The sequence below is a fragment of the Schistocerca piceifrons genome, chromosome 4, assembly GCF_021461385.2.
Source record: "Schistocerca piceifrons isolate TAMUIC-IGC-003096 chromosome 4, iqSchPice1.1, whole genome shotgun sequence".
Classification (NCBI taxonomy): domain Eukaryota; kingdom Metazoa; phylum Arthropoda; class Insecta; order Orthoptera; family Acrididae; genus Schistocerca; species Schistocerca piceifrons.
This window is the reverse complement of record NC_060141.1, coordinates 407,422,013-407,494,101: the sequence shown is the minus strand read 5'-3', so window position 1 is coordinate 407,494,101 and position 72,089 is coordinate 407,422,013.

Genomic DNA, 72,089 nt, shown 5'->3' with positions numbered 1-72,089 from the left:
TGGCCAGCAAGTATTGAATAGAATCATCATTCAGTATTATTCAGATTATTACGAAGTCATTATTAAAAATCAGTTAATTACAGTCAAATCATTAATAATCATGGGCATTACAAGTACTCATTACAATAAACAGTGTTCCTCATTCAGTAGTATTCAGATCATTACAAAGGCATTATTAAAATCAGTTAATTACAGTCAAAGCATTAGTAATCACAAGCATTATAAGTAGTATCATTACAACAAACAGTGGCAGTTATTAGCTAGTGACAAAGCATTATTTTGAATATAGTCTCATTAAGAGGTCATTAATCAAGTGACATGCTATTCAGAGTTGATCAGTATTATTCAGAATTATCATAAACTAGTGACATTATGTGGGACTGGTAATACATGTTTTTTGTTAGCAATGCATTGCGTTGGGATCGATAATTAATTGCTGAAACATAACACTATTTGCTTTTGACCTATTGCAGCAAATGAGGATAGGTAACGTCATTCGTCATGAGTCAGCTGTAGCAAGATTATGTAACAAGGCAGTACATGTGATCACATTTATAAATGATAAACACAAATGGGTAAAAAATACAAATGCAAGTACTAGAACAGGTATAATAAGTAACAGGTTTAGCAAGTATCATGAAAAGCTTCTCCTGGAAAAAATACAAAAACGGATTATTGACCTGAAAGAAGAAACGCACACTATGCTGAAAAGTAGTGAACTTCGAATTAACAAGTAGTGAAATGTGTATAAAATGTGTTCCATAGCTGTCCTTTCCAAAACTTTCCGTCATCCTACTATGCAATGTAACACCTGCTGTCAAAGCAAACTGCAACAAATACTTAAATAACTACGTAGCATAAATACATTACTTCAATATTATCCTCATCTGTAAAGAAAAAAACTTCATTATCCATATCATCATAACTTCACCATTATCATCACCTGTAAAGAAAAACTTCATTATTCATAATACCATATCCTTCATCATTATTCATCAGTATTCATTATCATCTGCAAAAAATCACTTCATTACTCATTACATAACTATTCCTTATCTCTAGCATATTTCATCACTAAAACTAAGATGTGTAGTTCAGTCTGACAGCCTGCATCAATCACCTTGTATTCTGAAAGAAAAAATTAGTTAAGACTGCTATTCTTCGATGAGTATAGTATATTCTTGTTAATGTTTGTTAATCCTGATCCATTTACTCTTCCTCATAAAGTTATTGCATCTCCTTTCGTTTATTCCGTAGGTGAAATTCCATTTATGTTAAATTTATTTCTTAGAATCATCATTCCTTTCTGAAATTGATGAACAAAGATTAATGTCCTGCATTTAAATCATATACCCACTAGATAATGACTGGTTTATGGTAACATAATTAACCCTACAGCATAACATGACAGAAAACGTAATATGTCAAAAACATTGACAGTGTTCAAAAACAAAGATATACACAGAATAATGCAGCAGCAAAAAAAAATGTGAAACAGTCACGATGTTGAGATGTCATAAGGCAAAAAAAAATGTCAAAGTCGACTGGTGTGTGTTATATCTTAACTATTTCATAGTCCATACAAACAAAACTGGAGCACAATCATATACACAAAAAAATGGAAAATGTGCACGGTCTGATGTGTAACGACAAGAAAAGCGACCTGCTAACCTTACCTTGCCGGGCACTTGCCAAGAAAAAATACGATAATCATCAATAATTAGTCACGTGAAATAATTGCATTAGTAAATGGCATCATAGTGTGTTGAATCATACAGTGGTTTCACTCAATAAACGGTTTAATGTTTGATATATGGTGATTGCCTTTCGATTTTCTGGTTCTCAAAGTTTCGACGTGTACAACATTGGGGTGAGGGATGCTGCGAATCCGATATGGACCTGCGTATAGAAGTTCAAATTTACTGCACTTACCTTTTAATTTGCTGGATAAATAGTGTGTACGCACTAATATTTTCTGTCCAACGTGAAAGTCTCGGCGTTTACAAACCTGTTTTTGCTGTCTTCTCCGGCGCTCTGCGGCACGTTTGAGGTTGTTCAGCGCAATGTCAATTATTTCGTGGTGTCGTAGGCGACGACTTTTGGGAAATTCTATTAATTCTTTAATTGTGTTCGGTGGTTCAACGTTTTTCAGTATAACAGTCGGAGATAGCATAGTGGACTCATTTGGAATGGAATTAATTACATCTTGGAATGAGAGTATGTGTGTATCCCAATCAATATGTCTTTTGTGGCAGTATATTCTACACAGTTTACCAATTTCCTTCATTAATCTTTCACAAGGGTTCGAAGAAGCGTGGTACTTGGATATATAGATCGGAGAAATGTTTCTGGCTCGTAACATGCGTGTCCATACGCTACTACGAAATTGAGATCCATTGTCAGAAATTACTTTCATTACATGCCCTACATGAGATAGAAAATGTTTTACAAATGCTTTCGAAACAGTTTTAGCAGTAGCTTTGCGTAACGGAGTGAAAGTAACAAATTTTGAAGTGAGCTCAACAGCGACAAAAATGTAGCAAAAACCTCTGTTAGTTCTCGGAATCGGACCAAAAATGTCTACTGCGGCCATGTGTCTTAATTTAACAGGTATAATGGGATATAATGGAGGAATATGTGAAGTGGTGTCTGATTTAGCTTTCTGGCAAATTTTACAAGACGCTAAAACTCGTCGTATACGTTTCTCCATGTTGGCAAAATAACAGTTCTGTCTCAGTATAAGAAAACATTTTCGTGCTCCGTAATGTGCGTAGCTTAAATGAGTGTACCAAATTAATTTGTTGACCAGTTCGTCAGGAATGCATAATAACCAATTGTTGCTGTCAGGATGAGAGCGGCGAAACAAAATGTTATTGCGTACAGTGTAGTGGTTTCTAATTGTAACATTATTCTTATCTTGCCAAAGCTGTTTAATTTCTTTCCACACATTGTCTTTGTTTTGTTCTTGTGCTATGTCCTGTAATGACGATGAAATAAAGTTTTCAAATGCAACTTGCTGAATGTACATGACACTGAAATTTGTTTTGCAGAAGTTGGTTGCTACGTCTTGCTGATTGTTGCCGAGAGAACGCGATAGTGCGTCTGCTATAACATTTTGTGTGCCGGGAATGTGAACTATTGTAAAATTAAATTCCTGTAAATACAGTTTCCATCTACTTAATCTATCGTGAGTGAATTTGGCTGAAAGTAAAAATTGTATCGCTCTGTGATCTGTGTAAACTGTGGTATGTCTGCCATAAAGAAAGTGCCTAAATCTCATAAAAGCCCATACAACACATAATGTTTCAAGTTCTGTAACAGAATAATTTCGCTCAGCAGGTGACAAAATGCGACTTGCAAATGCGATGTTTTTAATTACTGTAGAACCATCTTCTTCAATTTCCTGGAAAATGTGTACGCCTAAAGCGGTGTTGGAGCTGTCAGTGGCAATGGAAAAATTTCTGGTGAGATCTGGGTGCGATAAAAGTGGAGCATTCAACAGAGCATGTTTCAGGTTCATGAATTCAGAGTGTGCTTGCTTATCCCAAGACCAAATACTGTTTTTACCTGTTAATTGACATAATCTGGGTGTGTCTAAAGCAGAGTGATGAATAAATTTACGAAAAAAGTTAATTAAGCCCAAAAAACTGCGTAATTGCTTCTTCGTCGTAGGAACACTAATGTCACGTAGAGCCTGAAGTTTTTCTGGATCAGGCGCAATGCCTTCTGCTGAAATTACGTGTCCAAGAAATTTTATGGAAGTTTTGCCAAAATGCGATTTACTGAGGTTAACTGTAAGTCCTTGTGCATGAAAAGTTTGCAGCAGTTGTTCAAGAATCAGATTGTGTTCATACCAGTTAGCTTCTGCGATAAGAATGTCGTCTACATACGTCGTAATTCTGTCTTTAAGTTCTGTCGGAAGTATTGTGTTCAAACCGCGAATAAAAGCTGCAGAAGAAATAGTTAAGCCGAACGGTAATTTGCAAAATTGATAACAGTCACCGAAACAAAGAAATGCTGTGTATTTTCTGCAGTTCGGATGAAGTTGAATTTGCCAAAATCCCGATTTCAAATCTAGTGTAGAATAAATAGCTGTACCATGAAATTTCTGTAAAAGTTCCTCTAGTGTCTGTGGTCGATCTGTTTCATTAATAATAATGTCATTAATGTGACGTGAATCAAGTACAAGGCGAAGTGAGCCATCTTTTTTCTTAACAATATGCAGCGGGTTTATGTATGGACTAACTGCTGGTTCAATAATTCCTTGGTCGAGCATATCCTGCAATTCTTTTTTAACTTGTTCTCTGTGAATATATGGAATGGGATAATGCTTTGCTTTAAATGTGTCGTGCGGTTTGACTTGAAATTCATACATAAAGCCGGACATAGTACCAGGAATGTTGTCAAAAACTGGAGCTTGCTGTAAAAGAATTTTGTGTAATTGCGTTCGTTCGTCGTCTGTAGTTGCACTGCTCTCTTTAACCTTATCAGAAATTAACTGCATAACGTCGTAGTCAGTTTCGTCTGGAGTATTATAGTTGTGTACGTACGTATCCGTGAACAATGTAGGATTACAGTCTATGTCACGTGTTGCGGAAATGACCTCTGTGCGGTTAATTGTTTGCTCTTCCGCAGATAGTGAGTGCTGAAATTCTAAAGCTAGTTGTACGTTTTCATCCTTTAACATTAAATAAGAATTCTGAAAATCAATAACTGCGTCGTGTTGTACCAGAAAATTCGTACCTAAAATAACGTCTGTTGTCAATAAAGGCACAATCCAAAAATTAGAGTGAAAAGTATGACCTCCAATACGAAATGATAAATGCGTCTGTAATTTAACGTCTACACCTTTACTCGATACTGCTCCTTTCACTTTTGTTTTGCCTAAAGGTAACGTCGGATAAGTATTCTCTTTGTTGCACTCGTTGAAAGTCTCCTCATTAATTACTGATATAGGTGATCCGGAATCGATTACTGCTGAAAATTTCGATGAACCAATTTTAATTTCGATAACAGGATGTGAAATGGTTTTCTGAATAACTGGTCTTTCCTGTAAAAGAGTGTCTCTGATGTCGTCAAAAGTAATTACATTTTCGTGAACAACATTTTGCGTGTCTAAGGTAGTGCTCGTGTTATTAGAAGATGCGTCCTGTGCAGTATTTAGTCAGATTCTATCTGACGTGTTATTATTATTAGGAGGATTCTGTGGCATTTCGACTATTTGAACGGTCCTATTACTTCTTCCAGGCGTGTTACGCTCTGGATGGTACCTACTGTCGGGTTCATTCATGAGAATATGTTCTTGCGTATGATTTTGCTGTTGGTATGACCGATTGTTGTTAGATGTTCGCTGAAAATTGTCCTCATTACTTTTACGTCTGTCGTAATAGTCATTCCTATACGGTGCATTACGATAGGAATTGAAATACTGTCTTCTTTGTACGTAGTTGTTTCCTTGCTGACGTACGTTACTATTTGTTGGACCAGGGGCTATACGTCCACGCGGCGAAACATTAAAGCCTGGTTGACCTTGTGTATTCCATTGTTGGTTAGGTATGTTAACCGGCTGGTTTTGATGTTGTTGTTGTGAAACACCTCTATTGTTACTAAAGTGTTGTTCCTGTTGCTGAAAATTTTGACGGTATTGATAATTAGAATTTTGCCTGTTATTAAAGTTCTGGTAGTTATCGTTCCTAAAGCGTCTGTTATCTTTCCGATTGAAATTACGTCCCTGATCATAATTGCAGTACTGTTGTTGACCTTGGTTGTTACTCGAAAAGTTTTTGTTTACAAAAGAATAATCGGATTGCTGTACTTCCAAGAGCTGTAAAAGATCTCTGAATGCTGAAATGTTTTCTTTTTGCTGGCCCGTTAGAAGTGACACTCGTAATGACCGTGGTAATTTAGAGATGCATAGTTGTATAAGTGCGGATTCACTGTACGGTTCACTTAGGTACTGGTTTTGTTGTACCATGTGCTCAAAAAATTGCGTTACACTGGGAAAATTTGAGTTTTCATAGTTTGGCAAACTAATTAGTTGATCTTTAATTCCGCGCTGTGTCGTCTTCGACCAGTACGCTGACAGAAAAGCATTCTGAAATTCCTCTACCGAGTAACACTGTCTCGCGATCGGTCTCATACGAGTTGCCGGTTCGCCTTCCAAAAAACTGCAAATAAATTCAAGTTTATGTGTTACAGGCCAAGTCGGTGGAAGAGCAAAGCTAAACTGTTGAATCCAATCCAGTGGGTGAATCTGCGTTCTATCGTTTTTAAATATTTTGAACTTTCTTACTGACAGAAAATGTTTATAGTCGAAATTATCATCTCTGTGTAATGAAACAGGTTCAGGATCGTAAGAGAATCTATTGAACTGCGGTTGATCGGAATCTAAGTCCCGTACTCTCTGTAGATTACCCAAATTATACGCGCTGCGTGAGTCTGACACATGTTCATAAAGTGGCGTCTGTTGTGGTATGTTATTAACTGACATGTTTTTCATCTCTGTTACTTCTTGTTGTAAATTTGATAACTTCCGACGTAACGTGTTGTTAGATGAATCGATTTCATTAATTGTCTGCTGTAAATTTTGAAATTCAGGTGTTTGGATAAAAGAAACCGGTGCAGTATCGTCTGATTTATTGTCATTAGTATTTTCGATAACATCAATACGACTGGCCAATTCATCACATTTTTCAGTCAGTATCTTAACCTGATCATCGGTTTTAGAATCAGACGCATTAATCTGTTTTTGTAACTTACGCGTAGTTTCGCTCAGTTTTTTAACATCAGCTTTGATGACATCGCAATCCTGTGTTAGATCTAGTTGTTCGAATCTATCTGTCACTGTTTGAATATTTACTGTGTGTGTATCTGTTTTTGCTTTAAGATCAGAAATTTCATCCCGTAATTCTGCGTTCAATTGTTCTATGGTATTAATTTTGTCGGACACTGTAGTAATATTATTGTCTACATACGTCTTCGCTTTCGCGAATATTTTACGTTTGTCCTCTTGTCTCTGTACAGTGATTGTTTCCATGACTTGTCGTTTTACTTTGTTTTGATCTTGAATAAATCTGCGGAAACGCGTATTACTGTTCTGTATGTGCTGACTAAAGCGCTCGTTAATCTGAGTGTTCTGCTGTTCGAATTTCGCGTCTATCTTTGCGTCCATAGTGCGCGAAAGTTCTACCGTCATTGCTTTAAACTCGTCCCGTAATTGTGCAGCTTTTTCAGAGCATTGTTTAGCGACTCCGCTAATTTCGTCTCTGAGTGTTTCTGTTGCGACTGTTTGCATTTCTCTTAATTCTTGCGCAACAGATTTAATTTCTTCGCTATTTTTTTGTGAACACGCCTCAATTTCCGCGCGCAACTGTTCCTTAGTGTCATTGCACTGCGCGGCAACGTCTCTAATTTGTTCACTAAGCTGTCTGGAATTGTCGTCTAATTTTTTATTAAGTTGTTTGAGATTTTCTTCATTATTGTCAAGTTTCTCATTAATTTTATTAAATTTTTTATCCTGTTCACTAAATTGTTGTTTGAGATCTTTACTACTGTTGTCTATTTTCTCACTTTGCCTTTCATTCTGTTCTATCAATATTGTCATAAGTTGCTCCAAGGTGACATTACCTACTCTATTCTCAGTACTGTTTAATGGTGTACCTGCAGTTGTCGCGCTTTGTGTGACCATTTGGTCATTTTGCAACTTACAAAAAGGATTATCAGTCGGCCCTACACTGTCACTCACTATTTCAGAATTAAATAAACCCGTCGTACTTTGTGTATCCTGTTCATTTTCATTAGACAAATTTGTCTGTTCGTTACTTGAGTTTTCCAAATCGGGTGTGCTAATCCGGGCAGCGCTCATTACAATAGAGCGTTCCGCGTCATCAATTGTCGTCAAATTAACAGATGAGACAATTGAGTTCGTTTGTTCATTATCAAGGTAAAAGTCATCACTAGTGGTTGGAATGCACTGATTGTTAGTGAACGCAGGATTGTCATCATTACACTGCGTGTCACAATTACTATCGGTCACGCTGTTTAAGTCGGTAATTTCATTCAAAATACCTCGCGATACACTATTCACAGTCTTTCGCGGCATTTTAACAATAGTCACAATATTCACAAAACAATAAGCACAAATGCAAAAGCAACACACAAATACAATAGAGCAACGAATTGCCGTTGACCTGTAGAAAAAAAAGTTACAAGTTAATAAAAGCGTTGCGCCAAATCCTAATTATATCTAAGCAAACAAGAGCAGATATTTGACTGTTGTTCAAAAGACTCTCAACGAAATACGATCCTGGACTGGGTGTCGCCAAGTGTAACCTCCCCACCGAAATTTTAAAAGAAAATATAGCAATACTTAATAGAAATGGGAGCCAAGTGTAACCTCCCTACAAAAATTTAAATGAATGACAATACTAATTAGAAATGCTGATGGACATGGCTCTATGCGTAACCTGCCCACAATGAAATGTACTGACAATGGCAACAAAAATGTGAAATACGCAATCTGACTCAAATATAAATCCTTCAAAAAATTAAAGTCCATTCAGTGACAAGAAAATTCAACTAGACCGAAATATTGGTCTTTGGCCCTGTGTAAAACAATCAGAATTAAAGTCTTACCTCAGAATAAATGGATGTCACATATCTGCTCTTGTTGTTGCGCACCGCTTGGAGGAACTGCATTGCAAATAATAATATTCTCTTTTTTTGTGATTCTAGTGAAATTTTTTTTCAAAAGAAGTGGAATGAAATGGGAAGTGCAACGAGATCTTTAGTTCAATAAAAAATTAAATTTTTGAGAAAATGCTTTTGAAATAAAAAATTATTATTGGGGAACTTGTTGGAGAATAATTACAATAAATAAATTTTTACATTATCTAATGATTATATTAATTAATGGTATACCTTATTCCTCATCTTGACCAGTGTTGCCGACCGCCTACATCACACAACCGCACTGGGCTGCTACTACTGACCGACCGCTCTGCATGACGACTACAGACTCGCAACGACTAAACTGACAGACTCGCAACGACAGACTGACAGACTCGCAACGACAGACTGGTAACAGACTCGCAACGACTGACTACTGACTGAGAACCGCTCGCAACACTCGCGCGGTCAAGCGCATACTCTCTGGTCACAGATGCTACAATGCCTCGCCATCGCTGCTGCGTTACATACGTGTTTCAAGCTTCACTCAGAACTGCAGAAGTCTCATCTGTTACACCCCCTTTTCGCGTAATACTAGTGTCGATCGTCAATTAAAGCTCATGGTGTTCACATTTGCCACTTGAAGCAAAAATCTGAAACGCGATGATTTTTCTGTTATATAGTTATTGAGAAGCCACATCAGCCACTGTAATTTACGACAAGTTAGATAAGTAATTAAAGATAATTGAGGGTCACTGTAGACCATTTTGATAGTTTTCTCTTTTGTGAAACTTAATTTAAACCTAGATTATAGATGTGATATTGCATAGGTCATCCTTCGATCCATTGTAGAACTTGGAAACCCACTCACGGAATATTCGTTCACATTTTTGTTGAACGCAGTTGGTTTTTACCATCCTGTATTAAAAGATTTCCTTTTATCAATAGTGCAATTTATAAACAATGTTTTGTGAGTAGAATAAAATTTCCAATGGTAAACTTAACTGCTTTTTCGACGTTATTTTACCAGCTAATTATAATAGGAAAGCCTTGAACCCCTTCCACTAAATTTAGTTAGTATTAAGATTCTTTTACAGGGAGTGCAGTGGAGTTGACGCTGAAATCATTAAGTATTTGGTTATATCATCGCTAGTCTCACTGAACTCTTCCGAATTCTACATGTCACGTGTGTCCTGGCGTCTCCTTACCAGCAACAGGTCCCAGGTTGAAACTAGTCAATTCCCTAAAAAACACTCTCAGAGAGTCGTTGCGCGAAAGTGGTAGGGAGACAGGATATAGAACAAACAGACACCACGCAGAATGTTAGAAAATGGCGACCTTGCCAGGATGGTAAAATACCATGATTGAAGGTCGACCACATGCCTAACTAGGACAGAAAAATATCCTGTTAAAAAACTTTCGTAAAAAAAAATTTGAAAGGCATACATAGTCGAAAACGGTAGCTGCAGCGATAGATAGTAAGAAAGTATTCAAAAAAAGTGAGACATTCTAGCAGAGAAAATAGCATAATTAAGTTCTGAATTTTAAAAATTGTTAAAATTAAGTTTTCTCCTCAATGCAAGCGCACAGGTGGCGGATACATCGTTGACAAGTTGGTTCTGACCCAACAAGTAAGAGAATGGTTTGTCAAGTCGTGTGAACAAAAAGTTTGTGAAACGCGTGAGATCGTATGAGCGCATGTTGACTCGAAGTAGGGCGTGTGAATTGTTTTTAAAACAGAAAATAAGGGATTCGGAAAGATTAGCAATGACAGATCGAGACCTTGACCGAATTGAGGTAGAGACCCAGCATGAAAATGGACAGAGAATAGAGGACAGTACAACAGACGATGCAGTATCGCGAGAAATAGGACATATAACGCACCATAACGAAGATAATGTACGTCAAGGCATAGAAAACATAAGTCAGCATACGACAGAGGAGCAGGAAAGTATAGAGACAGTCGATGAGGATTCTAACTTGCGTCTTGAATACGTAGAACCCTTAGTACAAGTAATCAGAGCTCCCTCACCACAGAGTACAAGGAATGCGAACAGAAACGTGTCACAGCACAGTTCAATGCAATCGGTTGCGAACCAACACTTGGGCGAAAACACGTCGGAAGAAAACGCAATAGGACCCACTAATCTGGCAGAATTATTACAACAAATTACGGAAACCATAACCATGAAAAGGCAAAATAAAGACATAGCGAACCAAATTCAAATTCAGAATGCATAAATCACGAGACAAATGCGCGAGATTAAAGAACAAAACAAAAAAATTCAGTTACACCTAAGTCATATTGAAGACGAGGCAAAAGAATCTCGAGGAGTGATAGGAAACTTAATAACAGGTCACAATCAATTGAGAACAGACATTGACAAGGTACAAGCGGACGTACAAACATTGCGTAATGACATTCAGGACGAGATCAAAACATTGCGTAACAACACCTAGGGAGAAGTCAAGAAACTAGAGAAGCAGATAAACGAAATTACTAGACAAGCAGCAGGTACAGCGCATGACGTTGTTGAAAACAGTGTGTTACACAAACATACCACAAAAACAGCGCTGAAAAGATATGATAACCGCATAGTCAAAATAGAAGCGCAAACGAAGTGACAATTTCAGAAATTGCGAACAGAGTTGTTGCAAACCATTGAGGAGCGTAGTGAACAGGATCAAACAAGCACAGAGTCTGCAACCACATCCGTATCTGTAACAGCACCAGGAAAACAAGCAATTAACGAAGATATTACACATTTGCGATTCCAAACACAGGCGGAAAGTAACATACGTGAAATCAGACAGCCTGCACAGCAACATACACGTTTCGAAATTCTTGATGAACAAACGTCATCACAAACACATGGGGAACCACAAATGTATGTTTCAAGACTTTTTGGATGGTGCAATGAAGCAGCAAGGTTAGCCAGACAAGATACCGAACCAATACCTGACAATGGAAAGCCAGGTCGCGAAGAGTGCAGGCAGTGCATTCAGCTACACTTTCACAACCGATGGATGAAAATTATTGCGTACTACTCCAACGATACTACGCAAGGGTAGGTGAAAGTTACAGTGGACAATATCCAATGGATCTACCACAATCGGAAAGAACGACGGGAGAAATGATCAGAAACAAAAGTGGCGAAGAATCGCGAATTTCATATGGAACTATGACGAAGTACGACAACGATCATTTCCTCACAGTCAGAAAATTTCAATACTTTCGAGAAGGAAACTCATTACATCCATGATCTTTTATTGATCAATTCCGAGTAAGATAACCAGAACACTGGACGCTAGCAGCCGGCCGAAGTGGCCGTGCGGTTAAAGGCGCTGCAGTGTGGAACCGCGAGACCGCTACGGTCGCAGGTTCGAATCCTGCCTCGGGCATGGATGTTTGTGATGTCGTTAGGTTAGTTAGGTTTAACTAGTTCTAAGTTCTAGGGGACTAATGACCTCAGCAGTTGAGTCCCATAGTGCTCAGAGCCATTTTTTTTGGACGCTAGCACACAAATTAGACTTTATATGTGCACACACGTCAGGAACAGTCGCAGAAACCATGCAGAATGTTGCAGCGACATGCCGATCGTACGAAGATTTCAGAGAGAAGTTTCTTTCACGATATTGGTCCAGCGAAGCACAGAACAGAGTGAAGTACGAATTATTACAGAACTCATATTTTGGAAATTCAGTAGAGAAGAGTCCCGTGAAGTTTCTCGAATTAATGGCAAAGAAAAATCAATGCTTAGATGTACCATACAGTGACGGAGAGTTGATTAAATTATGCGCGATGAAGCTACCATTGAAATACCAGCTATCATTAGTAGGTCGCGGAGGCAATGACGTCGAAGCATTTAAAGGTATTCTAAGGGAGCTAGAGTTCATATTTTCGGAAGATGACGCAAGAAAAAGACGAAGCGCACGTGAAAACGAAAGCAAAAAGTAGTGGAATCCACAAGACACAGAACGAAGAAACAATAATTACGAACCATGTGATAACTTCGCACCAAGAAACGACAATAGATTTCAACAAAGAACCGGTTATGGATTTAGAAGAGAATATGGCAATAGCTATAATTCACCCAGGAACAGCAACAACTATTACAGAGGGAATAACGACAACCGGAACGGGTACTGGAGAACCAATAGACCGACAAATTATCAACAAAGAAACCACTATCAACAAGATGAACAAGAAAAGAGAATACAGATAGAAGAGGTGAAGGTAAGACCATCAAACCCCGATAAACGTTCGAATTGACAGCTAAGCGCCCATGCCAAAGAGAATGACGCACCGACCCAGGACAATTGCAGCACCTTGAACAGAGAAGTAAAAACCTTATCACGAGAAGAGAAGAAGGAAGAAACAAATCCGCAGGGACCAAATGAAAACGAAGACAAGAAAATAACAATACCGTGTTGGGACGAAATTAATTGGGAGAATACTGACGAGGAAGATGAATTACCAGAAGCATGCACAACGAATGTAGGAGGAAAGGACGAAGTAATGAGTATTTCAGAGCTATTTGAGATGGAAACCAGGGAAAGCGAATTCAATGAGGATAATGCGCAGTCGACAGAAGTTGAAAATAAGTTACGAGTGGGCACACAACCCAACGTATATAATGAAGGAAGTTATGAAGCGATAATTAGAGCATTTAGATGCGATTATGTTGAAGTAGCGACGAAGAAGGAGAAGGTAGATGAGGATGAGGAAAACGTAGAGGATGTTGAAGAAAGCGTAAATGAAGGAAGAAATAGAGAAGAGGAAATAAAAGAGAGAGAAGTAGCAGTCGAAGATTATCCTACAGAAAGTTCGAATTCACAAGGGAAATTCCTAAAAAGGTTCATGTATGATTCAGTGGGGGATTCGTTGATGCAAGAAGAAGAAGAAGAAGAGAACCCACCCTTTCAAATTCAACCAATTGTGAAGGCCATGGCAAAGCATATCCCAGTCAATATTGTAACTGATAGCGGAAGTGAACTGACTGCGATCTCAGAAAATTTATTCATGCAGTGTAATGCCAATGAGGAATTGCCAGTTCTGAAACCACGTAAGATTAAAGTAAGAGGTCCTATTAGAAACAATGCTGCGGAAGTTACGAGGCAACCCAGGTTAACTCTTTCGTGCCAAGGTCAAAAGATCGAAGCCAACTTCGTGATTATACCTAAACTAACTGTAGATTTGATTATACGTGCAGATTTTTTAAATGAGAGACGAGCGATAATAGATATGGGGAAAGGTAGCGTAACATTCGGGAATGTCACACTTCTCTTTGAGCAAAAGCTAAAATTAGAAGAAATACCAGTTATAAACAAACAATTAAGAATGACGCGAGATAAAGAGGATGAAGAATTAGAATGGTATACACAAAATGGGGAATCGCCTCAACTCATGTTAGAAGTCCATAAAGAAATCGACGAAAAATTGCAAGAAGTTCAAGGTATTTCGGAACACAGTAAAAGAGAATTAGAGGGTATTTTACGAGATAAAGCAGAGGTATTTTTACCTAAGACTGGCAGTATTAAGCACTTTCAGTACAAGTTTGAAGTAAAACAGCACGAACCATTTAGAGCGTCACCCTATACAATCCCATTAAGCTACAGGAATAAAGTATTCCAAGAGATATCTAAAATGTTAGATGACGATATTATTGAACCATCTACCTCCACATATAACAGCCCGCTCCATACTGTACAAAAACGAGATGGGAGCATCAGGTTAGTGCTTGATTCCAGACAGATCAACACAATCATAATCACTGTGACAGATTGCCCAGAAAAATTAGAGGAATTGATACAAAACTTCCACGGTGCTAAGGTATTTTCATCAATTGATTTACGGAGTAGTTTCTGGCAAATAGAATTGGCCCCAGAATGTAGAAAATTTACTGCATTTATGGTATTCGGTAGATGTTACCAGTTTAAACGATTGCCATTTGGTTTAAACATATCATCAGCAGCGTTTATTACGGGATTTAATACTATACTCAGTCCTGAAATTTTACAAAAAATTACTTGTTATGTTGATGATGTGATTATAGCAGAACCCTCTTGGGAACATCACAACGACACATTAAATCAGTTTTTACAGATCATGAAAGAGCATGGGGTGACAGTAAATATAACAAAATCCAAATATGGAAGGCGAGAGGTCAAATTTCTAGGACACATAATTTCTGAGAAAGGGGTAATGCCCGACCCAGAAAAACTAACGGCAATCAAAGAATTCTGTACTCCATATAATAAGAAAACTCTCAGAGGATTTCTACGTCTCACCGGATTCTATAAAAAATTTATTTGGATCGACTCTCTCGCAACACCACGCCTATGTGCATTGACTGGAAAAAACACGCCTTGGGTATGGGATCAACAAGCCAATGAAGAACTTTTAAAAGTGAAAAACGCACTAACAACAGCACCGATTTTAGCACATCCTGATCTAACACAAAATTTTTGTATTGCCACTGATAGCGCGAAAAGAGGTTTAGGAGTTGTTTTATTCCAAGAATACGAACAGGCAGGGCTAAGACCATATAGAACAATTGCATTTGCCAGTCGGGTACTCACAAAAAGCGAGAAAAACTATTCAGTCACGGAGCTGGAAGCATTGGCCATTGTATGGGGCTTCCAACGTTTTCGATACTTCCTATTCGGAAGAAAAACAAAAGTATCCACTGACAACAAAGCATTAGAATTTCCGTTATCCGCCAAACTAACTCATGGGAGGTTAGCCAGATGGATGTTAACACTACAATAATTTGATTTCACTGTGACACACATACCAGGACCAGCGAATGTATTAGCAGATGCTTTATCACGATGTCCACAGGGTGCATCCAATAACATAGGTTTGGAAGCAGCAGAAGACCAGTTTACAATGTAGTGTATGAAACAAGTACCTTTCGAAAACTACATTACGACAGCATTGAAAAACATAGGCAAAGAACAGGACGAGGATCCCGAAATACTAGGAACCAAACACAAGTGGAGAAGTAAGGATTTTCCAGACATTCGACAGCACTATCTCGTAAAAAACAATGTTTTATTTTTTAGACGAAATGTTGCAACGAATAAATGGTTAATTTATATCCCAGATGAACTAATTAATAAGTACATATGGTATACACATTTAATTAATGGCCACTTCGGACCAAAGAAATGCTTTTTAAAAATAAAACAAACAAGCCATTTTCCTAATATGGAAAGACGAATTAGAACAGTATTAGTCAAATGCAAAAAATGTATGAGGCTAAACACGTCACTTTCCAAACCAAACCACCTATGTTTCCAATAATCCCTAAAAGATTAAAACAAATAGCTGCAACAGATTTGATGGGGCCCCTCCCACGCACAAAAAATGGATATATTTTCATATTTGTCGTTTTGGAACTTACTTCTAAATATGTTACCTTGACACCATTAAAACGGGCAAAAGGTCTTACTATAAGTAAAGCATTTAGACAAGATTTTCTCAGACAAGTAGGTCGAGTGGAACGAATAATTTCGGATAATGGCCCACAATACAAATCAGTGCAATGGCAGAACACGTTAAAACAACACAAAATAAAACCCATCTACATATCTAAGTACAAACCTAGCGTAAATCCAGCAGAACGATCTATGAAGGACATAGGCACCTTATGCCGATTATATGCAGGCAAAAGACACAACACTTGGGATATATACCTTAAAGATTTCCAAGAAGTAATAAATGAAATGCCACATAGCACTACACTACTACCTCCAGTTAATGTACTTAAAAATATTGAACTCCCAAACATAACCAGAGAAAATGTTAGATTTCCTATTGTACCACGTAGACAGCACAAACAAGTCATAGCAACAGCACTCTCCGACATCAGAAAGGCAGCCATTAAAAGAAAAGAAAGAGGAGATAGAACAACAATTGAAAGAACATTCTCAGTAGCCGGCCGAAGTGGCCGTGCGGTTAAAGGCGCTTCAGTCGGGAACCGCAAGACCGCTACGGTCGCAGGTTCGAATCCTGCCTCAGGCATGGATGTTTGTGATGTCCTTAGGTTAGTTAGGTTTAACTAGTTCTAAGTTCTAGGGGACTAATGACCTCAGCAGTTGAGTCCCATAGTGTTCAGAGCCAGCCAAACATTCTCAGTAGGCCAGAAAGTATTTGTAAAAATACACCATCTCTCCAGCAAACAGAAACACAAAATACATAAGTTTTACACTGCATACAAAGGACCTGTCATAATTAGCCAAATTGCTCATCATAATGCTGTGGAACTAATGAACCCAAAAACAGGCAAAACCTTAGGACTTCACCATGTGAGCCATATCAAAAAGTTCGAAGATTAATTTTATTACTGGTAAATAATCAGCACAATATTTCAAGATTATGTTGCAGATAAGATCGTCAGGAGAAAGAAGAACGAAGAGAGAGGAAGGTGGGAAAAAGAAAGTAGTTTCAATAATAACACCAATAGTACCATAGATTAAGGTGAAGGGATAAAGTGTAGATAGTCTAACAGCATGAATTACTAAAATGCTATACACCACAACACAACACAAAAAATAAAAAATGAATTTGAGGATTCTTTTGGAAGTTAAGACTCAAAATATCTTAGAATTGTAACATTGAAAGGGCGCCGAAATTTGTAAAGCTTTTTAAGAAGGCGTAAGACAATGTAGGTACTAGATATATGTTAGATGATTATAAGTAAAACTTTTTGTAAGAACCATTGTAAAAACTCCAGCAAGGACAAGATGCAACGACCCACTAGTTGCAACGAGAGAAGTATCAAGAAAGAAAAGGACGTAATTAGCAAGACACAATTCCTACCAGGCAGAAGCGTCGAAAGAAAGGAAAGGACAGTGAGACCAACAGAAGGCCCTTGTATCGAAAGTGGGCAATAAATCTGCCCGCTAGGCGGAACCCTGCTGGGACGGAACATGGAGCCGCACAGTGGCGGAGCCCTGCGGAGACGCAATGGGACACCGAATGCCGGAAGGGTCTCCGAGAACCCCAACTCAGCGGAGCGAGCAAAAAATGGCCCGACAAGAAGACCGCTTGGGCAAGCCACCACTGGCAAAAAAATATGTGCAAAAGTCTCACTACTGCTATTAAACAGCACGCTGATGCATGAAACTGAAGAAAACATCCACAAAGTAAAAATGACACACCCAAACAATTTATCAAACTGTTACTAAGGGGAGAACTTCAAAGCGACTAGTTATCAATAAATATTTCCATGTCCTGCCCAGAGAAGAACCAAGAATCAAGTAAGAAGCAGAGAAAACGCAGGAAGAACAGAAGTTGAAGATTCGCAAGAGTGAGACCAAGAAAGAAGATGGGTGAAGAATAGCCAACATACCTTCCCAAATCCCTATCCTATTGTAAACTAGTCGTCTGCGAAGTATTACAATGAAAAACGACCGCTTTCAGCGACACATAACAATGACTTCCACCCATACAAAGCCAGTAAACCACGAGATTCTGCACTCACAGCTCCATTCCATTAAGGGACCTCCACAACAGCAACACACACTTGCAAAGTCAACAAGGAACGACGAACGAAGCTGAACATCAAATACTTGCCCACATCCATCTCGCTCAAGTCCATCACCTTCGTGCAAAAAACATTCGCCAACCTCATGCTTAAACATTCATAATATTGTGTGAATGTGTGAAATCAAATTATGTGATGTAGGAATTGTGCAAGAGAAACGTGTGAAAAACTAAATAAGTTAAGCACACCAGACAGCTAATAAACTACAAAATAACAGTCATTGACTATGGACTTAAGTAAAAAATAGACTATCGATAAAAATAAGTCATTAGTTCTGAAATGGACAGTATATAAAGAACAAAAGTAAGGCATAATAAACACTAAAACTATATGCCACTTATTTTCTCCTCATAAAAATATTTTACTTATTTTCTCCTTATAAAAGCAAAGAATAAAAAATTATCTTGTTGGATGTTTTCCCTTTTTTTAACATTTGTACCATTTGTTAGGATAATATCTCAATACTTGTGTATGTATATTTCTTTGTCAAAGCAATTCTTGGAAATAATTCTTCTTTGTTAGTGTAACAATGTTGAAATGAGTGTCTAGAAACAAAAACATTTTACTTGTACATGATATTTAGAAAATGTGTTAGGAATAGATTTTACTTAATTACTACATTTACAAAAACAATATTTCTAAGAAAATCGATGTGAAAGGCTCCTCACTTTCGATAAGAAACTTCTTAAAAAACAAACTTCACCCTTAAATAAAGAAAGAAAATAATTAAAAATTAATAATAGCATAAAATATTCTTCTCTTGTCATTTTTGAGAATAATGTGGAAGCATATAAAAATATGAATTAGTAATACAAACTAGCATAGAACCAGAATAACGTGGCTGAACAGTAGGCAACAAAATTTAGATAAAGGAATAATTTTTGACTGACTTAGACAACGTTTCAATCATTGCCTAAATTCAGTGCAAAAATTAAGTTCGAAGGGTGGTGATATGTAAGGTGTCAGGCAAATCCAACACCTTCCATGAAAACCCTGACATGATAAGCAAATCCAGTAGTATGTCACATAGCTCCGAATAAATCGTGACATTAAATTAACCAAAGAAATACGAGTAATGAGTGAGCAAATGGAATACCACAGACTAACACAAGAATGCCTAAATGCATGTCATACCTTCCCACTGTGAGAAAGACGCGGTTCCGAGGGGAGAAACGAGAACAGAAGCTGAGAGCAGAACCGTGTTAAGTTAGAAGGCCCTACGATAAGGGACGGACACCCACGTCGCCAGCTAACCGTTAGGACCACCCCCCAGCCCATGTTAAAAGCTACAGCCTTAGCGTGAGACTTTTTCGCGTCTCTGTTACGTCAGGACCACCTCCCAGCCCATGTTTAAAGCTAGAGCCCTCCAGAAGAACAGTATAGATCTTATGATAACACAAAAAGTGCCACCCCAACTGCAAGTTTTAGCGTGAAACTTTTTCGAGTCTCTGTTACGTCAGGACCACCCCCCAGCCCATGTTAAAAGATAGAGCCCGCCAGAAGAACAGTATAGATCTTACGATAGCACTAAAAGGACCACACCAGCTGCAAGTTTTAGCGTGAGACTTTTTCGCATCTCTGTTACATTGCAAACTTTAAAAACATTGCCCCACCACGAAAAGTATAACGTTTCTCATTGGATAGACAGAATTTTTGTAGGCAGAGCTTAAGGTTAACATTGAGACCCTGATTGGTCAGATGAAAACACAGCCAGTTTTTTAAACCAACTTCGGTAAATTGTAGTAAGGAGAAGTTAGGTAGAGTTGCTTCCGAGACGGCAAGGTGAGCGGAGCTGTGCTGCCCGCCACCCCCTGATGAACACCGACAAGTTAATGAACGCACGCGATGCCGCATAACAGCGCATAAAGCTTCACTCAGAACTGCAGAAGTCTCATCTGTTACACCCCCTTTTCGCGTAATACTAGTGTCGATCGTCAATTAAAGCTCATGGTGTTCACATTTGCCACTTGAAGCAAAAATCTGAAACGCGATGATTTTTCTGTTATATAGTTATTGAGAAGCCACATCAGCCACTGTAATTTACGACAAGTTAGATAAGTAATTAAAGATAATTGAGGGTCACTGTAGACCATTTTGATAGTTTTCTCTTTTGTGAAACTTAATTTAAACCGAGATTATAGATGTGATATTGCATAGGTCATCCTTCGATCCATTGTAGAACTTGGAAACCCACTCACGGAATATTCGTTCACATTTTTGTTGAACGCAGTTGGTTTTTACCATCCTGTATTAAAAGATTTCCTTTTATCAATAGTGCAATTTATAAACAATGTTTTGTGAGTAGAATAAAATTTCCAATGGTAAACTTAACTGCTTTTTCGACGTTATTTTACAAGCTAATTAAAAATAGGAAAGCCTTGAACCCCTTCCACTAAATTTAGTTAGTATTAAGATTCTTTAACAGGGAGTGCAGTGGAGCTGACGCTGAAATCATTAAGTATTTGGTTATATCATCGCTAGTCTCACTGAACTCTTCTGAATTCTACATGTCACGTGTGTCCTGGTGTCTCCTTACCAGCAACAGGTCCCAGGTTGAAACTAGTCAATTCCCTAAAAAACACGCTCAGAGCGTCGTTGCGCGAAAGTGGTAGTTAGACACGATATAGAACAAACAGACACCACGCAGAATGTTAGAATTTTAATAAGTTAATCAGCACAAGGTAAGAACTTCGCGGCTTAAAAGCATTTACTTTGTTGAACATGCAAGGGACTTAGCATAACTGAACGTGCCTGCATCTTTAGTGTGAGCTACACATCTTGGATCGATATACAACCGCGTCCTCGTAGAAAGATCCATACCCAAAGACAAATCACAGATCACACTAATACCAAAAAACTAAAATAGGAGTAATCTGCTGAATTACAGACCCATATCGCTAACGTCGATTTACAGCAGGATTTTGTAGTGTATGCTGTGTTCGAACATTATGAATTACCTCGAAGGAAACTATTTATTGACAAGCAGCCAACACGGATTCAGTAAACATTTTTATTGTGAAACACAGCTAGCTCCTAAAGAGTGCTATCGACGGGGACTGTCAAATGGATGCCATATTTTTACATTTCCAGAAGACTATTCGCACCGTTCTTTCACAAGCGATTTCTAATTAAACTACTTGCCTGCAGAGTATCGTCTCAGTTGTGCGACTGCACTCATGAATTCCTGTCACGAAGATCACAGTTCGTAATAACTGACTGGAGGTCATGTGGTAAAACAGAAGTAATATCTCGCACTACCCAAGGAAGTGTTATAGGCGCTCTGCTGTTTCTACTCTACATAAACGATTTAGGAAATAATCTGAGCAGCACTCCTAGACTGTTTGCAGATGATGCTGTCTTGTAAAATCATCAGATAATTAAAACGAACTACAAAATGATTTAGACAAATATCTATCTGGCGTGAAAAGTGACAATTGCCTCTAAATATTGAAAATTGTAAAGTCATCCACACGAGTACTAAAAGGATACCAACTTTCTCCCCAGAGTGTGGAAATATTTAGTTGGCGGCCACCTAATAAGACAGAAATTGTGGTCAGAATAAAACATATTTAATCGGAGGTCGCATGGAAACATTTAATTGTTCGTTTTTCCTGCGCGCTGTTAGAGAGTTGAACGATAAAGAAGCAGCTTGAAAGTGGTTTGACGAACCCTCTGCCAGGCACTTAACTGTTACTTGCGGAGTAATAATGTGGATGTAGATGTAGTGAGAGGCGTCGTATCAACGGAACCTCTAGTGATACCGTTTGTCTGTAAGCTGCAGCCACAGTCCCGAAAAAAAAATGGTTCAAATGGCTCTGAGCACTATGGGACTTAAATATCTGAGTTCATCAGTCCCCTAGTACTTAGAACTACTTAAACTTAACTAACCTAAGGACATCACACACATCCATGCCCGAGGCAGGATTCGAACCTGCGATCGCGCGGTTCCAGACTGAAGCGCCTAGAACCGCTCGGCCACAGAGGCCGGCCAGAATCCCGACATCAACGCGCCACGTTGCGGATTCGCCAACCTCGGCCACTTTGACAGAGTGATTGACATAAAGGTGCAGCGCAACTGAGTTCGGCTCTTACTTTTGTACATCCCATTATTTGGATGCTGGTGTAAGATTATCACATGGGCTTCACTTGCTTTATTACTTCAGATTTTACTTATGGAGTTGTGTATCTGTACTTCTAAACTACTAAGCCGATCCATGGTTCATGACTCATGCCGAACGATTCCAGTTACAGTCTGTCTATCTAACGGCTTCCAGTGGACCTAAAAATTTAATGTTCAACGTTTCATATAATAACTGACCGTATTTAGAAATGAAAATGCTGTCATAATCTGTTCAGTAAGGGATGTAGTCTTATGTTAAAGGTTTAATACCACCGCCTCCCCCTCTCCTCCCTGCCCCCTCCCACACACACACACAAAATGAGGAAAGGAAGAAAGTTTATCGCTTATTACATTTTCGCTTTTCGTGTTGTAAATTTTCAGCATCAGGTATGACTTTTAAGTTGTTACTTCTTTTTTGGTTACTTTATGCGCAACACGTTTTTAAGACTGTATCCACATATATCAGTAAAGATCATTGTACGATCATATTTCAGGAGATGCGACTTCATAAACATTGAGATCCGTGAAAAACTGTTTTTTCTTAAAACGGAGTAGAATTTACCCAGACTATATTTATCCATTGTTTCACAATGAGAGCGCTTATACTACTTCTAACAGACTTTAAACATAACTTCAAATATTTTCTCGGTTACATCAATAACGTGAAATACGAGGGGCCTGCAGTAAGTAATGCAACACCGTTTTTTTGTGGAAGTATGTTGGTTTTATTCAGAATTCCAGTAGCCCACATTATTCCCCACTTTTTTGGCTACAAAACCCTATTTTTCAAAACAATATCCGTTCAGTGCAATGGTCTTACGCTATCTTACTAGGAGAGCCTGCATGTCCGCATAGTACAACTCTGCTGGCCGACATCGGAGGCAATGTGTTGCTACATCAATAACCTCTCCATCATCCACATAATGCTTCCCGCGGAGCACACCCTTCATTGGCCCAGACAGCTGAAGTCAGAAGATGCGAGGTCCAGGCTTCAGAGCGGATGAAGAAGAACAGTCCAATGAAGTTTTTTGAGCTTCTCTCTGGTGGGCAGATTTGCGGCCTTGCGTTATTAGAGAGAAGGAGAAGTTGGTATGCATTTTTATGTGACGAACACGCTGAAGTCGTTTCTTCAGTTTCATAAAGATAGCGCAATACACGTCAGAGCTGATCATTGCACCATGAGGGAGGACGTCGAAAAAAAAATATTTCCTTCAGAGTCCCAGAAAACCTTCGCGACGACTTTACCAGCTGAGACTGCGACTATGAACTATTTCTTTGGAGGAGAGTTGATTTGGCGCCACTCCATAAATTGCCGTTTTGTTCACGGTTCGAAATGATGACGCCTTGTTTCATCGTCTCTGACGATGTTCGACTAAAAAGTGTCACAATCAGCCTCTTAGTGAATAAGCAGTTCCGCACAGATAATCCTTCTTTGCACTTTGTGGTCTGTGTGCACTTTTGAGTAGCCCAGCTGGTGGACGAGTGTGTCAGCACTACGAATAGAGACGTCCACTTGTGCATCGAAGAGACTGACTGTGATCCGTCAACCGACTCGAATGAGAGTTGCCGCACGTCCAACATCGCAGACGTCACAGCTGTGTGCGGCCGGCCGGTGCGCTGTGGGTCGGATAGACTTGCGCGACCTTTTTGTACTGATGACGGACACTTAGTTCACTGCTGGGTCTCCGTAGACATTATGCAAGCACCTGTGAATATCTGAGATGGTTTGTTTTTCTGCCAAAAGAATCTCAATGACAGCTCCCTGTTCGGGGCGAAACTCCGGTAGAGATGCTATTTTCAAGGTTACGTATAACGCCGCCACCTATCGCAATTTCATGGGACTATAAGGGCTGAACCGGGAATATTCCACGCCGTCCCACAATAAATTCGCCATTTTTATCAGTCGGAAATGGCCAAGAAGAAAAAATTGTTGCATTACTTAAAGAACGCCTCTCGTGTTTGACATTAACTGATTTTTAAAGCAGTCATAAATTTGAAATGTTTGATAAACGAGAGTTCGATTCTTTGTAGACATGGGGGCTTACTGGTATTAGATATCTGCCAATGTTTTCCCTCTTCTGCCGATGACACGGCACTTTATACAACCGCCCGCAATCCTGATCAAATCATTGCTCGCCTCCAAAGGCAAGTGGACGCAACAGTCACCTGGTGTCACTCCAATAAAATGGCTCTCAATGCCGCCCAAACCATGGCTGTTTATTTCACTAAACGGCGCCCTATACTCAGAAACAACATCACGTGGGCCCAAGCCACAAAGTATCTCAGGATCTGGTTGGATAAGAAAGTTTTCTTCCACCGCCACGCAGAATACGTCACCCATAAAGGGTTAAAGTTGACAAAGGCCTTGTACCCGCTCTTCTCCAGCCGAAAGCTGAATTTAGACACCAAGCTCCGGCTGTATCACTCCGTTGTCCTACCCTCGCTAACGCATGGTTCCTCTGCGTGGGCCACGATTAGTAAGTCCCAGATGCTGACGCTCCAGCGCCTACAGAATAAAGTTCTCAGTTGGAGTCTTCATGCACCTCCGCTCACCAGTATTGCCACTCTGCATGAGGAGACAAATACAGTCCTTCTCAAGACGACCATTCGCCGTAAGGCTCACCAACTATACAGTAAAGTGGACGCCCTCCATGACACGGTCGCAGGATTCCAAACCATGGGCACCACAGTTCCATGGCGCTAGCACCGACACCCCGTTCCTCTCACCATCCTGGAGGACTCGGATTCGGGCTATGACTGACGATAGGCCCAATACGACCACGTTTTTCTGTCCGTTTTTGTACAGTCACTAGCAGTGGCCTATTCTCGTCCAGCCACTTTTTTTTTTTTTTACCATAGAGTTGGCGCATTACTGCACCCCTCCTCTGTACTTCCACCATCGGAAGGTGGCACAGAACTTAAAGTTCCACTGACACACCTTCATCGTGCTATGCTCGCCTGTTATTCAGCTGTTGCTTTGAGTCCTGTCTCACTTGTCCACCGAGGTAGTTGGACTGGATCTGAACCGGTGAAGCTGTGTATTAGTAAACTGCCACAAGAACAACAACAAAAATCCCTCTTCTACTCCATTTATCCCTCCTATCAACTCTGATCCTCACCTCCCTATCCTTTCCTCTGTACTTTTCCTGGGCTTCCTCTCCCCCCTCCCCATCCCCAAATGGTTCAAATGTCTCTGAGCACTAAGGGACCTAACATCTGAGGTCATCAGTCCCCGAGAACTTAGAACTACTTAAACCTAAATAACCTAAGGACATCACACACATCCATACCTGAGGCAGGATTCAAACCTGCAACTGTAGCTGTCACGCGATTCCAGACTGAAGCGCCTAGAACCGATCGGCCACACCGGCCGGCCTCCCTTCCCCCCCCCCCCCCCCGCTTCCATCCTGTTTTTTCCCTGCTTACCCTCTCTCTACCTCCCTTCTCTCCCCCGAGTCCTTTTGCGTTTCCCTCCTCTGCCTTTCCCCATTCTCTCTCGCGTCTGCCCTGCCCCCCCCCCCCCTTATGAGTCCTCTCCCTCTCTCGGTTCCCACCCCCCTTTACTTCCCCCTCATCTGTCCATCTGTCCAGCCCCCCCCCCCCCAAATGCCCTTGGCTATGGTGTGTCATCTTGTCATCTTCATGCCGACTTTTTAGCGAGGTGTTTCCAGTGAGTGTTAAGTGTTGTGCGCCTTTTCCGAAGTGATGCGAACAGACACCACACTGTCGCTGGGTGTGATTTTTATATCACTTGCGAACAGAAATCAGACTGTCGCCGTGTTTTTTAATTGTCTGTTTACAATTTTACCTGTCTGCTTCCCGTGTATTTTATTAGCATCGCCAGTCCCTTTGTTTTATGCTTTAACTTTCCACAATTTTCCGCCGTTTTACAATTTAAGTCACCGTTTTATCGCCTGCTTCTATTGTTTCTTATCTTCTTATGTTTTAAAAATTCTGTAGGCTGCAGAGCAGCGTACTATGCTGCTGCCAGCCTGCCCCTTTGGGGGGGAATCGAAATTCAATAAAGAATAAAAAAGTCCTTCTTCTAACATCGACTTCGCAAGTTTTGGACAATCTCTTTTACTGCAGTAGGGACACGTCCCTGCATTTCTGTTTGTCTCGAGAAATCGTTTACCGACAGTGTTTCAATGTTAGCACTGCTTGTGGATTAGCGTCCGTCACCGTGGCATGGAATACAACTGGTAGTTTCTCCAAGTGCAGCAGCGTTATAAACGTGCGAATGATGTAGTGGTGTGGATATTTCCCGGATCTAAATGTGATACAGATTGTGTGGGTCGCTGTCAGGAGGCGTGTTGCGCAGAGAATGCATGTCAATCACGCTGAGAGAGCACTGGGACAATGCACTCACGTAACTTGCGAACAGCGTCATAGTGAGTGAACCATGGAGATGAATCCGGTCGCATGGGTAATGTAAGTTATGGCACAATACTGATCCGAGTGTCGTTTTCTGTTGATTAGTATGTCGTATTCGCCAATAGGAGGGAATTTTTACCACATTACGTCTCTTCTAACTCAGCTTCATTGTGAAACATGGAAACACAATCTTTCCGATGTTAGAAGAAGTTATTTTATTATAAAAGAAATAAACTCTTTTTTGTGCAAGATTTTGAAAGAGAAGCTTTGATTCGCTTTCCAAGGAATGAAGCAAGATTCAAGTTTAACGTCCCGTAGACAGTGCTGTCATTACCGACAGAGCACAAGCTCGGACTACGAGAGGGTAGAGAAGGACATAATCGGTGCCCTTTAAAAGGAAGCATCGCGCTATTTACCTTAAGTGATTTAGGGAAATCAAGGAAAACCTAAATCTGTATGATCGGACGGGGATCTGATCTGCTGAGTCCCTTGTACTGAGTCCGTTGCAGTACCCCACTTGATTCGCTTTTCAAGCCATTCAAATACTGCCAAGAAAATAATTCAAATATTGATGTTTGCCGTTTCAAAAAGGAAGCTTTTCTCAATAACTTTCGGAAATTCAAAAACAGCAAAGCGATGTTAGATTTTGTTAAAGAACCTCTTAATGCTACAGTAACAGAATTAAAGTTATCCCTCTTTAATATTATTGCAAACTGTGAAGTCAATGTCTGGTTAAAAAAAAGGAAAAAAAATGAATTGTGTAACTCCGAATTTGAACGTCCTTGTTCTGGCATAGAATTATTGAAGAAAAACAGACATGAACTTAGTTCACAACACAAGCAGTAAGCTTTGAAAGACCCTGAGAGGAAAGATATGTTGATTAATAACGCCGCTATTAGTATTCCTAATTCATATAATCAGCTGAGAAAAACTAGTGCTTGCTGTTCTTCTCACGTTAGGGTCTACATATTCATACGAACAATCATTTTCAATCATAAACCTTAAGAATAAATTGAAAAATAATGAGATTCTGTATCCGTGTGTAAAATTAAGTACAACAAGATACAAATTTGAACCACCCAAACTTTCCAAGGAGATGCAAGGCCATTATCCAGAATAATGTTTGTCAGTCTGTGTCATGATTTAATTTTGTGAGTACTGTACAATTTAAATTTTATCGATAAATAATATTGTTACTGTGAATCACATTTTATTCAACATACCTATAGTTTAAGACTCAAAAATTTACCTAAAGTTTCTTCATTTTACGTTGTGGAATTATGAGAAAGATACGTAGAGATGGTCTGGACATGGGATGGACGAAAGTAGATTGACGAAACAAGTATACACGACGTGTGTGGCTAGGAGATTTGGAAGGGACCGACCTCAGAGGATGTTCCTCTATCAGAAGGAGGACGTTTTTACCAAAGATAAGCTTAGGAGTACTCTAATTAAGTTAATAACAATGTATTTACGAATATAAAATAAACTGAAAAAAATTGGCTCTCCTAAGAAATTTCAGTCGTTGTACTGCTGATTTGGTTCTGTTGACTAATGAGTTTGCCGACCATTGTCCTATACCACGTACTTACGGTTTTGGTTGTACTCCTTGCCCTCGCGGACGAGCTGGGCGTTTGGATGAGGGTATAAATACGTAAACAGTGGTTACGTAGAAACCAAGTGTTAAGGGACTGAAAATCAGAGCATCCAGTACTTGAAAAGCATATTTATTGTCTGTAAGCTAAGAATTCCGACATACATTGTCGCAGCACAGGAAAAGAAAAAGTAAAATCACAGAAATTGGTTTCAACGTAACTCTACAACTGAATACCAGAGATACACCAATAACAATTATAACTTAAAAATATGTTGGTTGGTCTAAGCTCAGCACAAAACCAAATGACAGACGTGTTTTCAGCCAGATGAATAAGTGGCAAAAAAACATAACTTTACAAAAGCGGATTGTACAGTCTATATTGCTTCAATTAGACTCGCAAGATTTTAATAAAAGTGGCCTTAAGTGCTCGAAACATCAGAGCGTATGAGTTTCTGCCCATCTTGGCTTACGAAGTCTCGCATCATTTCCAAGTTGACGTATGTTTAACACCTCTTTGTTCGACTTCTCGAATTTAAGAATAAAATGCAACTGAATAGACATTAGTGGCTCGTATGACCAACTAGAAACAACGAAATGAACGAAGGAAACACGTTCTACGCAGTTTACTTGGGACTTCATACTACTCTGCCGCTCTACACGTCGGCCAGAGTGAACTCAGGCCCCAGAAGACGAATGACCCATTTAGCCGTGGCCGAAAAACTCTCGTGAGAGAGAATACTAGCACGGTTCACACAACTCAAAGAAGTTGGTACACCCGCACGAACAACCATTTAAATTTACAGTTTCTGCATTTATTTAGACATAATATGATGAAAAACATTTATCCTTTGCTTCAACTTTACACATACGTGTTCTGTTTTATGCCATCACAATAAATATTTATTTAAGTAGCAAATGTACGCTAGAAACATTTAGTACAAAAATATTTAAATAGTTTGCAATCCCTGAGCTGAAAAATTACTGGAATTGTGTAAGATCACCTGCACTGATAAAATTCAGTAATCATCAACTAAAAAAATTACTAAACTACCCAATAAAACTGAAGAATTTTTCAAGCTTTTATACTTGTTTGTAAAAGTTGTTAAGCACACACAAACTATTCAGTAATTTATAATGAATAAAAATAATATTCAATATTATAAACACTTTTCCATTATCAATGTTCTGACCTGGTATTCTGAAGAATTTTTAATCCAATTATAAATCAACTGCGCATTTCCGCTTCGCTTGTCACTTATGAGTAACATCCGAGGCGTCCCTAACAAGAGACCAGACAACAGACCTGCCAAAGTAGCAGGAGTTCGCTGTCCTGCATACCTCTTCCGCACGTCCAACTGGAATCATTCGCCATGTTCGTCGGATAATGGTTCTCAACTGTCACGAAAGAAATTGAAGTGAGCATGAAGAAAGTGTATTTACAGAGTCATGTTACAGCCAAGCTTTTCATAACATGACAACGGTTCACCCACAATCTCCTTATAGGATTGTGCTCTGTTATATCAAAAGAAATTGAATCAAATAGTTGTAAGATTTTTCTAGGCAACCTTCTCATCGCCATGTAGCACTTCATCAAATGGCTCTGAGCACTATGGGACTTAATATCTATGGTCATCAGTCCCCTAGAACTTAGAACTACTTAAACCTAACTAACCTAAGGACATCACACACATCCATGGCCAAGGCAGGATTCGAACCTGCGACCGTAGCAGTCGCGCGGTTCCGAACTGAGCACCCAGAACAGCTAGACCACCGCGGCCGGCGCACTTCATCAAATTCCTTGCTTTAGAATCTGTTGACCAACGAAGACAACCTCTTCGTCTTCCAACTTCCGATTCACACAGTTACTGGAATTTTTCCCTCAAGTTTTTATAGAGATCGCCATCGTGGTGCATTTTCTGTTAAAAATTATATGAAATCCATTTATGAAAAAAATAAGAACAAATTACGATATTACCATTCGAAATATTAACTCTACTAAGTTATTGAACTGGTGTGATATGAGCGTTAAGCAATGTTGTTATTAGACATTTTCCATTCTTGTCACACTTAATTGTTTTACGTGTGCCTGCAATAAATTTCTTCTATATTTTTTGTGGCGGGAAACCTTTGTAACACAAAAACCAGGCATAAGTTTCAGTTTTCTCTGCATTACTTGTTATCAGCACAATGGAACTGATAAGAATTAGCTTGTTTCATCCAATTCACATATTGACTGCTGCGTGGTGTTAGCAAGAAGGAGACTCTTCAAGCGCCAGTACACGCATAATGTAACTATGTGAGAGAAGATGAAAGAAGTGGAACTATGGATTAGACTCCTTGCAGCACTTTACCATTTTCCCCACTCAATAAATTTAATGCAAGAAATGTGACACTGGAAAGTTTTACTGCGACTTCATATCTGCAGGTTCCTGTAAGGAGTAAGCAGTTGTGACCTTTAAACAGTAGTAAACTCCACATCACAGGGGATTGTGTATTATTTTTCAAGGTAGCTACACGACCGCCGATGCGACAGGCAGTTATTTGCTATGAAACATAAGCAGTTTACAAACACGTCCCTCACATGTAGTACCCAATCCAGACATCGGACCGCTGAAAATATTCATTCCAGACTGTTGGTTTCTTATTTCAAATTACTATATAGTACATAGTAAGCCGTGACGCCATTGAATTTGTAGACTGTTCCGTCTGGTGCAACTGGCTCAGGTGTAGTGTCGACTACCCCTCTTGCGGCCCCATTGAAAATATCTACGACGAAGAGTTGGTATCTGTGGGTTGTGTCCTTAGAAGGTCTTTGCTTGTCAATATATATACGAGAGGGGCGAAGTTTGGGGATTGGCGATAGCGTCGCGACAAGAGGTGGTCACGGGGTCCGAGCGGCCGAAGCCACGAGCAGCGCAAGGAGGGCCTGCGCAGAGCGCGGATAACGGAGTACTTCACCGGGGTCAGCGCCGACTATAAGCAGCAGGCCCACATCCCGTCAGTTGGTTGGCAACACTCGTGTCGGACGACCGCTCGTGGCCTGGCTGCCCTCTTCTACCTGGCTTTCATCAGCACCACCCAGTAACCGCCGCGACGCACCGTGGATCCATGGAACTGCTTACTTATAAAGGGGAGTAGCATTCTGTAATCCTCGTGGTGATTTGTTTCATTGTCTACCTGCTCTCCTTGTCATTTTCTGGTTTCTGCACAACCCTCAGAGTTTTACTCGGTCGGCTCTTTGGTCGTAAATATAGGCAAAAGTATTGCACTATGACACTAGTTGTTGTTTGAAAATCTGTCCCACTATTATGTTACCTTTCCTATCTGGTTTGTACCCGATCATTAATGTTCTAACTAATCAGCTCTTGGTCGTAAATACAGGCGGAACAATTACACTAAAGCATTGGTTGCCTTTAAGAAAAGAGGGACCTTGTGGTTGGATTTAGCTGTTAACCGGCTCTATTCTTTGATTGTAATTGCTTTTCTCGGTTATTAGTTATAATCTGAACAACGTGTTGTACTAAGCTGTTCGTGTCTGTGTTTGAAAGACCGAGTCATTATTGGTGTAGTTTAGCTGGATCTTGTGGTTCCGCTGATTGAGTTCTCTTGTAATAAGTGTTCACAAGTAATGTTTTAAGACGTTCCTTCAGAGCGGTCTTAATAACTGACAATCAGTTTAACGTTGAAAATATTAACAGCCAACTGTCACCAGGGCTTTAGTCAAAGAAAAATTGTCAGAAGGGACGGGTTGGGATCCAGTCGCACCTTGCTTGCCGATTGAAGTTAAGAGGCTGGTTGCTTTGAAGTAAGCCTTATCATTGTCATATTGTTTGCTAATATGTTTAACCTTTAAGCACAGGTGCACATCGTAACCCCGAACCTTTCGACATACAGCTTTTAAATTAAAAGTTAAGTCACGTGTTTTGAGTAACTGAATCATTCTTATCATCCATTGTGCTTATATAGTTTTCATGTGTTGCAGAAGGGCGTTTAATCAGACGGACTGTGTCCAGCGTGGCAGTAAACACCGCTGTTTCACCATATAACGGACGGGCTGCAGGTCCGGCCGTATTGTAATCATTGTCATATTGTTTGCTGTTTTGCAATACAGCACTTCAGATTTCTTTTGCAAAGATGAAAAGCTTATTCAGCTTAAAGTTTAAGGTCAAAAGAATTTTGCAAAATTTGTTCATGTTGGTAAAAAAATTTACCGCTAAATTCTTAGATTTTCTGTAAAACATAGTTTATATCTTGTTAAGTAAACAGGTTGTGTGAAAAGAAAGTTATATTGGTGGCTCCTCCCTTCCACGTTTTCCTTAATTCCAGCGGTTACCACGTATCACTTAGCATAATTGTTTGAGACATACTGTACTAGTTTCATTTTCAGTAATACTCTATATACTCTACATACTGTAGGTGGGATTGTTGTACCCTGGCACGCTTCTCAGACTTTCGCCTCTAGCCAGCCAGTCCTGTAACAGACGTTTGATATATTTTCATATTATATTTTGAAATGATAGCATTCGCTTAATGTATGCTGTCGTATTTTCTGAAATTACAAAAAATTACTCCGGGAAACAGCGGTTTTTCCAAATGTGAAAAACTGTTCCAAGTGGCACAGCATGGTCATGTGTCTAGAAACAAGTATTCTATTCAAGGTGTTGTAATCTCTGAAAATTTTGTCAATATTATGGTTAATAATCTGTGTGTCTCATTACACTGAGCTGACGAAAGTCTTGGGACACCTCCTAATATCGTGCCGCGCGGGATTAGCCGAGCGGTCAGGCGCTGCAGTCGTGGACTGTGCGGCTGGTCCCGGCGAAGGTTCGAGTCCTCCCTCGGGCATGGGTGTGTGTGTTTGTCCTTAGGATAATTTAGGTTAAGTAGTGTGTAAGCTTAGGGACTGATGACCTTAGTAGTTAAGTCCCATAAGATTTCACACACATTCCTAATATCATGTCGCGCCTCCCATCCTCTGGCGTAGTGCAACAACAGTCGGCTGCTCGTGGACGAGCGGTTCTAGGAACTTCAGTCTGGAACCGCGCGAACGCTATGGTCGCAGGTTCGAATCCTGTCTCGGGCGTGGATGTGTGTGATGTCCTTAGGTTAGTTAGGTTTAAGTAGTTCTAAGTTCTAGGGGACCGATGACCTCAGATGTTAGGTGCTGTAGTGCTCAGAGCCATTTTTTTTCGACGTCACATGGAAGTCCCCACAAGAAGTACTGAGCCATACTGCGGCCACAATTGCGAAAGTGTAGCCGGTGCAGGATTTTGTGCACAAACTGACCTCCCGATAACGTTCCATACATATTCGATGGGTGACCAAATAATTCACTCGGACTGTCGATAATGTTCTTCAAGCCAATCGCGAACAATTGTGGCCCGGTGACAAGACGCATAGTCATTCATAAAAATTCCATCGGTGTTTGGGAACGTGAAATCCATGAACGGCTGGAAATGGTATCCAAGTAGCCGAACATAACCATTTCCACTCCATGATCGGTTCAATTGGACCAGAGGACCCAGTCCCATTTAAACATAATGCACACCATTATAGCGCTACCACCAGCTTGTACAGTTCCTTGTTAACAACTTGGGGTCATGGCATTGTGGGGTCTGCGCCACACTGGAATCCTACCATCAGCACTTCCCAATTGAAATCGGGACTCGTCTGACGAGGCCACGGTTTTTCCAGTCGTCTGGGTCCAACCGACAAGGTCACGAGCCCAGGAGAGGCGTTACAGGCGATATCCTGCTGTTAGCAAAGGCACTCGCGTCGGTCGTCTGCTGCCGTAGTCCATTAACGCCAGATTTCGCCTCCCTGCCCTAACGGATGCGTTCGTCGTACGTTGCACTTTGATTTCTGCTCTTATTTCACGCAGTGTTGCCTGTCTATTGGCACCGAGCACTCTACGCAAACGCCGCTGATCTCGGTCGTAAGTGAAAGCCGTCGGCCACTTTGTTGTCTGTGGTGAGAGGTAATGCCTAATATTTCGTATTGTCGACACAGACTTGACAGTGTGGATCTGGGAATACTGAATTACCCAACGATTTCCGAAACAGAATGTCCCATGCTGCTAGCTCCACTTACCATCAAAATCTGTTAATTCTCTTCCTGTGGCCACACAAATCAAGTCGGAAACTTTTTCAAATGCATCTCCTGAGTACAAATAACAGTTCCGCCAATGCACTGTCCTTTTATACCTTGCGTAGGCGATACTACCGCCATCTTTATATGTACGTCTCGCTAACTCATGACTTTTGTCACCTCAGTGTATTACTCTACTAAACTGTAATGACCAGTATGTGAAAACGAGTTAAGAAGAAGATTCACCAGAAATCATTTACAAGTTGAAAGCATTTTGAAATAGCAGCTACTGGCAGCCAACACAAATTTTCAATTTTCAAGGCAGGGAAACTGTTAAGACATCAAAGAAACTCAGTTAATTTGCAACTATGTCTTTTTGCACAGAAGGAGACCATCTACGTTTCAAGATACAAGACGGTGCACGACCGACAAAGTGTGGCTTAACCGCTCACACGTTATGTAATCAGTTTTAAAAATATACAGGATTTTGCTCACCATAAAATTCCTACAATTCTGTAACTGAAGAATTAACAATATCCTCCAAACAGCTTTTCATATATTATACACCACTTAAATATGTAGAAGTCGTAATGTTTACAAACTCTACACAAGGACAACCTCATGTCTCACAACAACAAAGGAGCTTGTGGAGGCTTCTAGTGACATTCCTTCATGTGCTTCTAAAATCAATCATTAGATTGAAACACCGACCAGGAAACATCGTGTTTTCCCAGGCACACAATCCTCACACTCTCCCCTGCTGTACACACAGCTGACTGATTCGGGGAAGCGGCCTCCCGGACATTTCCTCTGAAGCAGTCCACACAGGCGCTGCGCCTTGGCGCGTCTCGAAATGCGCTCCGCGTTACGCAAGTGGGTACTTATAAAGCATCTGGCTCGCTCCAGTGTGCTATTGTTTCGGACGCGAGCCAAGTGCGTGCCCTTTGAAGGCTCCCGCCGGAGGAGACAACCGTTGGAGGCAAAACTGTCGTTAACAGCATTGACAAACCCGGAACATGAGATATCACGAATTATTTAGCTTTTGATTCACTCTCTGTCGTACGTATTGAGATATATGTTCAGACGTACTGGCATGTAGCCATTCGAATGAAACGGTTAACTTGTATGTTGTTCTATCCAATTTTTTTTTGTTCCTTTTTTTTGGCGTAGGGAATCCTGTCAGTACTACTTCTATTGAATGGCAGCGCGGTTAAAAAAATTGGTCCTTCTCAAGTATTCGTAACTGAACAACAGTGGCCCTTTTGTCACTTGAAGTGCTCAGCACCAGTACAAAGAGCTGCGAAAGAAAAAAATGTTGGACAAAATAACAAAGTAGACCTGCATCAAAATAACAAAGTGATAGATAGTTGGCCAAGGAAGGGAAGGATGTTGTCGATCGCCGTTAGGTGCAAGTGCAATGTGGCTCCAGTCCTTATGCCATTCTCCAGTTTTCACAACTGAACAACAGTCAGAGTGCTTAGGATTCGCAGAGCACTCCACCTAATTAAAGGGCTTTTGGAACACTTGAGAATGGTCTAGGAAACAAAACTAGTTGTATAATTCTTTTGTGCGAATCCTTCGCAACCAGAAAAGAATTATTAACTGAATTTTCTGGCAGTGCTTGATAGAACGTGGAAATAATATTAAATAGGGAACAATTACTAATGCATTAAAATTATATTTATTTGGTCAAGAACAGCAAGCACAGCTAAAATGGCGTGCGAATTGTACAAGTGTTATTTACACAGAAAACACAAAAGATACAAAAACTATGACATGTAGAGCGTTTACACCAGAAAGCATTACATTTTTTGTGACACAGAAACTGTTGCAATAACTAAAAAAGGAAACATAAAATTTATTACGTAAAAATGCATTTAACAACTTATGAAAAATAATGCTGAATTTACAATGTGAATCTAGAAGTCGTAACTAAAACTTAATTTAACAGAGGGGAAGAAACGAAACTGAATTTGGTCATTTGAATACCAAGCTGGAAATCTGTGTAATATTTTTTTTTACTTCCAGTATCTTCAGTAAGGTCATATTTCTGCGTTTCTTAATAGAATGTAATACTTCACAGTCTACACCAGATGAGTGGTTTTCTGTTAAAAAGTTATCGGCAAAGGTTGAAGCTTTCTTTCTTAAACTCCAGATTCTCTAATTTTCAGATAACCTAATTGCCACAGCTCACTCTGATCAATACACACTTTTCCATAGTGCTTATATGTGATTTTATATTCATCACTCTGTGGCAAGGGTTGTAGTTCGTCTTAACTATTGGTATTACAAAATGCAAGTCTGTGGTTGGGATAATTTAACTTCATTCCGAGTTTGTCTGAAATTTTGCCAATATATGGGATGATGCATCAGTTTTTGTAACTATTGACTCTTTCCTTATGGCCACCATACAGAAGCGGTGTAATTTTACGAATTTCCTTGTTTCGTGGTATATTATTAATCAGGGCAGAGCAATAGCCATTACTTGAAGCGATGTGTGTGAGGAGCAGGGAGCGTCGAGTACCGCATGAGTTGACATAGCCTAGCTGCCAATGTGGTGCCATTCTGGAAGGTGACAGAGGTACTCTCGTGTGGAGGATGCGTACGTAGAACAAAGTAAGGTCCCTGCTAACGCTCTCTCCACGAGAAGTACAAAAGCCTTCTGTCCGGTCTTGTACATCCGCTTATTTTCCTATACCTACAGCACATTTCAGTCAACAATTACGTTCATTGAGACCATCCATCCATCATCCACTGTTGTGGCAGATGGTTTGAGGAACATGAGCATGAGAATACTTTCGCGACGTCTGGGGCACCTGAAGCTCAAATCTACGAGGGTAAGTCAATTATTATCCGCAAAGTAGTTATAAAATTTTATTGTATCAAATAGGAAACTTACAAGAACATCATTTTTCGACATAGTCCCCTTGCGTTTCAACGCTATTGGTCCATCGTTGTACAAGCTTCCTGATGCTCTCATAAAAGAAGGTTCTCGGTTGAGCTGCGAGCCAGGATGCACCGCTTCTTTCACTGCTTCGTCCGAGGCAAATCGACGGCCCCTTAATGCCTGTTTGAGTGGAGCAAACAAGTGATAGTCAGAAGGGGCAAGATTGGGTCTATATGGAGGATGATCCACTACTCCAAATTTGAGTTTCTGGAGCGTTTCAGCAGTGTGGGCAGCAGTATGCCGACGGGCATTGTCGTGCAACAACACAACACCTTTTGACAGCAATCCTTCGCGTTTGCTTCGAATTGCAGGCTTTAGCCTGGAGGTAAGCATCTCACTGTAACGTACACTGTTTATTGTTGTGCCCCTTTCTCCATAATGTTCCGGTACTGTACTTTGTACGTCCCAAAAAACCGTAAGGATCAGTTTTCCTGCGGACCGTTGGGTCTTTTAACTTTTTCTTGCACGGCGAAAGTGGATGTTTCCATTCCATACTCTGCCGTTTACTCTCCGGTTCGTAATGATGGGTCCATATTTCGTCACCAGTAATGATCCTGTCTAAGAAGTTGTCCCCTTCGTTACCATGGCGATCCAAATGTTTTTTGGACCAGCGCATTTTTTTATGCAACTGTGTGAGTTTTTTTGGGACCCATCTTGCACAAACTTTATGAAATCCAAGTCTGTTGTGGATGATTTCGTAGGCAGAACCATAACTAATTTGCAGACGATGTGCCACTTCGTCAATAGTTAATTGTCTATCTTAGAGAATCATTTCACGTGAACGCTCAATGGTTGCTTGATTTGTGGCGGTAAACGGTCGTCCGGCTCCTTCATCGTGCTTAACACTTTGTGCGACCATGTCGGAAGTTTTCAATCCATTCGTAGACACTCCGTTGTGGCAAAACACTGTTCCACTACTGTGCCGAAAGTCCTCGACGAATTACGGCCCCTGATACTCCTTCCGACGACAAAAAACGGATCACTGAATGCTGCTCTTCTTTGGTGTAAATAGACCACGGAGCAGCCATGATTAATAGCACGGCAACGATAACGAAACAAACCTAGCAGTTTGAAAACTGCAAGGATATAACAACAAATAAACAAAGCATGCGTCATCAACGTAAAACTACAGTGCTACCAAAATAAACAAAAATATAACTAAATTGCGGATAATAATTGACTTACCCTCGTACTTAGATTCTGGGATCCATCGAGCAGCACTGATTTCCGTAACTTGCAGACCGCGAGTGAGAGATTTCACAGGAAAAACTGCAATTTCACTGACTAATTTTCGGAGGTTCTTCAGGAATATTTTTTGAGTATTTTGGTATAGGGGATACTTGATTTCCAAAGGCTCACTTCAGAGTAATCACATTTCCTTTGATTTCTCGTCAGTATATACCTCTATATTACAATGAAAATTTCAGCACAACAGTGCAATGTCTAGGGTGTATGTGTGTGTGTGTGTGTGTGTGTGTGTGTGTGTGTGTGTGTGCGTGTGTGTGTGTGTATGTGTGTGTGTGTCTTTTTTGCAGACTTCTTCCATTTATTCACGGCAGTTGCGGTCGACAACAATAGTGACCATTTTATTCTTCGCCTTCGAGTTTGCATTCACTACTACTCGGTTCTGTATCGGGTTTGTTTTTCCAGCAGTGTCAGTTGTACGTCAACAGCGATACGCAGTAATATGGATAAGTTTACTGGTGAAAATTGGCCGATACGTATTTCGTGTGTACGTTCACTGATTGCTATGGAAGAATGGCTCTGAAATGTTGAATATTGTATCTACGTTGTAAATTGTATGTGCTTAACTGAATACCTCGCTAACCATCTGAAAATTGTGTGACTTGTAAATCCAGATTGCAGATCGTGGTCTGGAATCGGTATGGCTGCCCTATTTTTGGACATAAAATTCTTTACCCGAATTACTTTCTAGGAATGTTATATTAATTAACTGTAAATTAGATCGCATGAAAAGAATAATTCACAAGAATACTCAGAATGAGTAACTGTTACTTAATTTAAATGTTCCCTATCACAAACAGGCGTCTGTTGAAATTACAAGAAATTTAACTAATTGGAAACTGCCCCTGATATTCCGATAAGATGTTCATTTAAGCCCTAAAACAAATTCTTACTTTGCAACTGATAACTTGACTCTGCTATGGCTGCACAGGAATGATGACCTGAAATAAATCACAACATGGCAGGTTGCCTTCTTATTCTTATTTCTTCTAACTGCTGTTTCAGAAAATTAGTTTTTGATTCTTTTTTCAAAATTATTAATACCGTTCACGCGAAAGTGCAAGACGTGACAATGCAAATTTTACCAAATACATTTTTATTCGTGAAGACAAAAGAAGGTTTTTTCTAATTATATCCAATCATTTTCATGAAACAAAAGTAAACTCAAACTAAGATGAAAACTCAGCACTGTATTTCTCCGCACTGTCATATTCGATAATGTCTGCTTCTACAAAATATTTCTATAACAAAATTTATTTCCTTGTATTCCTGATGCAACACTATTCAACAAATCTCAATGAGGGAAAGCTAATTAGAATATTGAACAAATGGTTGTTAGTTCTCCCTGATTAGCAATATTTAGACATCATTAGACACAAAGAAATCTTTGCGCAGCAGTATACATGACACAAAAGAATACCAAAGCACCCAGCCTCAATAGTTTACCAAAGATACACAAAAATAACTGTCCAATCAGGCCTGTAATCAATTTCAAAAATGCACCATCTTACCTCTTAGCTAGCCACCTACCTACATTAGTATAGAAATTATACACTTTCATAAACAACAGAAACCCAAAAAATACCAGTGAACTGATAGAAAAGATAAAAGGTATAAACATACCATCAACTGCAATTCTGGTATCTTTTGACATCACATCCATGTACACATATGTCCCAGTAGGAGAAACAATAAGCATTGTTAAAAAACAGCTGCAGTAGCAAGGGGACATAACAAATGCATACATAGATGAAATAGAAGCCACCATAAAGATTATAACAGAATAGAACTACTTCATTTTCAAGAAGTAGCTCTATCTACAAAAAGATTGCCTACCATTGGGTTCATCTATCAGCAGTTTACTTGCAAATACTTTTCTAATCTACAATGAAAACAAAATATATGACGAAATCACACATCCAAAACAGTACAAGATTATATACTGGTACCAATATGTGGATGACGTCATTTGCTTGACTGATGAAACAGACACCCAAATAAAACAATTACACAGTGACATAAATACAGTTCATCCCAAAATAAAATTCACCACTGAGACAGAAGAGGAAATGAAACTTAATTTCTTAGACATCATCATGCCCAAAAACAACAACAACAAACATAATTTTGGAATTTTCAGGAAACCTACTGCCACAAGTACAACCATTCACATCAACTCCAACTATCCCCAAGCACACACACTCTCAAGTTTCAGACACATGCTACACAGGCTCAACAGAACTCCACTGGACAAACCCAACTACACACAGGAACTAAACACAACACAACAAATATTCAGAGAGAATGGGTACACCACACGAATGATAAACAAACTGAACAACAAAATTAAAAGAGAACAAAGCATGAACAAATCACCAGCCACGACAGAGAACCAAGAACACAATCTCCAGACAAACACAGGGCACCAGGAACACCCTACAAAGAGTACAGCTTGGCACACACTAACATACACTAACAAAAACGTACACAGGATGGGAAACATATCGAAGAAACAAGGGGTACAAATATCATTCCGCACAAATAACACAGAACAGAAAAATCTAAGCACTAAGTACTCCTCAGCAGACAAATTCTCCAAACCTGGAATATATCAGTTAACTTGTAGTTCATGCCAGTTGGTCTACATAGGCCAAACATGGAGAAATTTCAAAACGAGGTACTCTGAACACCTCAAAAAAATATTTCAAATGGCTCTGAGCACTATGGGACTTAACATCTGTGGTCATCAGTCCCCTAGAACTTAGAACTACTTAAACCTAACTAACCTAAGGACATCACACACATCCATGCCCGAGGCAGGATTCGAACCAGCGACCGTAGCAGTCGCGCGGTTCCGGACTGAGCGCCTAGAACCGCGAGACCACCGCGGCCGGCTCTGAACACCTCAGATCCCTAAGAAGTGATAGTACATACTCCACTTTTGCAGATAATCTGATACAAGAAAACCACCTCCCAATTAACTTGGAGACTGGCCTTAAGATCCTCAAAGGAACAGTCTCTATCATAAATTCACAATAGAGGAGACTTACCACATACAAAAAGCAATACTATAAGGAAAGAGAGTCCTGAATAAAAATACAACACTGTGCCGCAAAATACTGTTTGGGACACTCAATGAGCTATACGAAGTCACCTCCCCACATAAAACATAACACTCAAACAGTCTATTAAAAAAAATAAAGATTTCTATTTTCTGGGTTCCATCCCCACACCTCATTCGAGATCTCTCTCTCTCTCTCTCTCTCTTATTCCGCATGCACACACACACATACACACACACACACACACACACACATACATACACTTCACATACATTCAGCCCTTTCCGAGCAGCCACACACCAGCTCTTACGAAACATTCAAAACTAGCGCCACAACAAACACAAGACCGACGATGAACAAGTGAGCAGCGACAATAACATAACACCTCTAAGTGAGAACGGAGTCAGAAGTGTCTGCCCAGATTACATTTCGCCACATTTTGTGTAAGTGCATGTGAGATGAATTAGCAATCGAAAGTTGCGTGGAAAATTGTGTGGAAACAGTGCACTGAATAGCTGTTTATTGAGACACCAACCAGACACGCAACAGGAGGAAAAAAAGAAAATTGAACATTTTTTAATTCTTAGGCCTATAACAGTTAAATTATTATAAAATCTGATATTGCACTTTGCAGAAACAAAAATCTGACCCACAGAAGATGACACAGAGGTGTGGGTAAATACAAAAATAAACTAATTGTGTTTGGGAAAGGCTGATTTTCAAAACACCCCAGTTTTAAATCGCAAACGTGGAAGAACATCAAGAGGAGCTTCAAACCTTAGTAAAATGAGTAATTGGTGAACTCGATCTTGTAGGTAACAAACTCAAATTACCTTCCTCTGAAGTGCTTTTTTTATACAATCATTTTAAAATCATCCTTTATCTTCAGTTTACACGTCATGGAACACCTCAAACAGATCTCTGTGCAGCACATCCTCTATGCAAGTGGCTCATTCTGCCATGATAACACAGCCTCTCTCCACGACTCTCCAACTCCTACTGCCCAAGGCTGCGACTACACTCGCCAGTTACCTACTTACTTGCCCGCACAACCTCTGGAAACCAGATACTGTGTATCACTCTTGTGCTCGGCACGCAAAGATGTTTAAAGTGGTAACATTCCGAATAAACTAATAATTTTCATTGCATTTGCATATAAAGGTGCATCAAATGTTAACAAACCAAAAAAACTGTGATTTTTCTACAATTTCACTTAAGATATAAACCTTCCAACTTTATGTTGATCTCTTACCTCAGCGGCAGAAAACCACATCTGTTTGCATCTCTACACAGATGCTTACGAGATAAACGATCCTTCCGTGATTACATACTTCACTGTTGTGAAGGTATTTTCGCAGAAACACAGATAATTGGGGAAAATAATCGAATAGATCACAATTACATCATTACTCTCCAACGAGCCGTCGCAGGCCACAGGTCCCTTATGTCAAACTACTCAGAAAATGTCCCTGGACAGTCTCTGAAATTTTGTTGGTTGAGCGTGGGTTCGCCATATAGATCGGGATGGCTACCCCAAAGCTTTTGGTGTTACGTGGTTTCTATTCCACGACATGTCGCCACTACCGTTAGTCACACGCCAATTAGTTAATGTATCTAGGCCAGTTGAATATCAGTGAATATTTTGCACGCAAATGGCGGGTGTTTCGCGTTCCACCACCGTTGATCTTTCTATTAGGTGTAAACAGAGGCACTCATACCCAGCGGCCAGGGTTGGGGGTGGAGGTAGGGGCCAGCGGCTTCCCCATCACTCTCAGAGAAGGAAAAAAATAGTGCTGTTTCAAGAAAATTATTTAAAAGCGATATTTCGCAGGTTTTTAATAGGATCGGAATGGAACTCTTTATGGCTACTGACAAGTCGCCATTTGTCTTCCAAAATATTAAAAATATTCCATATTCCCACGACCACCCTCCCCCCCCACCCCCCCGCCCGTCCATGGCGTCATGTTGTTAACCCGCGACGTAATATTATGCTTCTTGCATTCCTGTTACGTCCACAGAGAGCCAATCCTTCGAGTTAATATTCTATGTTCTGCTGCTGTTTGTGAAGCCCACTGTCGTGAGTGCTGTCTTGCTGTCTATGAGAAAATCAGCTTTCCCATAGTTGCTCGTGAACGCCCGTATCCTGATCGTTTTTGAATACGTCTCATTGTCTGAGAGCAACGCAGTTGTGAATTTACACTTTGGGGTGCTCCAGTGGCGTTTACAACCTGGCGCTATGCCTGCCCAGCATTTATACTGTCTGCGACTTTCTAGGGACAGAGTACGGTAAATCACGTGGGGGAGACCCGTATAGTATCGAGGCGAACACTGCCACTCAATACCGACTAGTCCCTGGCCGAGTTTCCCTGAACCGTCTCTTGTTTAGTTGATGTGTCTAGACCCGAGGTCGGCAACCTGCGGCTCGCGAACCGCATGCAGCTCTTTGGATGTGAAGCTGCGGCTCTTCAGTTCTATACGCAGATATTATTTATTTTATAAGAAAAAAATTTTTAATCGTTCTGAATCGATTAACGAGGAGTGGGCACCATTTCTATCCCTCACAATCAGCCCATCGTTCTCGCTTTTCACTGCACCCCTCCCCCGTGACACTCGTCACTGTCGCACCGCGATAAGCACGTTCTGAGTTCATAAACAGTGTTTCGTGTCTGAATTATTCATTTTAATAATTCAATTATTGGAGAATTATTTATTATATTAAGGTAAGTATTTTTAATTGGGATATATCGATGAAAAATGTGTTTTGATAGATTATATTTTAAAGGCCAGCTTTTCGTATGCATTTACGTAGGTATACGTTGCCATAGTAAATAATTGTAAAACTTGTCATCTGCTGTTTTGGATCCCTGAATAATGATTTTAAAAACTCTTTATCACAGCTTCACCGCAAGCATGGCATCTACAAAAAAGAGAGAAAAACTGAAGAAGAACGTCGAGAATTCAATGGGGATTGGAAGGAGTCGTTCGCTTTCATATGTAACTCAGATGGCCTTCCGACTTGTCTCATTTGCCACGAAAAACTCGCACACAATAAGAAATCAAATTTAGAGAGACACTTCGCTACAAACCATACACAGTTTGCTAGTAAATATCCAGCCGACAAAGAACGAGAAAAAGCTGTCGACGAGCTCCAGAAACAAGTACAGTAATCAAGTTCCATGTTAAGTAACTGGACGCAATCTACAAGTAATGTTAATCTGGCAAGCTTCATTGTATCACTAAAAAATGCAAAAAAAAAAAGACAAACCATTCACAGATGGCGAGTAAGTCAAAGATTGCTTCATACGTGCATCTGAAGAACTATTTGGTGATTTCAAAAACAAACCAGAAATCTTGAAAAAATCTAAGATCTGCCACTATCCGCTAAAACAGTCAAGATAGAATAAGTAAATGTCTTCAAATGTAACACATTTGCAGGTGGAAGACATTCAACTGGCTTCTGCCTTATCGCTTGCTATCGATGAATCTTCCGATATAAAACACACGGCACAAGTTGCCCTTTTTGTGAGGTATATGTCTTCCCAAGATCCGAAAGAAGAACTTCTAGGATTGCTACCGCTCTTGGGACAAACTAGAGGGGCAGACATAGCGAGTGCCATGCAGAAATGCCTCGACGATAATAAGATCGATTCAAATAAAATCGTTTCAATAGCAACTCATGGAGCCAGAAGTATGACAGGAAAAAATAAAGGGACAACAACGATTCTTCAGAGCAAAATGAACCACGAAATTATTACGTTTCACTGCATAATACCAAGAAGCGCTGTGTGTGGAAACATTTCCGACCGAAATAGTTGAGGTCATGAATTTGGTAATCAAGATTGTTAACAGTATCTTGTCAAAAGCACACTACCATTGTCAGTTTAAAGAATTCTTAAACGAAATGGAGACTCAGTATTCCGACCTCCTCCTTCACAATAAAGTGCGATGGCTTTTCAAGAGTAAGGTGTTGAAACGTTTTGTTTTGTGCTTGAATGAAGTAAATACATTCCTCAATGAAATAGGCATTAACCACCCTGAGTTAGAGAACAGCGAATGGCTGCAAAAGTTTTACCTTATGGTGGATATGACGGCGAAATTAAATGAGCTGATTCTAAAAGTGCAAATGAAAGGGAAGCCCAGCCTAGGTTTTGGTAGAGGAATTGATTTGTTTCGAAGAAAAATTAATTACTTTTGCAGAAAATATTCAAAGCGATAAATTACTTCATTTTCAATTTCTAAAGCAATATCGCAATAAAACCAGTGCAGTTGTTGACTCGAGTTACTTCAGCACAGTTATTAAAAAAATTAAAGATGAATTTCCTGACAGATTTCAGCAATTCAAAGCCAACAAATACACTCTAGCATTCATAGTAAATCCTCTCAACACAAATAGTAACGAAATCCACATTGATCGATTTTGAGTTGATAGTGGATCTCTAGAAACGCAATTGATCGATTTAAAAAGTAAAGGTTTGTGGAGAGGAAAATTCACAGAGTTGAAAAGCAAATTGGAAGTCCAGAAATGTATGTACGTAACGCAACAAAAGTGGACAGCTTTAAAAGAAATGCCGCGAGTTGAGGCACTTATATTCGAGGCATGGAATAGTCTTCCAGCTCGCTACAGAAGCTGGCATTTGAAGTGCTGATTATCTTCGGATCGACATATTCGTACGAGCAAGCGTTCTCTTGCATGAATATAATTAAAAGTAAAGTAAGGAGCCAACTAACAAATGAAATTTTAGAGTCGTGTTTGAAACTTAAAACAACAAGTTATGAGCCAAACTTATCCAAACTTTCTAAAACCATGCAAAGCCAACGCTCCCATTGAATTTGTTCGCTCGATTGTATATTATCGTTTTTTTTCATTTTTAAGTACATGTTACATTGTTTGGTAAAGTTCAAATTTGTTTGCTCAATTGTTTGTTATTGTAGTACAAGTTAGTGTTGTAAGTGAATGTTTAATTGTTTTAATATTTTATTTGAATAATAAGTGATTATGTAATAATACCATATATGTATTATCTAATTTGTTGTGAAAAAACGCTACTTACAGAATATGAATAAACATATATTTTTCTTAAGAAAGGATTAGTTTTTTTCGTCAAAAAACTTTACTTATGCCAGTACTATTTATTGTTGGCAAGAAAAATTTTTGTGGCTCTTTAAAAACTTCGAAATTTTATAAATTGTAATTTCTGACTCTTCCGACTCAAAAGGTTGCCGACCTCTGGTCTCGACGATTGGTATGAACTTTTGTCCCCTGCTGAGATGTTGTATTGCAAGCTGTCGTAGACACTCCATTCTCCCCAACTTTCATCAAGGTATCTTCACTGACCCACTAATTGTTTTGACCAGCCTGAAGCATCAAACTGAGATAAGAGACCACGACACGGAAACTAGTCAGACAAAATTTATTATCCTAGAATAGATGGCGACAGTCAACGGAAGGTGTCTTGTGTCAAAGATAAAAAGAAATATTTCATTTGGACTTCCCTAAGTGTCAATGTGACGAAATACGAAATAAGTAATTTCTGGGAGTCTACGATCTAGTTTCTCATTATAAGTTTCGGCACCAGAAAGCGTCTTGAGGCAGGCAGTGCTCGGTCTGTGCTATGTGCTATAACTGATCAAGCTGCAGACAACAATCAGCACCTTTGGGACTGACTGTCTTAATACACTCCTGGAAATTGAAATAAGAACACCGTGAATTCATTGTCCCAGGAAGGGGAAACTTTATTGACACATTCCTGGGGTCAGATACATCACATGATCACACTGACAGAACCACAGGCACATAGACACAGGCAACAGAGCATGCACAATGTCGGCACTAGTACAGTGTATATCCACCTTTCGCAGCAATGCAGGCTGCTATTCTCCAATGGAGACGATCGTAGAGATGCTGGATGTAGTCCTGTGGAACGGCTTGCCATGCCATTTCCACCTGGCGCCTCAGTTGGACCAGCGTTCGTGCTGGACGTGCAGACCGCGTGAGACGACGCTTCATCCAGTCCCAAACATGCTCAATGGGGGACAGAGCCGGAGATCTTGCTGGCCAGGGTAGTTGACTTACACCTTCTAGAGCACGTTGGGTGGCACGGGATACATGCGGACGTGCATTGTCCTGTTGGAACAGCAAGTTCCCTTGCCGGTCTAGGAATGGTAGAACGATGGGTTCGATGACGGTTTGGATGTACCGTGCACTATTCAGTGTCCCCTCGACGATCACCAGTGGTGTACGGCCAGTGTAGGAGATCGCTCCCCACACCATGATGCCGGGTGTTGGCCCTGTGTGCCTCGGTCGTATGCAGTCCTGATTGTGGCGCTCACCTGCACGGCGCCAAACACGCATACGACCATCATTGGCACCAAGGCAGAAGCGACTCTCATCGCTGAAGACGACACGTCTCCATTCGTCCCTCCATTCACGCCTGTCGCGACACCACTGGAGGCTGGCTGCACGATGTTGGGGCGTGAGCGGAAGACGGCCTAACGGTGTGCGGGACCGTAGCCCAGCTTCATGGAGACGGTTGCGAATGGTCCTCGCCGATACCCCAGGAGCAACAGTGTCCCTAATTTGCTGGGAAGTGGCGGTGCGGTCCCCTACGGCACTGCGTAGGATCCTACGGTCTTGGCGCGCATCCGTGCGTCGCTGCGGTCCGGTCCCAGGTCGACGGGCACGTCCACCTTCCGCCGACCACTGGCGACAACATCGATGTACTGTGGAGACCTCACGCCCCACGTGTTGAGCAATTCGGCGGTACGTCCACCCGGCCTCCCGCATGCCCACTATACGCCCTCGCTCAAAGTCCGTCAACTGCACATACGGTTCACGTCCACGCTGTCGCGGCATGCTACCAGTGTTAAAGACTGCGATGGAGCTCCGTATGCCACGGCAAACTGGCTGACACTGACGGCGGCGGTGCACAAATGCTGCGCAGCTAGCGCCATTCGACGGCCAACACCGCGGTTCCTGGTGTGTCCGCTGTGCCGTGCGTGTGATCATTGCTTGTACAGCCCTCTCGCAGTGTCCGGAGCAAGTATGGTGGGTCTGACACACCGGTGTCAATGTGTTCTTTTTTCCATTTCCAGGAGTGTATGACAGTTCTTAGGATAAATGATCTGTCTCTTTCCTGTCCAGGGAATGACTGTATTAGCACAATACACCTGTGCCTTGATTTGTTACCTGCTATGGGTGCATCATATATGAGAGAACACACTGCAGGGGATCGTCGTGACATACTGAGAGACACGACCACCAACCGAAATGCTGAGACGATATGTTAACTTTCAATAACCGAAGACCTATGTCGTCTTACTCCATCCCTGCGACCCTTCGTCGCAGACTGCTGACACTCGTATCCTTGCCACATTCCCCATAACCCTAATCTCGCAGACGTAGTGTATCGTAGTCATTGGCAATTTGTCGTTCATCCTCCTCCTCCTCCACGATCTACACCGACCGAGGAGGCACAGTAGTCAAGCGCTGTTCCTCGCATTCGGGAGGACTGCAGCTCAAAGCCCGTCCGGTCATCCACATTTAGGTTTCTGTGGTTTGTTTAAATCCCTTAACGCAAATGCCAGGAACGTACCTTTGCAAAGGACTCGTTGAGTTTCTTTTCCATGCTTCCTCAACCAGAGCTCTTGTGTATCATCTTCACTAACCTCCTCATCAGCGGGACTTTGAAACCATATCCTTTCCTTTTTTGTCTCTCACGATCGACCAGCTGTATCATTAAGCACTACGCAGCAACAGCCAAGAAATATGAGTAGATGATCAGTGACTCTCACAACCATCACAATGGACGTAGCTGTACATACGATGACCATCAAACCATAGAGACCTAGCCTCCAACATGATGTATCCACACTAAGCACAATGAAAAAACTGCTCAGAAGTCAAACAGAAACAACCCTGACCTGAAGTCAACCTGAAAGACACAAAAGGAAGGAATATACAAGAACTCAAGTACGGAGAAACACTCGTAATTTGTGTAGCACAGACGACGAGCTAATACAACAAATTAATAATTGACCGAAAACAGATTACAAGGAAAAGGTCTTATATTCAAAAAAGTTGTTCAAGAGACTCACGTCTCCTATCATAGCGTAAAATTTGACAAGGAATTCAAGCATCTCTCTCTCTCTCTCTTTTTCTCTCTTCTTATACAAAGCCAAATTATCCCCACAGAGAACAAAGAGCTGTTGATAGCCGTATGTATAAAAAAATACACTCATGTTCAGAAAAAAACAGAAACGACTAAAGATAGGACGTTAATTTCACAGAACACGTACATTAGCATATTCTGCAGAAATGATCAGCATTTCAGTCACCTAGGTTCAGCACGTGTCCTTTTGCATAGTAGGCACAGGGTCCGACATGAGCCCTGATAACTTGTTCCATGCGTGATGGCATCGACATGTATAAGGAGCGAATGGCGTCCTCTGGTATAGCCATTCATGCTGCGTTCACCCGGTTCCAAAGTCATCTGTGGTCGTTGGACAGGGTCACAGCGCTGCACCCGCCATTTCACCATATCCCACACATTTTTGATTGGCGACAAACCTGGTGACCCGGCGGGCCAGGACAAAAGGTTTACGTCCTGTGACACCAGAAAGGCACATGTTCATGCAGCAACATGTGGTCGTGCATCGGCTTGCTGAAAAACGGCGTCTCGGGTGTTGTGCGGAAAGGATATGGTTACGGGTCGCAGGATGTCATTCACGTACGTCACACTAGTTACAGTGAAGCTGGACACGGACAAACTTATTTGTGGTTGTACCAAATAGCATTCCACGCCATAAAGCCTTGAGTTGTCGCTTGTGCGAATGTAGCCTCTGTGATTCCGCTCCCACTGTCTGCGGCGAACCAAACTGTGGCCATGATTTTAATACAACCAGTACCTGGATTCGTCCGCAAACACTATTTGATGTCATTCCCGTCCTCAGTGACGTCGTTCCATACACAATTGCCTTCTAGCATGTTTCTGCACATTCGTCAAAGGTAGGTGGAGAAGTGGATGACGCGCGCGTGACCCATCCCGTAAAAAACGGCTACTGACTGTCACCCCTGATAGTGTGCGGTGTGTCACGCCTTTCCAGTGTTGTGCCAGAGCCGAGGAGGACGCAAATCTGTCCTGCAATGCCGTTCAGATGAGGTGTCGATCTCCTCGGGGGTGGTCTGGGTGGTGCGGCCTGACGCATCTCGGGGTGTTCTGCAGCGTTCCGTGAACCATTCTGCACACCCCCTTTGCACTGCTGAAACATTTCGTCCTACACCAGCAGTAGTTTCGCAGATGGATGCATCACATTCCCTCATTCGACAGTGACCCAGATGTGCTTAATAAGACTGAAGTCAAGTGACCTAGAGGAGGGAGGATGCGCACACAAGTGTATTCATGGCTGTGGAGTGTTCCTCAAATCACACTGATTCATTTCTGGAACGATGACTTATGCATTATCGTGCTGAAGGTACATATCTCCTACAGGCAGCTGTATCCAAACAAACGGTTCCACATACTTTGATAGACGACTCAGACGCACTGTTTTATACAGTTGTAAGTATAGTATGTGTCACATATGAACACTATCACCATCGGGCTGAACGGAGCCCTGTTGGCAAATGGGGTGCATCACCTCATGTGGCTTTAGATGTATTCCTACCCTTGCTATTGACAGGATCCAACATGAACCGCAATTCATAAGTCCAGGTGACGTACCCCACAGCCAGTAGATGATTCTGGATGGTACAGCTGCTCATCAACAATTGTTGATGTCCAACACTGAAATGATGATTCACTGCACCAAGCTCGCCCCTCCCTACCCCCTATTACAGTTCTTGACAGTCGTCGGCCATCCCACGCATTAGAACCCTGTAATCCACGATGGATGAATATGGTGGTGGTTTTCCCCAAATCCAAATACTCAGAGCATCCTTGATGTACTGTAGGAATAACTTAAAAGTATATCTAGTACACAGTCTGACCTGCCAGGTTAGCCGAGAGCACTAAACGCGCTTCTTCCTGGACTCAGGCAGGCGCACCAGTCCTGGATCGAATCCGCCTGGCGGATTAACGACGACGGCCGGTGTGCTGGCCAGTCTGGATGTGGTTTTTAGGCGGTTTTCCACATCCCACTTGGTGAATACCGGGCTGGTCCCCATGTCCCGCCTCAGTTACACAGCTCATAGACACCTGACCACATTCGCACTTTTCCATGGGTTACACGGTTGGGGCACACTAATTCCATCTCGAGGGGGTACGGCGTGGCAGCAGGAAGGGCATCCAGCCATCCCTTAAACTAACCTTGCCAAATCCGATTAACCATGCTGACCCTGTGTAAACACGGGAAAAAGGTGATAGATAGATATCTAGTATATAGTCTCAATTCCACATTAAAATTTACCAACTATCGGTTTCGTGTGGGAAACACCCATTATCAAGTTCCAAATAGTGGTGACTTCATCACTATTTGAATTTTGATAACGGATTATCGAAACCAGCTGTAGGTACTTCGTAATATGAAAGTGAAACTGTTTACTGCATACTGTATTATAGCCACTCGTTGTTGCTCTGAGCCTGTATGGCAATAATTACCCCAAGTAAAACTAATCGGAATTGTCGTCCTGTTTGGTATGACGTTAAAAGTACAAATGAATACTTCAAGGAGTACAGAACTAAATGGAGAGATTATGTGGCAAGACTGAATGAAAATAGGGTGCCTAAAATAATAATGAATTATCGACCAATAGGGAAAAGATAAGTTGGGATACCAAGAAAGAGGTGGAGAGATCAAATGGAAATAACCACAGACAGTAGAGGCACTGAACAAGAAGAAGTAACACACAAAGACTGAACACTAGTAGAAAGAAGAAGAAGAAGAAAAAGTGTACGAATGCATGCTCTCATGGCAATATACATTAATTAAACATTCTCGGTTTTCAAGCAGCGACAAGTGGTTAACTAATCACGAGCTTTCGACAGAGATCTCCTCTACCTTTGTCAAGTGATTCACTGTCGCAAATATCACTGCCATGCTTTTATAGCCGAGCCGTCGCTAGTGACGTCGCTGGTGCTCAGTTCCGCACCGTGTATGGTAACGTTCTGGTGACGCTATCGCCGCGCCCGCTTCACCTCCCCAATCACAGGAGCGGAAAGGTAGTGGGCAGTTAATCACTTCACAATGCTTGAAATACGAGAATATCTTATATATAATTAGAAGAAGAAATGCCTTTGTGAGGAAGATAGAAGATACATTAAAAATTTCGTAAGTGAACGACTTGAAAATAATGTGACTAGGAAGAAAAGAGATACTTGAGTTGGGTAAACAAGAGATTCCTTCAGTTAAGATGGCAGATGACACAGTGTCCTACAAAAATGATGACAGTGAACAAGCACTTCAGGTTGTCATTAAATGTTTCAATAGTTCAAGACATGAACAAAAATCACAGATAGTTAATAATAAAAATAATGACATTCTGGAATTAGTGCCAAGTGAGTTGCATGACGTCATTCAGTGCATGAAGAAGGGAAAGGAGCGTGAAAATTATGGTGGTTTCATGTAAATTATTGAACATTTCCTTGACTTGCAAGGGATAGTCATTTCGTTTTAATTATCATCTCACAAAATGAAATTACCTAATTAATTTTTTATTTTTTATGTTTTTTTTCAGGTACAACATGTCTGCAATCGTAGTACACGCTGAAATCCCTGCGAAACAGTATCGCAGTACGCCTCTAGAGTACACAAAACAAAATAGTTCGCCCTGCTTAAAACGTGGTGTGTCGTTTGGTAAATCGTTTTCAGCATGTGAAGGGTAACAACGCTTCAACAACGCAAGCTCAGTTTAGGGCAGAGTTTGACAATAACGCACCATCATATGAGACAGTGGTTAGGATGAGCTGAAGTTTCCAGTGTGGTGAAACAAGTCTCAATGACAAAGAAAGAAGTGGCAACCATCTGTCGGAGACGAACCGGGAGTTTGAGGAGGAGAAGGTGGTGCTCGAAGATAGGCGTATCAAAATCAAGGCGATCCTGGAGAAGGGCTGCACGATATCTGGTACATGACGAAGGTCGCCATCCGCTCACAGCCATTCAGAAAGCCCACCGAATCAAGGCAACAGCAGAAACACTCCCGATGTGTTAGCCAGTTCAGATGACTTCTTTAGGTCTCTAATGACCACGGACGAGAGCTGAGCGTATCATGACAATCCCCAGACAAACAAGTAAAAGTGAGAACGTGTTGATTCATCACCGCCGAACTACACTCCTGGAAATTGAAATAAGAACACCGTGAATTCATTGTCCCAGGAAGGGGAAACTTTATTGACACATTCCTGGGGTCAGATACATCACATGATCACACTGACAGAACCACAGGCACATAGACACAGGCAACAGAGCATGCACAATGTCGGCACTAGTACAGTGTATATCCACCTTTCGCAGCAATGCAGGCTGCTATTCTCCAATGGAGACGATCGTAGAGATGCTGGATGTAGTCCTGTGGAACGGCTTGCCATGCCATTTCCACCTGGCGCCTCAGTTGGACCAGCGTTCGTGCTGGACGTGCAGACCGCGTGAGACGACGTTTCATCCAGTCCCAAACATGCTCAATGGGGGACAGATCCGGAGATCTTGCTGGCCAGGGTAGTTGACTTACACCTTCTAGAGCACGTTGGGTGGCACGGGATACATGCGGACGTGCATTGTCCTGTTGGAACAGCAAGTTCCCTTGCCGGTCTAGGAATGGTAGAACGATGGGTTCGATGACGGTTTGGATGTACCGTGCACTATTCAGTGTCCCCTCGACGATCACCAGTGGTGTACGGCCGGTGTAGGAGATCGCTCCCCACACCATGATGCCGGGTGTTGGCCCTGTGTGCCTCGGTCGTATGCAGTCCTGATTGTGGCGCTCACCTGCACGGCGCCAAACACGCATACGACCATCATTGGCACCAAGGCAGAAGCGACTCTCATCGCTGAAGACGACACGTCTCCATTCGTCCCTCCATTCACGCCTGTCGCGACACCACTGGAGGCGGGCTGCACGATGTTGGGGCGTGAGCGGAAGACGGCCTAACGGTGTGCGGGACCGTAGCCCAGCTTCATGGAGACGGTTGCGAATGGTCCTCGCCGATACCCCAGGAGCAACAGTGTCCCTAATTTGCTGGGAAGTGGCGGTGCGGTCCCCTACGGCACTGCGTAGGATCCTACGGTCTTGGCGTGCATCCGTGCGTCGCTGCGGTCCGGTCCCAGGTCGACGGGCACGTGCACCTTCCGCCGACCACTGGCGACAACATCGATGTACTGTGGAGACCTCACGCCCCACGTGTTGAGCAATTCGGCGGTACGTCCACCCGGCCTCCCGCATGCCCACTATACGCCCTCGCTCAAAGTCCGTCAACTGCACATACGGTTCACGTCCACGCTGTCGCGGCATGCTACCAGTGTTAAAGACTGCGATGGAGCTCCGTATGCCACGGCAAACTGGCTGACACTGACGGCGGCGGTGCACAAATGCTGCGCAGCTAGCGCCATTCGACGGCCAACACCGCGGTTCCTGGTGTGTCCGCTGTGCCGTGCGTGTGATCATTGATTGTACAGCCCTTTCGCAGTGTCCGGAGCAAGTATGGTGGGTCTGACACACCGGTGTCAATGTGTTCTTTTTTCCATTTGCAGGAGTGTATATGGTTCAAATGGATCTGAGCACTATGGGACTTAACATCTGTGGTCATCAGTCCCCTAGAACGTAGACCTACTTAAACGTAACTAACCTAAGGACATCACACACATCCATGCCCGTGGCAGGATTCGAACCTGCGACCGTAGCGGTCGCGCGGTTCCGGACTGAACGCCTAGAACCGCTAGACCACCGCGGCCGGCGCCGAAGTATACGAAGACCTAAGCATAATCTGGGAAGGTGAAGTCGAGAGTTTTACGGGGCTGCCATTGTGTGGTGCTTATATATTATGCTCTTAGAGGGCAAACAGTCGCAGGAACCTACTGCCAAAGTTTGCTGACGAGCTTACGGGAGACTGTTGAGGCGAAGTGTCGCGAGAAGCTGTGCAAGAGAGACGGATTTGTTCACAGCGCCCCAGCAGGACACAGTCATGTGTTGCTCCTTCGGGCTATCACATTTTGTCTCACCATTTACATTCCCCTGACGTGGTACCCAACGACTTATCCCTCTTCCCTCGGATAAAGTAATTATTGAAACTTCCTGGGAGATTAAAACTGTGTGCAGGACCAGGACTAGAACTCGGGACCTTTGCCTTTCAAGGCCAAGTGGTCTACTAACTGAGCTACCCAAACACGGCTCAGGACCCATCCTCACAGCTTTACTTCAAGCTCCCAAACTCCACATAAGCTCTCCTCCGAAACTTGGAGAAGTAGCACTCCTGGAAGAAGGGATTTGCGGAGATATGGCTTTGCCACAGCCTGGGAGATGTTCGCAAAATGAAATTTTCACTCTGTAGCAGAGTGAAACATATTGCAGCCTGGGAGTGGTCCCCTCTCTTCCACGAGTGCTAGTTCTGCAAGTTTCGCAGGAGAGCTTCTGTGAAGTTTGGCCGGCCGTTGTGGCCGAGCGGTTCTAGGCGCTTCAGTCCGGTAGCGCGCGACCGCTACGGTCGCAGGTTCGAATCCTGCCTCGGGCATGGATGTGTGTGATGTCCTTAGGTTAGTTAGGTTTAAGTAGTTCTAAGTTCTAGGGGACTGATGACCTCAGATGTTAGAAGTCCCATAGTGCTGAGAGCCATTTGAACCATTTTTCTGTGAAGTTTGGAAAGTAGGAGACAAGGTACTGGCGGAAGTAAAGCCATGAGGAGTGGTCGTGAGTCGTGCTGGGGTGCCTCAGTTTGGAGAACTCTTGCCCGCGAATGGCAAAGGTCCCGAGTTCGAGTCTCGGTCCGGCACACAGTTTTGATCTGCCTGGAACTTTCATATCGGCGTACATTCCGCTGCAGAATGAAAATTTATTTCTGGAAATTAATTATTGTGTGGCAGGCATTTCCAGAATAACTATAAGATGATACTCCTGGACAGTAAAAGGCAGAATTCTAAATCAAAGTCTCCGCCATGTCATCCGCCGCTGAGGAAAAATATGACGCAGTGAAAGCTATATATGTAGACGGGGCTATTTTGTGGAAAACTGCCATGGTGAGGTTATGGCTGAGTGAAAATACAGGTTATTTCTTATAATAAAGTAAAAACAGCAACCAGCCACTGTTAATAATGCTATTTATTAGGAACAAATAGCGCTGTTACCGATTTCGAACTGATAGGTTTATCATCAGACGGCTGTTCACATTTAATTACATGTAGCTTATGCTGTTCACTGATTTTCGAACGCACAGCCGGCCGCGGTGGCCGAGCGATTCTAGGCACTTCAGTCCGGAACCACGCGACTGCTACGGTCGCAGGTTCGAATCCTGCTTCGGGCATGGATGTGTGTGATGTCCTTAGGGTTAGTTAGGTTTAAGTAGTTCTAAGTTCTAGGGGACTGATGACCTCCGATGTTAAGTCCCATAGTGCTCAGAGCCATTTGAACCATTTTTTTCGAACGCACAGCATAAATTGTATTTACTTTCACACGTGAGCAGTCGGTTCAGAACCGGTAACGGTGCTATTCATTCTAAATAAAGAGCATTACTAACAGTGGCTGCTGGCAGCTGTTACCTTATTGTAAGAAGCAACTTATACGTTGAGACAGACTGTCACCAGCTCTGATGGCAGCAAACTGATCTTTTAGTTGATAGTTAACACTTTATGACTACTCATTGTAATATGTTGGCCGGCCGGAGTGGCCGAGCGGTTCTAGGCGGTACAGTCTGGAACCGCGAGACAGCTACGGTCGCAGGTTTGAATCCTGCCGCGGGCATGGATGTGTGTGATGTCCTTAGGTTAGTTAGGTTTAAGTAGTTCTAGGGACTGATGATCTTAGAAGTTAAGTCCCATAGTGCTCAGAGCCATTTTTGTAATGTTGCCGTTGCGGCCTTCAGTCCGAAGACTGGTTTCATGCAGCTTTTTGCATCAATGTGTTCTGTGGGTGGCTCGTCATCACCGGATAAGTACTGCAACCTACATTCATTTGAATTTGCTTAACATATTCACACTTTGTTTTCCTATACAATTTTTGTCCATGCACACTCCCCTCCATTACGAAACTGACAATTCCTTGATATCTCAGGATGTTTTCTAACGGTCGATCCCTTCTTTTAGCCGGGTTGTACCACTATTTGCTTTTCGCCGCAATTCGGTCCAGTACCTCCGCAATAGTCACGTCAGTTTACTCATCCAATCCTCAGAATTCTTCTGTAGCAGCACATTTGAAAGCTTCTATTACCTTCTTTTCTGAACTGTTTATTGTCCACGTTTCACATCCGCACAAGGCTGCTTCCAAAGGTTTTTATTCTTCTACTGAACTTAATATCCTTTTCCAAATTACTCCTTTACTGTTTGCTCAATGTATACATTAAATGTTATTGGGGATATGCTAAAATACTTTCTCACTCCCTTCTCCACTACCGCTTCCCTTTCACGTCTTTAGACTTTTATATCCGGAATCTGGTTTCTGTAGAAATTGTAAATCAACCTTTCTGTCCCCGTATTTTTTCGCTGGTACATTCTACATTTCAAAGCGCGTATTCAATTTAACATTGTTTAAAGCCTTCAATGCATCTACAATTGCTATAAAGGGAGGTTTGCCTTTCTTTAACTTATCTTCTGAGATAAGGCGTAGGATCAGTATTACCTCGCGTGTTTGAGGACTTTTCCAGAACCCAGACAGGGCTTCCTTGAGGTTTGCTTCTATTAGACTTTCCACTCTGCTGTAAACAATTCGTGTCAGTAGCATATTTTGTAACCACGACTGATTCAACTGATATCTATCTCGGTAATATTCACACCTGTCAGCACTTACTTCCTTTTGAATCGGTATTATTACAGTCTTTTTGAAATCTAAGGGTATTTCTCCTGTCTCATATAACTTACGTGCAAGGTAGAATAGTTTTGTCATGGCTATCTGTACCAAGGGTCACAGTAATTATGAGGGAATAATGTCTACTCCAGTCGCAGGTTCGGATCCTGCCTCGGGCATGGATGTGTGTGATGTCCTTAGGTTAGTTAGGTTTAATTAGTTCTAAGTTCTAGGCGACTGATGACCTCAGAAGTTAAATCGCATAGTGCTCAGAGCCATTTTTTTGTCTACTCCAGTTGTCTTGTTTCGACTTGGTCCTTCAGTAACCTGTCAAATTCTTTTCACAGTATCATTTCTCAAACCTCAGCTTCATTTAGTTCCTGTTACATTTGCATATTGCCTTCATTTCTCTTGTATAGCCCTCGCTTTGAGCTTCCCCTTCTTTGCTGAGTACGGGTTTGCCATCTGAGCTCTTGATGTTTATATAAATCTCTTTAATTTTCCTATAGGCAGCATCGAACGCTCCGCTTGTTATGCATGCTTTTGCAGCCTTGCATTTGTCCTTTCATTTGTCAAAGATCTGTATTCCGATTCGCCTGCTTCATCGTACCATAGCGTAACCATAATAAATTATGTAAAATAAGTCGATGTCCGTTTTTCACTGTAAAATATCTGTTACAAGGTGGCATCGGCCGATATCGACCAGCATTTCAAATCGATCAACCATTCCTTTTCCTGACTGAAGATACGTGGGTGGAGTAGTTGTAGTAACCTACACGGCCGAGCGAACAGCAGATCTGCTCGCGTTCGGCCGTTGATGTACTGCATGGCGTTGAGTGCGGTCCTCTTCAACCCATCGATTCACGTAGCGGTCGTGGGATTTCGAGCAACGTGTGCAGGAGTAACGCATATCGATAAACGGCAGTCTGGCTCTGAGCACTGTGGGACTTAACATCTGAGGTCATCAGTCCCCTAAAACTTAGAACTGCTTAAACCTAACTAACCTAAGGACATCACACACATGCATGCCCGAGGCAGGAGTCGAACCTGCGACCGTAGCGGCCTCGCGGTTCCAGACTGTAGTGCCTAGAACCGCTCGGCCACCCCGCCCGGAAAACTGCATGGATCACGATCTTGTCTCTGTCGAATTCCGAGATGGAGTGGTAGTCATTTCTCCTTCTCAGACCAAATAAAACGATTTTCTCACAAACAACCAACATTCAAATGCTATTTCTAAGTGTGAAAACCGCTGCTTGATCGTTACTTACGTACTGCTTATTACTCTCTAAAAGTGGAATGGTGGTACTGGCAACACTGAATGTTTGTCGCATGTTTCAGGTAGGTATGCTATTTGCAGAGATGGAGAGCTGGAACGGGCCGGCCTGTACATGCTGTGGCTGCGAAGGCTTTATACAAAAACGGTGACTGTGTTGCTGCTGCCAGATGGGAACACCGTCATTTCAACCTTCTACAGAATGATACCGACCATCGGCACATGCTGTCGGGTTATGGGCGAAAAACTCTGAAGCTACAGGAAGTGCACTTCAGCTGACATTGCCAGGAAGGCCCAGTAGTCGTCGCTCACAGAAGGGAATACAGGAGGTGCAAAATGTTGTAACCAACACTCAAAAGCGTTCTGTGAGACAAATTGCGGCAGTAGTGGGAATGTCCTGTTGTAGTGTGCACAGAATTTTACGGAATCATTCGAAGTTGCAACCGAACAATATACAGACTGTACAACAGTTACATAAAAGTGATTATCAAAAGCAAATGACTGTTTGTTGAACTTATAACAATACCTCCACTAACAGTTAATTAGTTCAAAAATTATCACGTCGCGCACTCAAAGTATGATCTTTTTAGTGCGCAACTAAAAGGTCTTTAATGTGGCAGGTATTGCTACATCAATTGATTACTGTCACTGAAGAAAATTAACAATAATATCACTTATCTCGTATTTGCAATCCAACGACGATCTCGCTCTGGCTTTGGCTCGTAATTAAAAATGTTGTCTTGGTAGCATGACTGTCGCTGTTGGTGCGAAAGGCACTCGGATGTTGATTACGCTGACTTGAAGAACTTACGAAGACAATCTTTGAGGATTGATTTGATGATTTATGTTCTTCATTGCAATGTGCTTCATACTTACTTAAACAATGGTCACTTGAAAATAATTTTTGACACTCACTTTTCACAAAAATTCACATTTATTAAACTTTTTATACTTTCGGATGTTCAAAATATTACTTCATCGTACAATTTCGCAGCCGGTATTGCTCTTAATAAAACTCACAACATTTTTCATTGTCCACAACTCAGACTCATCTTTTCATTTCCAACACAAAGTTAAGACTGTTCATATTGAACACAAAAACTTGACTACCCTGTACGCTTCCGCGCCAAAAGTCACAAACGAGCCTCGAAGATAACAATAAGTACAAACATATTCACGCTAGATATTATATCGATTTCAACATCTCAAAATATCGACGTACATACATATAAAAATGAAACCAAATTTGAATAGAGTGAAAAATATGAGACATTACGTAGAAAAATATTCATTAATCTACGGTATCGAAAAATAGGGTTGGCGGGTGGTAATGGTTTCGCAAATAAAGAACCATTACAAACTGTTGACTAAAATTAAGGACAATGAAGGCTTCTTAAATTCGTAATGTGTAAGTGGAGAGGCACATTTTCATCCCAATGGTTACGTCAACAAACAACACCACCGTTACTGGTACTAGGATAATCCTCACAAATTCCATTAACGCCGCTCACACAGCCAGGAAGACACATTGTGGTGCGCTGCCCCTTCAATGGGCATAACCAACCCTTTTTTTTAGGATGAATATGAACGAGCAACCACAGTTACATTTCAGCAGTAAGCTACCAATGTTGACACATTCGTCGCACCTGCAACTCCTGCAAATGAATATTCGCTTCAACAACCTAATGCTAGGTCTCTATTGTGCTCAAATCTCACTGGCAGCAGTGCGCAGAGTATTCGGTAACCACAGTTCCTCAAGGAATGCGGACATTTTGTGGTCTTCCGATTTCCCGACTTGTCAGACAGTGACTACTTCCTTTGCGGTTTCCTGAAACACAGGGTGTACGGTAGACTTCTACACACCATTGCGTATCTGAAGGACACCATTCGTGCAGAAATCAGAAACATTCCTGTACAGACACTTGAACTTGACATAAACGATTTAGGTAGGAGATTGCCTGAGTGTAAACGTAACAATGGTGGCCGGCTACATCATTTTCAGAACATGAACGGTGCGTGAAATGGCAGTATGCAAGGGCTTCTTTGTTGTGATTGAAAATTTTTTACATTATGATCCTTGGCGTGTATCGCTATATCCAAACCGGCTCGCTTTTGTGCCACTCCCTGTAAATGGTGTCACTCGTATACATACTATTAAACTGTAGCCCTCTGCTCTGTTGCTCTGTCCGTAGGTGAAAGCTATTGTCACTACCTGCTGTAGGGACTTTGATACAATTTTCACTAACAGATAGGAAGACTTGTGCATATAATTTATAAATATATAAATTTTTACGTATAGTCAACGGCCTTGCCGCAGTAGTAACTCCAGCTCCCGTCAGATCACCGAAGTTAAGTGCTATCGGGCTTGGTTAGCACTTGGATGGGTTACCTGATATATATGTATATATATATCAGCACTTGGCACCAATCCAAGTGCTAACCAAGTTTCTAGGTCCCTGGGTTAATACATACATAAATGTAGTGATGTGTTTGTATAGATTATGGTCAAATTTCGCTGCTCTCTGCAGTTCTCCGCCATGTACCACATCCTCTGTAGCTCATCAGCTCGTAGCGTCCATCGTTGCCATGAGTATATATATATGTATATATATATATATATATATATATATATATATATATATATATATATATACACATAATCATGGCAATTATGGGAGCTACGAGCTGATCAGCTACACAGGATGTAGTATATGATAGCGAAACTTGGCCATACAAACACATCACTTCATGTATGTATGTATTAAACTGAGGACCTAGAAACGACAGAGACGCATCGTCCCGCCGTGGCCCTCAGTGGTTCACAACCCCACAACAGGCCACAGCAGTCCACCCACCCCACCGCCGCCCCACACCGAACCCAGGGTTATTGTGCGGTTCAGCCCCCAATGGACCGCCCCCCCCCCCTCCCCCCGGGAACGTCACATACCAGACGAGTGTAACCGCAAGTGTGCAAATGTTTGCGTGGTAGAATAATTATGGTGTAAGTGTACGTGGAAACGGTGATTGCGCAGCAACTTCCAAACTTCCAACACAGTGTAACTGAGGCGGAATAAGGGGAACCAGCCTGCATTTGCCGAGGTAGACGGAAAATCGGCTTAAAAACCATCCACAGGCTGGCTGGAACACCGTACCTCGACACGAATCCGCCGGGCGGATTCGTGCCGGGAACAGGCATGCCTTCCCGCTCGGGAAGCTGCGCGTTAGACCGCGCAGCTAGCTGGACGATCACTACATGTCTACACATATTATAAATTAAAGTCTCACTCTCCATTTTTCCATTTGGTACTCTAGCTAATTACTTTTGATGAAATGGTGTATGATCGTACTGCCGTCGTAGTTGAAATAAGTTACATTGCATACATCAAGTCTATATGCCATTTGTACATGGACATGAACCCTTGCTATCAAGCGATTAATTTCAGACGTTGGGTGTACCATAATGAAAACACAGTATGACGTTTGATGTTATGAACAGTACACGATTTAAAATTATTTTCGTGTGCCAAATACTGGCTGTTCCACGTACCCCACTACACAACAATCTCGTCCGGCGTTACAACGGAAGTAATGCTGGGAGAGGCAGGCTCCTATCACAGGTCGGTCTGGTCCTTTCTACGGACTCCAGCAGTCCCATCAGGAACCCTCCTGTGAAAACAGGAAGGTGGTGTGCAGTTAGGAGGAAGAGGAGCAGGAGGAGATTAGTGTTTAACGTCCCGTCAACAACAACGTAATTAGAGACGGAGCACAGGCTCCGATTAGAGAAAGATGTGGAAGGAAATCGGCAGTGCCCTTTCAAAGGAGCCTTCCCGATATTTACCTGTAGTGATTTAGTTAAATCACGGAAAACCTAAATCAGGATGGCCGGAAGCGGATTTGAATCGTCGTCCGGAATGGGAGTCCATTGTGCTAACCACTGCGCCACCTCGCTCGGTATGTGCAGTTACTGAGGCACGGTTTACTGGACCGATCTTTATCCATCAAAGCATAATTACTGATAGGTATGTAAACAATGTACTGTAATCTTTCTTCAGAGAACCAACCACTAACGTACAGTTATTTCTTTCGGGACAATGCAAGAACAGAAACCACCAATGCCTACTATTGTATTGCGGTCGGCCGGAGTGGCCGAGCTGTTCTAGGCGCTTCTGTCTGGAACCGCGCGACCGCTACGTCGCAGGTTCGAATCCTGCCTCGGGCATGGATGTGTGTGAAGTACTTAGGTTAGTTAGGTTCAAGTAGTTCTAAGTTCTAGGGGACTGATGACCTCAGATGTTAAGTGCCATAGTGCTCAGAGCCATTTGAACCATTTATTATATTGCTAAGACAGTTCCTGTCGTCGAAAACACTGGTATGCATGAATTTGTGTAGCATGCTATACCACGTACAAGGTGTCAGAAGAGGAATGGTCAATATTCAGAGATTTAACATGAACGATCACTCGAAGCATAAAAGTCAAGTAAACTTGGGCTCTCAAATGCATACCTTAAGAGCTATGAGCACTTCTTCATCTTCGATACTGTGACACAAATCTATTCTACTGCAAACTCTTTGCTTCCATATTTTGGTAGGTCGTAATTTTTGTAAAGGTGGAGGCTGTGGAGGCCGAGTTGCCACTGGTACGGTAGGCCGAGTTTGAGTTCCTGAAACGGCTTCTGGTGCAGTACACGGTTAAGACAATTTCTCCCTTCCACCATTACACAGCTATGCCCTAGGATCAGGTAATAGTATAGGAGAACGAAGACTCTACAACACTCCAACAAATTAAAGTCACGTGAATGAGTTAAAATGTTTACTTATCTTTGTGACTAGTTGAATACTGAAGTCTGCAGCACTACTTGTAATATAACACAAACAAGGCCCTCAATGACTAAATGCATATAATCTTAGGTAGACTTCACAGCACATAGCAAATGCAATTACAACAACCATCTGTTCAATTCTAATACCTCACTAACCGACGTTCCCCGTCTAAGTCAGCCCTGAATGATGATCTGTAACCAAGTGGGCGAGAGATGCTCATCTTTCTTCCGAGTAGGCTTCTGTACGTTGTCGTCCGGTCATTGGTGGATTGTACTCGGTGGGCAATTGTCCGAAGCGAAGTCGATATCTTCATACTCAGAGTCGCCCGTGGCGTTGATGGAACTCGCGCAAGTGGCGAGCCTGTATGGGGTTGGCACCAGCTCGCATCTTTCCGGCTGTGGTGCTTTTGTCCTGGCTGTGTCTTGTGCGGACAACACAGCAGTAGTATGGACCAAAATAAAAAAAAGTCCGGTAAACAAGTGCTCTAAAGCGCGTACCTTGTCGACCTTCGCTTCTGTGAAATGCATCTCTTCTTTTGAACAAGTGCTGGTAGCTCGTTAGGTATGCATTTCAGAGCCCTTGTATAGTAGAGTTTTTTTTGTTTCGAGTGATCGTTGCTGAATACTAACTGTTCCTTCTGGAACACCCTGTATTAAGCTCTGTGGAATGATCGTCACAAATTTCTTACTGTGATATGGGTCTTAGGAATTTTAGAATCAGTTTCAAAAATGGGAACCTGATGCAATCCGACCGAACTGTTGCTTGAGGAATTGCAACCCGGTATAATTAATAATAGTTATTGAGGTTGTGCCGTCTGCGCTTACGAGTTGTGGAATATTATTTATAGAATAGAGCTCCTGAACTAATTACATTAATTTGCAGGCAACACGCATCTACTGATAAGAAGAGGGATAAATTTAAAGGTATGTGAACCAAACTTACGTCATCAGTGACGACCTATCGCTGTTTAGTTGTTGGTCACACATGACCGACCTGCACTCGGAGTGACCTTACATGGAGTTAATGTACGAATTGTGTGCTAGAATGCGAGAGGAAGGTAATCCACAAATTTCTGAAAAATGAATTATTGTCGTATCAGGATAGTATTGTCATACATTTATTATCCCACAGTGTATGAATAATTAGTATCTAGTTTTATTGGTCCACTGTACAAAAGAAAGATTTTGGAATATCTCTGAATCGCATTGAAATTCAAAATATCTCATACCATGTCTGTATGGGTTAGCTCCCTCTCGAATTCTAGTACTCAATTGTAAAGTGGGATTGATAATATTTTGTCGACTTACGTGAAAGCCGTGAACTTGGCGCAGGAAATTATGGTTCAAAATGACAATCTTCATTCTTAGCATGCACCAAATGAAACAGAGGCAGTCCAGTTTATGAGATTTTTGTATTTTTAATTGAACAGCTGCTGTAATGTCGAACTGGCTAGGTCCATTTACGTCGTGTACGACTATGCAGAACAGATGTAGCCCGTGTTTCAACTAGAGAAAATGCTTTCAAAACGTGTATTTTTCTAAAGAGACGTGGTTTGACGAAGGAAGGTTTCCGCTGATAAGCAAGGTACTGCGTTATCACAGTCATATCGATAACCATGTAATCCCGCAAAGCACGGGGCTATTCTGGTATCACAGATACGGTGGCAGGCCGGCCGCGGCTTCGTTCCGATAGCGGACTGCAGTAAATGAGCAGTTTTCTGAGATCGATCAACGCGTTACGATTAACGGAATGAGTCCTACGTCCAGTCCAAATGTAAATGTTACCACTCAGGCATACTCGTTCTTAAATATCTGTCCTACTTACTGTTTAGCTATGAGAACTGTTATCGACATTTTCGAAAATGCTAATATCTCTAAAATGACACTTCCCGTCTTCTCCTGGCGTGCTCTATTGGCTACATAACGGTTACACAGGGTGGTGCAGTTGAAAGTAGCCCGCCTCCCTTTTGAATGCGAATGTAATATTTCGACTTCTGAAATAAACAACTACAACAATGGATAGCTTTATGCAAAAAACGATTGTTAGCATAATTCTCTCAGCATTTCGTTCAAGTTGGACGTTTCTCTCTTCTGTCTGCAAAATGACTTTCCCGATAGCAGAATGCGTTGAAATTGTGGAAGCATACGTGAAAAGAGGTTCGATTAAGAAAACTCGCGAAATTTTCGGGATCAGGTATCCAAACAGAGGATTACCAGCAAAGCATGCAATACAGAGATTGTATGAAAATTTGCGCACCTACGGGTCTGTGCAAAATGTAAAACGACAAAGAATTCCTTCAGTTCTCATGTTGTTGTTGTGGTCTTCAGCCCAGAGACTGGTTTGATGCAGCTCTCCATGCTACTCTATCCTGTGCAAGCTTCTTCATCTCCCAGCGCCTACTGCAACCTACATCCTTCTGAATCTGCTTAGTGTATTCATCTCTTGGTCTCCCTCTACGATTTTTACCCTACACGCTGCCCTCCAGTACTAAATTGGTGATCCCTTGATGCCTCAGAACGTGTCCTACCAACCGATCCCTTCTTCTAGTCAAGTTGTGCCACAAACTCCTCTTCTCCCCAATTCTATTCAATACCTCCTCATTGGTTATGTGGTCTACCCATCTAATCTTCAGCATTCTTCTGTAGCACCACATTTCGAAAGCTTCTATTCTCTTCTTGTCTAAACTACTTATTGTCCACGTTTCACTTCCATACATGGCTACACTCCATACAAATACTTTCAGAAACTACTTCCTGACATTCAAATCTATACTCGACGTTAGCACATTTTTCTTCTTCAGAAACGCTTTCCTTGCCATCGCCAGTCTACATTTTATATCCTCTCTACTGCGACCATCATCAGTTAGTTTGCTCCCCAAATAGCAAAACTCCTTTACTACTTTAAGTGTCTCATTTCCTAATCTAATTCCCGCAGCATCATCCGATTTAATTCGACTACATTTCATTATCCTCGTTTTGCTTTTGTTGATGTTCATCTTATATCCTCCTTTCAAGACACTGTCCATTCCGTTCAGCTGCCCTTCCAGGTCCTTTGCTGCCTCTGACAGAATTACAATGTCATCGGCGAACCTCAATGTTTTTTTCTTCTCCATGGATTTTAATTCCTACTCCGAATTTTTCTTTTGTTTCCTTTACTGCTTGCTCAATATACAGATTGAATAACATCGGGGATAGGCTACAACCCTGTCTCACTCCCTTCTCAAACACTGCTTCCTTTCATGTCCCTCGACTCTTATAACTGACATCTGGTTTCTGTACAAATTGTAAATAGCCTTTCGCTCCCTGTATTTTACCCCTTCAGAATTTGAAAGAAGTTATTGCAGACATTAGCCGAAGAATTATTCAGAAACCAAATAAGTCTACACATAAACTGGCCCAACAGGTGCAGGTAAGTAGAAGGAGCTGCCAGCGGGTATTGAAAAGTCGTAACCTGAAGCCATATGGTGTGCAGTATTTACGATAGGATGACAGTCGGGAACCGTGTAGATTACTGCACGTGGCTTCTGAATAACATCAACGATGGTTTGTTAGACGTTTCCATTACATCGTGAGTGAAGAAGTATGATTTCATCCTTTCGGTCATGTCAATTCGCAGAACACGAAGTACTGGGCATCGGAGAACCCTCACACTGTCAGCAACCACTCCATGATGCAAAAAACCGGGTGTGTGGTGCGGTGTAACAGAACGCGTATCATTAGACCGATATTTTTTGACACTATCCCCAACAGGGTTGCATACATGGAAATTTTTGACACATTTTGTGCTCAGCTCACTGCATATGAAAGACAATTTTGCTTCTTCCAGCAAGAATGGGGCAACATCCCACATGTCTAAGCTATTGCTGGAACGATTCCGTGAAGTCTTTACTGAGGAACGAAGTGTCAGCAAACATTTATGGCCATCACGTACGCCTAATCTAACAACATGTGATTTTTTCCTGTGGGGAAGAGCAAGGTATATGAAACAAATCCACACACACTATAGGAACTGAAAGACATCAACCGTGAAGTTGCCGCCATCGACATTCGAACTTTACGCTGGGTGATCTGAATATACCACCATGCATCATTTCAGAGGAAGGTCTAACGTGCCTTTGAGTCAAATTTCATATTTCTACGACGCAATTGGAGACAATTATGGCGTTTCGAAAAAGTGATCCTTTAATTGCGTTGCGCAGTGTATAAGCTCCATGAAAACATATTCGATGTCAAACTGTAATTTATTGTCGAGCATATCGACGTGAAATGGGAGAAGGGACTATCACCCGCAACTATTTATCGCTGGCTTCGAGTCGTGAACGAAATTTGTAATCTGTTGACTCATTTATTTCCCCCCAAAAGGTATCTATATGAGTTCTTATGAGGAAGCTGACGGGGCCATAAAGATAGCGCCAGCTGCTGTCATTTCGCAGCTGTGCTGACACATCACTTTGGCCATACCTCTCGCGATCAGAAGGACACAAATGTCGATTCGGCACACTACTTCTTCATACGTCTATAGAACACCTTACCGAATCATTCAGTAGCTAGCCAGAGCAATTTTCTATTCCTTTCTCGTAGCTGCTCTATCTCCATATTGACGATTGTCATTGTCATGCCTAGCGCTTGAATTGTTAGCGATGTCGACTCCTGTCATGACTAACGTTATCCCCTTTCTTGACCAGCGAGAGAGGAAGGTTGTGATGGTCCGTCTGATGGACGACTAGTGTATAGAGCAGCGGTCGTCAAACTTTTTCGCCCAAGAGTCAATGCTGAAGTCGTGGTGCGGTACCTCGAGCAGAATATGTTCCGATCTTATTATTAATTGAAGAGAGGAAATGGAAAACGTTCTAAGTGCCAAACATCACATTTATCAGAAGAATCAAAAAACAATGTACGAGGGCGTTTGAAAAGTCCGTGCAAAATCCGAGGGATGGCACCACCAGCGCGCATCGAGGTCATGTTTAGTTAGTAGCATCTTTGGAAAGAACGCACACCAAGTTTCAGCCATATTGGTCTATTTCTTTGTGTTTGGCATTCATATGAATCAAGAAAATCGAGTGATTGTCAACAAATGGACGAAAAAGAATTTCGTGTGGTGATTTAACCATACTTTATGAAAGGCTAAACGCCTCAGGAGACTAAAGAAAAGCTTGATAAACATTACGGTGACTCTGCACCTTCGATTAGAACAGTTTATAGGCGGTTTCTTAATTTTCGGAACGGCCATGTGGGCACAAGTGATTCTGAACATTCTGGACGCCCTGTGAAGCTTACGTCTCCAGAAATCATTGATAAAATCCATGATATGGTGATGGATGACACCAGAGTTAAGGTGAGTCAGACTGCTAATGCTGTGGGCATATCGAATGAACGGGTACATAATATTTTGCATAAACATTTGGACATGAGAAAGCTATCCGCAAGATGGTTTCCGCGATTGCTCACGCTTGACCAAAAACCGAAGGATTGTTTGCAGCTGTTCAGGAAGAATCTGCAGGACTTTAAGCGTCGTTTCGTCACTGTGGATGAAACATGGATACATTACTATACTCCTGAGACCAAACAACAATCTAAACAATGGGTTACCAAGGGATAATCTGCACCAAAAAAGGCGAAGACCATTCCCTCGGCCGGAAAGGTTATGGCGACTGTCTTTTGGGATTCGCAAGGGACAATCCTCATCGACTATCTGGAAAAGGGTAAAACTATTACAGGTGCATATTATTCATCGTTATTGGACCGTTTGAAAACCGAGCTGCAAGAAAAAGTCGTCGATTGGACCGCAAAAAGTCCTTTTCTATCACGACAATGCACTAACACTCACATCAGCAGTTCTGGTCGCAAAATTAATGGAAATAGGATTCCAACTCGTTTCACATCCCCCCTATTCCCCAGACTTGGTTCCCTCGGACTACTATTTGTTCCACAATTTGAAGAAACTAATAGTTGTTTTGCAGACTTGGACAATTCCTATTATGCGGAACGAATCAACAAATTAGAACAGCGTTGGACGAAGTGTAAAAGTCTAAAAGGAGACTATGTCGAAAAATAAAAAAGTTTTGCCCCAAACACGTAAGTAGTTTTTATTTTTGTACGGACTTTTCAAACGCTCCTCGTATCTCTTTTTGTTCATAATTTAGTTGTATCCAAAAAATTGAGAAGGGGTCCCGATATCACACAATTACGCTGGCCATCTCATAACGACAAAAAATAATTATGCAAATTAGAAAATAAATAACTTATTAACAGTGTTACAAGTGCCGTACCAGGAAACTAACTACTTTTAGGTGCTAATAAGAAGGATTTCGTTCCCAGTGCCATTAATACAAACGTAATATGTTTTATTTGCGATAACACAAATATAGAAATACAGCAGTAATATTTGCACAGTAGAAAAGTAGTCAACAAAGACTACTTAAAATTTATTTTAAGTTTTTTTTACAAAAGAAGAACAGAATGAAATTTGAAAAACTCTGCCTACTGACTTCTGGTTCTTACACTTCATTTTTGCGATCAGATGTAGCAAAATTTACTGTGTTGTTGAAGAAGAAACGGCAACATCGTCAACAGGTTTTTGTAATGCAACTGATAAACATGGCTAGTCTTTCAGATGATTTATGGCCTGGCATACATCAGGCACGGTCTTTCTTCTTTTCAATACACCTACATTTTTCCATTCTTCGGTGTCAGAGTAAAAATTTTTATATAGCTATTTAAGATACGGGACACTTCGATCATACTTACATTTGGAGATCTTAAACTCGAGCATTGCAACAATGTTTCAGTATCATCTTTAAAATCGGATAAGCCAGTTTTATGCATTGGAATTATATGGAATGGATTCATAGGCTTAATTGAATCAACAGTCTTGTGTAAATCTAGCGTAACAAAGGCCTTACTTACCCTACTTCGTTTCTCTATAACTGCAAAATCTCTGCCGCCACTCATAAAGCTGTCCCCAACGGCCAAAATTCTATGTTTCATTTCTTCAACCCATGCTAGGCTACATGCAGGAGATGTAGACACATGGTACTTGGAAGTCTATTGGGAAGCACTGCTTGACACTAAGAGCATGCGCCATCTAGTAATAGATTATGTCAGAATCGTTTTCTCTATGATCTGGCACTTGGAGCAAGGCTAGGGCATGCAGCACAGTGCCGAGAACACAATAGCATTGAAAATGCGTTTTTTAAAAAAAGGGCACTCATAACGTTTTCCATCTCCTCTCTTCATTGTGAGTAACCTAAGATTTTTGAAAACATATTTAGCGATTTTAAAAGTAGTTAAAATTAAAATTTAAAACAGTCTTGATCGCAATCTTGTTAAAATATTTTTTTATTGGAGTGAGTGACCGGTTTCGACTGTATGAACGAGTCATCTTTAGACTCTGTGAAGATATATTGCCACGGCAACTATCGATGC